The sequence below is a fragment of the Vicia villosa genome, linkage group LG6 (genome assembly GCF_029867415.1).
Source record: "Vicia villosa cultivar HV-30 ecotype Madison, WI linkage group LG6, Vvil1.0, whole genome shotgun sequence".
Classification (NCBI taxonomy): domain Eukaryota; kingdom Viridiplantae; phylum Streptophyta; class Magnoliopsida; order Fabales; family Fabaceae; genus Vicia; species Vicia villosa.
Genome location: NC_081185.1, coordinates 72,847,816 through 72,919,904, shown reverse-complemented (window position 1 = coordinate 72,919,904; position 72,089 = coordinate 72,847,816). Strand labels below are relative to the sequence as shown.

Below are 72,089 nucleotides of genomic sequence, written 5' to 3'. Positions count from 1 at the left end.
CTTATTCTTCAATGGCCAACAATTCTCTGTGTCATGTCCAGGACTGTTAGAATGATATGCGCACTTCGCATTAGGCTTGTAACTAGGAGCAGAGGTGTTAGGATTCTTAGGAGGATCCCTCAGGGTGATCAAATTTTCCTTTAGCAGATATTGTAAGGCTTGAGCTAGCGACATATTGATCTTTGTGAATTAACGTCTGGGCGTATCTTGTTTGTGTTGACGACCTTGTTGAGGCACCAGTGTGGAACTCAAAACTGCCCCAATAGATTGACCATGGTTTATCCTTTACTTCCCATACACAGCATTGGACTCTGATCTCCCATTGAAATGCTTTTTTGTAGTACCTGAGGGCGTAGCCACTTGGATCTTACCACTTCGAATGCCACTCTCGACACGTTCCCCAATCAGTATGAGTTCAGTGAATCCAGATGATGAACTTCCCAGTAAATGACTATAGAAAGGACCAGTCAGTGTACTCATAAACATATCGACCAATTCTCTGTCAGCTAGGGAGGGTTTGACTCTTCCAGCTAGATCTCTCAATTTTTTAGCATACTCCTTGAAACTTTCATTAGAGCCCATACACATGTTGTGTAGTTGCATGCGAGTTGGTGCAAGATCGGAATTATATTGGTATTGCTTGTAGAAAGCAACAACCAAATCTTCCCAAGTACGGATGCTAGTACCCTCCAGTTGATAGTACCATTCGATTTGAGTTCCAGATAGGCTTTCTTGAAAGAAATGGATTCAGAGCTTCTTATCAGCAGTATGAGGTTGAATCTTCCTTACATAAGATCTCAAGTTCAGTTTAGGACAAGAGACTCCATCGTATTTTGCAAAAATTGGAAATTTGAATTTCGGAGGTATAACAACTCCAGAGATGAGTCCTAGATCTTCAAAATCCAGTCCAGGTACCTTTTGAATTTCCATGGCTTTCATACGTTCCTCCAGCAACTTGTATTTGTCATCAGGGTGTTCATCCTCATGGTGATAATCCTCTTCTTCTTCAGAAGGCTTGGCAGACTCATGGTTACTTTTTACATCAGTCTTGACACTAGTATCATCATCTTGTTCATCTTCATCACTGTCTTCAGAGGCTTCGGCATCCTTGAGTTGCAAGATCGGTCTAAGCCTTTTCCCCAAATTTTTCTTGCCTTTCTTCTTTTTTTTAGTCAGCATGGTTTTCAGCTCATCTTGCCCCTTGGACAAGTTCAGAATCAAAGCTTGGAACTGGGCATTTTGAGCCTGAAGGTCTTTGACTGATTGCTCGAGATCCATTGGTGCTGAAATAAACAGCGAGAGAAGATGAGAGACCTGTTATGGAAACCTGTTATGCAATGTTATGAATGAAAATGCAATGCTTTCAAGGATCTTTAGAAAATTTAGTTAGCAACGTCAGAAAATGATTTGGTCTCATCTTCGTTTGAAGGACTCTGATTCTTGGATGTTCTTCTATAGGAATCAAGCTCACCATATCCAGTGAGTCATAGCCTCTGATTCGGGATACTTCTGAATTTGGAGGTACATGGCTAGAGGAAAATAAATCCTCTTGCCCCTTGGAAGGCACTGAGTCTCTGAATTGGAAGGTACGTGGCCAGAGGAAAATAAATCCTCTTGCCCCTTGATAGGAATTCAGTCTTTGATAAGAGCACCTGAAATTATGCGTCCTAAATTCCTAAGATCCTTGAAAGGGTTAGTTAAACCATGTTATACTTATGATGTCATGATGTCATGATGTTATGCGAATGTAGTTCATTAGGTGCAGTGTGAGATAGTAAGGAAATACAAGTCCTTTTAACAAAACCTGCAAGGAAACGAAGGTTAGTAGCAAACACTGTAACACCCATAATTTCAGTTTATTAATTTAATTTGGATTTAAATTAAATAATTGGAATTTTAGAATTTAAATTGGATTTAATTGGAAAATGATGGATTAAGAGCTATTGGGCTTATGGTGTGGTGATAGTAAAAGAGGGGTGCTAATTAGTTAGGCCTTTTACTAAGTTGTGGTTAATTTATTTTATTTTATTTTTCATAAAATAAGAAAAAAAACCATTTGGGGAGAAAGGAAGAACACGTGAAAAGAGCAAGAGAAGAGGAAGAGGCAAGAACATGAAACCGGAAGGAGAGCATTCAAGAAATTCATCGAGGTAAGGGGGGACTCTTCCTTTTAGTATCTCTTATGTGGTCTTAGGTGATAGGTAGATTGATGTATGGTTTGGTTCAATTAGATATTGGGATTGTTAGGTTAGGGTGTTATAATTGAATTGAATTGATGATAATTGTGTGAACTATTTGGTTAATAATGAGTTTGGATGATGTTTTATGGTGTATAATTGAATGTATGATGATTATATGCCTGTATGTGATGTCTGGAATCGTTTTTGGGTGAAAAGGATGTGAAATTGCAGGGTCTGTCGCAGACTTGGGGTTTGTTGAAATCGCAGGTCCGCTGAGCGGAGGGGGGGGGTCCGCTGAGCGGAGGTTCCAACGTAGTTCGCCTCTGTTTGACGTCGCTTGAGGTCCGCTGAGCGGGGGTCTGAAGGATTTCGCTTCTGCCTTGCTCCGCTGAGCGAACCTTGCTGTGTGTGAATTTTTCCAAACTTCAAAATAACGTATCTTTTGATCCGTGAATCATTTCGTAGTGCCGTTTTGGGCATTGTGAAAGTAATTAAATGTTTTATACGATGAATGATGAATATTGGCAGTAGCCGACTTTATTTATTTAAAAACTCGATTTAATTACTTGATGAGAATTGACGAGTGTGTGCATATGAGATAGGTGTGACAATGTGTTTGATGTGATGATGAATTGGTTGTGACTTGTTATTATGATTGTGATGGATGCATTGCTATTTGAATGATGTTGAAAACATGTACATACTTATTCGGTGATGTGGTGTTGAGATGAGTTGTTCATCGTGATTCAGTGTGTTTTAAGTATGATATGTGTGTTTTATTCATTCATATGCATTTGATAATGGATCCAGTTGATGAGTAGATCGTTGGTGGACATATTTCCCATTGTGTGGAAATTGTGTCGGTGAGTCGTATCTCGATGAGGCGTAGATCGGTTAGGTGGATTGATTCCACGGTTTATTGGTACCACATGCATAGTGTCAGTTGTGTCATATGCATTTTGTCATAACATGATTGTATGGATTTCTGTAGTATGTGTTGTAATCTATTATTGTGCGAATTAATGAATAATAGATGTGAATCTGAATATGTATAATTGGGTGAACGGTATATTATGATGCTTGTTGCTTATGAATTGCATAATATTTACTAATTGAGAATGAGACTCACCCTTACATGTTGTCATTTTCAGATTGAGGAGTAGCGGCATTAGTGCTTGGTGAGGATGACTCATAGAGTTTATCCGTTTATGTTGGGTTGTGTCGGTCATGCTCTGATCTGTAACACTGGGGAACGATAGTTATAGAGTTTTTATGAAATTAATCTACTTTATTTGGTGTTGGATTATGATTCCATTGGATGTATTTGATAATGTTTCTTATTCCGCTGTGATAAACATGATTACGATTTGGTGAACCGTTTCCTAATGAAGCATGACTTGACCATGATTGGTTTATTTATTTTAATTAATTGTGGCACCCTTGTGTTTATGTTTTACTCTGATATAATTGTTTAAAAATTGTCGCGGGGTTTAGAAGGGTGTTACAAACACAGACAAGTCACGCAGGTCACATAAGTCACACAAGTCATACAAGTCACACAATTTCCTTAGGCTCGGCTTGCATGGAGTTTATATCATGTGAGATACCGTTCCCGAGAGGTATTTCTAAGGATAAGGATGATATCAGCAACGGGTTCTACCAAGTGACTCAGAATTGTCAGCCCCCTCTAAAGCACCCTCGAACATGGTACATGCATACCATGCAATGATACTTTAGGAAGAAACCTATCTGAGCTGTAGTATCGGGTAGCGACCATAACTTGGCATGCACCAAGAATAGCCCTCCCACTACGTTCCTAAAAGTCAGGATGGGTTAAAGGTGACTAAAGGTCCTTGAGCTCCGACGCACCCAAAGATACATGCGTAAACCTCTCTCATGCAAAAGAGGTACACAATAACCAGTGGAGGCCTAACTCGAGCGCGAACTTCACTTTGACCAACCCCAAGCATGCACAAAGAAGCCCAAAGGATCTGTAGGTGTGAGTCACCTGAGAAGAAAGATCAAAATCCCAGTCAAAAAGTTCAAAAAGCCACCGATCCCTGAAACAGTCGGTGATGATGAACAAGAAGACAATCAAAGCAACCAGGGTTCTGCTAAACCCTCTCTCTCTTCAAATGAAGAAAATGATCATTCTGGGGACAAACCGGATGATGAAAAATACCAACAGCTGGAAGACCGTATGAAAGCTATGGAGATACAAATAATACTTGGCTTAGATTTCAATGATCTGGGGCTCATCTCGGATGTTGTTATCCCTCCAAAATTCAAAGTTCCAGTCTTTGCAAAATATGATGGAGTTTCTTGCCCGAAATTACATCTGAGATCCTATGTGAGGAAGATACAACCTCATACAACAGATAACAAATTGTGGATTCACTTCTTCCAAGAAAGTCTATCGGGTACACAACTCGAGTGGTACTACCAGCTGGAAAATACCAAGGTTCATACTTGGGAAGAATTAGCTACTGCTTTTTACAAACAGTACCAATACAATGCTGATCTTGCGCCAACCCGTACTCAACTAAGGGGCATGTCTATGGGACCAAAAGAAAGTTTCAAAGGGTATGCACAAAAGTGGAGAGATATGGCTGGAAGGGTTCAACCACCCTTATCTGATCGCGAACTAGTTGACATGTTCATGGGCACTTTAACTGGCCCTTTCTATAGCCATTTGCTGGGAAGCTCATCATCAGGTTTCACTGACCTAATACTGACCGGAGAACGTGTCGAAAGTGGCATTCAAAATGGAAAAATTCAAATAGGTTCCTCCTCTGGTACTACAAAAAGGCCCATCAACGGGAGAAATGAGGTCAATGCAACACAAATTCAGAAAAGTCGCAAAAGTGAGCAGCATCAATCTGTAGGGGCAGTTCTGATCTCCGCATCTGCACCTCAAAAAGATCAACAGTCAAAATACACGCATCGACCAGATGCACCAAGAAGAAATTTCACCAAAATCAACATGCCAATCTCTCAGGCATTACAGCACTTGCTAAAAGCAGATCTGATCACCTTAAGAGATCCTCCAAAGAATGTCAACACTTCCTCTCCGAATTATCGCCCTGATGCGACATGTGCCTATCACTCAAACTGTCCAGGACATGACGCAGATCACTGCTGGGCCCTGAAAAATAAAATACAAGATATGATAGATGCTGGTGAAATTGAGTTCGATCCTCCAGAAACTCCAAATGTCATCACTGCACCTATGCCAAAGCATGACAAAACTGTTAACGCTATCCTGGACACTGTTTACATCTATGATGTGAACGAATTATCAACTCCACTCTGCGAAGTCAAAGGAAAGCTAATCCGAGCTGGTTACTTTCCAGGGTGTGACCCCGACTTCTTTTATTGCTCATACTGGCCCAATGGTTGTGAAAATCTGAGGATGGGAATTCAAAAGTGGATGGATCGCCGTATCATTATGTTTGAGAGGCTCCCTTCTATGGACGTGCTGTGCGAAGTCTTTGCAAACGGGATGAAAATAGAAGATGCCTCAGTGATCTCCAGCTTACCATTCAAAATCTCTGCTAAGGCTCCATTCAAAATTTCTGCTACACTCAAAGTGGCATCAGTAGTCATTGCTAGTCCAACTCCATTTCCATACTCCTCAGACAAAGCTGTCCCATGGGGATACGACGCTAATGTTTACGTTCATGGAGTTAAGCAGAGTACCTCGACTGAAGAGACTGCAAAGTTAACTACTCCAACTGTGAGTAATATTGTGGGTACCAGCAAGATGACGAGAAGTGGAAGAATCTTTTCACCAGAAATTTCTCGAAATGTTGCTGCTGGTCCAGTCCGAGTCCCAGTTCCTAATCAAAATGTCAACGCTCGAGGCAAAGAGCCACAAGTTGAACAAGTTCAAACCCCGGTGGAGATCACTGCTGAGGATCCATCAAAGCAAGAAATAGAGGAAATATTGAAAATCATCTGCAAGAGTGATTACAATATTGTTGAGCAACTGGGGCACACCGCTTCAAAAATCTCAATGCTATCTCTGCTAAAATATTCAGAAGCTCGTGCCAAAGCCCTGATGAAGTTCCTGAAGGCTGCGCATGTGCCTCAAGAGATCTCAGTCGACCAATTTGAGAATTGTGTTGCCAATCTAACCGTGAACAATGGTCTCGGTTTCTCTGATGTGGATCTAACCCCTGCTGGAAAAAATCACAACAAAGCCTTACATATCTCCATTGAATGTAATGGCACCACTCTATCTCATGTGCTAGTAGATAACGGTTCTTCTCTGAACGTATTACCGAAAACAGTACTAGAAAAGCTTGACTTCGAAGGAATTGTGTTACAACCAAGTGATGCTGTGGTAAGAGCCTTTGACGGGTCAACCAGAACGGTATACGGAAAAGTGAATCTCCCAATCAGAGTGGGTTCTCAAATCTTTGATTCTATCTTTTACGTAATGGAAATTCACCCAGCCTACTCCTGTTTACTTGGACGCCCTTGGATATATGGGGCAAACGCTGTAACTTCTACCCTGCATCAGAAGTTAAAATATCCAGTAAAAGGAAAGATTGTCACGGTCTATGGCGAAGAGGAATATGTGGTTAGTCACCTAAGCAATTCCAAATATGTTGAGTTGGAGGACGAATTCATCGAAACTCCATACCAATCATTTGAGGTGGTCTCTCCAGATGTCTCTACCACCAAGCATATTCCTGCTACTCCAACTACAACTATGGCTTCTCTCAAAGATGCCAAAGCCATGATTGAACAGGGTGATTGCACAGTATGGGGACAGCTTCCCGATATACCCTACAAGTCTGACAAGCTAGGCCTGTGCTATGATAGTGAAGGTCAAAATAATGATCAAAGTCCTCGTTCTGGAGGATTGATGTCACACTTCGTCAGCCAACAAGTAAACGCCATTGAAGATGAAGGAGTGTTCTTGAACCATATCATTCAGCCATATCCAGATGAGCTTCCACCCATTTCCATGGGAATGTGGGATGCTGTTCAAGAACCAAACGGCGGGTATAATTATCAGTATGCCGCACCTCATAATTCTTATATTGCTATGGAAGACCTTACCCCGACTGGATGGGGTGATCAAATTAAAAATGACGAAAGTTTCACAAGTCCCGTCACTGAGCAATATCAAAATCCACCCAAAGAAGTATGGGACACGCTAGGAGAACCCAGCGGCAAATATGACTATATGGTGAAATATTCCGCTCCTCCGAGCTCACAAATTGCTATGAAGGACATTGTCCCAACTGGATGGGATGAACATTACGATGACAATTTCGCTCTTGAAGAAGCCAGGGAAATACCAAATAACGAAGGTTGCTTTCTGTCAGAATACACTCCTCACCAAGATGCACAAGTCTCTATTCAAAACATGATCCCGACTGCATGGGACGGCCTTATCGAGCATCTCGCTCAGCCAACAGAGATATCTCAGCCTGGGCTCTCGTATCCAGCAGAGTATATCACTTATCCCGAAGGATCACCGGCTCATTTTCCCACTAATGAAATCAATGCTGTGGAAGATGAAGAAGACAACTGCAACTGGAACAGCTGGATACTCCCTGCTCACAACAGTGGATTGAACAACTGGAAAGCTGAGGATGTGATCTCCTTTGACCAGGAGTAAATGCCATTTCCTGTTTTCTTTGTGTATATTGTGCAAAGATAAAAATGGTTCCTGAACAATCGAACCATGAGCTTGAAAGCCGTGTGCCTTAGCACACTGGTCCTTCTATAAGGGCTTATCATATCATGATCATGTGCATTCAATAAAATCATGGGACGCTTGCATATTTAAATTTTGTGATCCTTTTTCTTTCTTTCTTCGCTTTCTAATAGCTATGTTTTTTTTTCACGCACACTCACATAACTAACTTGCAGATTCACATACACTTTGGATCCAGTCAACAACGATTCTGCTATTGTCCGTCATGACTTTGAAAATCCGATCTACCAAACTGAGGACGAAAGTGAGGAAGATTGTGAAGTGCCAAGAGAACTTGCAAGGCTGCTAGAACAAGACAAGGCCATACAGCCTCACGAGGAGCCAATTGAGGTCATCAACTTGGGCAGCAACGAAGAAATGAAAGAAGTCCAAATAGGGGCTGATTTAGAACACAGCGTCAAGCAAAGACTGATTCAAATGCTGCGAGACTACGTCGAGATATTCGCCTGGTCCTATGAGGATATGCCAGGCCTTGACACAGACATTGTAGTTCATCGCCTGCCAATCAAAGAAGGTAGCATTCCAGTCAAACAGAAACTACGAAGGAGTAGGCCTGATATGTCAAAAAAGATCAAAGACGAGGTTGAAAAACAGTTCAATGCCGGATTCCTAAAAGTTGTAAGTTATCCTCCTTGGATAGCTAACATCGTCCCTGTACCTAAAAAAGACGGGAAAGTCAGAATGTGCGTGGACTACAGAGATCTGAATCGGGCAAGCCCCAAAGATGATTTCCCTTTACCACACATCGATGTACTGGTTGACAATACCGCACAATGCAAGGTATTCTCCTTTATGGACGGATTCTCAGGGTACAATCAAATCAAGATGGCACCCGAAGACATGGAAAAAACAACCTTCACAACACCCTGGGGGACCTTTTGTTACAAAGTAATGCCCTTTGGTCTGAAAAACGCAGGAGCAACCTATCAACGTGCAATGGTAGCGCTATTTCATGATATGATTCATCAAGAAATAGAGGTGTATGTCGATGACATGATTTCAAAATCCAACACCGTGGAAGAACATTTGGGTCATTTACACAAGTTGTTTGACAGACTCAAGAAATACAAGTTGCGACTGAATCCAAATAAGTGTACCTTTGGAGTAAGATCCGGCAAACTCTTAGGTTTCATCGTCAGCAGCAAAGGTATTGAGGTTGATCCCGCCAAGGTTAAAGCCATTCAAGAAATGCCTATACCTCGTACCGAGAAACAAGTCAGAGGATTCTTGGGACGTCTAAATTACATCGCCCGATTCATTGCCCACATGACTACTACTTGTGTGTCGATCTTCAAACTGTTGAAGAAAGATCAAGTGGAAAGGTGGAATGACAAATGCCAGTTAGCCTTTGACAAAATCAAAGAATATCTCCAAAAACCTCCAATCTTGTTGCCACCTGTGGAAGGCAGACCTCTGATAATGTACCTAACTGTGTTAGAAGACTCAATGGGGTGTGTACTAGGACAACATGACGAATCCGGCCGAAAGGAGCACGCAATCTACTATCTTAGCAAAAAGTTTACCGATTGTGAAACAAGATACTCACTACTCGAAAAAACTTGTTGTGCCTTAGCTTGGGCGGCTCGCCGACTAAGACAGTACATGCTAAATCACACCACTTTCCTAATCTCCAAGATGGATCCCATCAAATACGTGTTCGAAAAACCTGCTCTCTCTGGAAGAATAGCGAGATGGCAAATGATCTTAACAGAATATGACATTCAATACACTTCACAAAAAGCAATCAAAGGAAGTGTGGTAGCTGATCATCTGGCTCATCAAGCGGTGGATGATTATCAAGCATTGAACTTTGACTTCCCAGACGAAGACATTATGCTAGTCAATGACTACAAACAACCAGGACCAGAAGAAGGACCCGAGCCAGGATCCCGGTGGACTATGGTTTTTGACGGAGCTTCTAATGCACTTGGCAATGGCATCGGAGCTGTGATCATTTCCCCCGCAGGAGGTCATACACCATTCACTGCCAGGTTATGCTTCAATTGCACTAACAATATAGCCGAATACGAAGCATGTATTCTGGGTCTTAAAGCTGCAATCGATCTAAGAATCAAATTCCTGGAAGTCTACGGAGACTCGGCCTTGGTAATCTACCAAGTCAAAGGGGAATGGGACACGAAGCACCCGAATCTAATTCCTTACAAAGAATATGTGCTGAGTTTGATTCCTTACTTCGAGGAAATCACTTTCGAACACATCCCACGCGAAGAAAATCAACTAGCTGATGCTTTAGCTACCATGTCATCCATGTTCAAAGTCAGGTGGGACAACGAGGCGCCTATGATCACCATTTACAGGCAAGATGAACCATCCTATTGCAATGAGATCAATACCGAAGGAACCGAAGAAAAACCATGGTTCCATGAAGTAAAAAGATATCTCGAAGCTCAGGAGTACCCTGAAGGGGCATCCATTAACGACAGAAAGTTTCTGAGGAGATTTGCTGCCAAATTCTTTCTAAGCAATGGAACCCTATACAAACGCAACCATGACTCGACTTTACTTCGCTGTGTAAACAAGAAGGAAGCAGAACAGATCATGGAAGAAATACACAATGGTACCTTCGGTACTCATTCCAGTGGACATACAATGGCTAAAAAGATCCTGAGAGCAGGTTATTACTGGTCTACCATGGAAACAGACTGCCATCATCACTCCCGAACATGTCACAAATGCCAGATATACGCTGACAAAGTACATGTACCTCCAGTTCCATTAAGCGTCCTGACGGCTCCTTGGCCTTTTGCAATGTGGGGTATTGATATGATTGGAGAAATCAAACCTACTGCCTCCAACGGACATCGCTTTATCCTGGTCGCTATTGACTACTTCACAAAGTGGGTAAAAGCAGCTTCATTTGCTTCTGTTACCAAGAATGTGGTAGCCCGGCTCATCAAATACAATCTCATTTGTCGGTACGGTATCCCTGAACGGATTATCACGGACAATGGCACAAATCTAAACAACAGAATGATTACTGAACTTTGCACACAATTCAAGATCAAACATCATAATTCTTCTCCATATCGACCAAAGATGAACGGCGCGGTGGAAGCTGCCAACAAGAATATCAAGAAAATCATACAAAAAATGACAGTAACCTACAAAGACTGGCATGAGATGTTGCCTTTTGCTCTTCATGGTTATCGCACATCTGCGCGTACTTCAACAGGGGCAACTCCATTCTCCTTAGTCTATGGTATGGAGGCAGTTCTTCCAATTGAAATTCAGATTCCTTCCCTAAGGATTATGAAAGAAGCCAATCTAGACAAAGACGATTGGATTCAAACACGTTTGGACCAGATAAACTTGATTGATGAGAAAAGGCTCGCAGCCATTTGTCATGGTCAGCTATACCAAAAGCGTATGATCAAAGCCTTCAACAAAAAAGTCAAAAGTCAAGCATACCAAACTGGTGGCTTGGTTGTCAAACGCATCATCTTACCCCAAGGTGATCCCAGAGGCAAATGGACTCCCACCTACGAGGGACCATTCATAATCAAGAAAATATTCTCCGGCGGCGCCATGTTGCTTACCACCATGGATGGTGAGGATTTCCCACATCCTGTGAATGCTGACATAGTCAAAAAATACTTCTCTTAAAAAGAAAAAAAACAGCTCGCTAAGTTGAAAACCTGAAAGGGCAACTTAGGCAAAAAATGAGCGTCTCGGTGGATTGAAAACCCGAAAGGGCGATCCAGGCAAAAATTAGAGACTAAACAAATACTATCCCGGTAGGCTGAAAACCTGAAAGGGCAGCCTAGGCAAAAGTTAGGGAATGAAGCATACAACTGTGTTCCGTTCAGCTGCCTACTCACCATCAAGATTCAACACCTCAAAGACACCGATCAGTCCAATCACTTTCTTCCAACAAGTGAGGGATGAGATGCTCGAAGACAGATTGGCAATAGCAGAGTTGAAACTTGACTGGATCGTTTTCACATAGCTATTTATCTCTATAAATATTTTCCAAAACTTTCTGACAGTTTCCTACTTCTAGGATTGTTGTCTCCCTGTGCTAACCAGCCTATCATGGCTCTTTTTCAAAAATCAATGCAGCTTAGGCTCAAAAATCACCATTTTCACTTTTTCTGTTTAAATACGTAAGCGTCCCAATGATAATTTTGAATGAACATGTGCATTTGAATATGATTGATGTTTACCAGGAAAAACAGGAATAGCATTCAGGAAATGTCCCAATCATCTGGAAATCATTCCATCAGAAGAAAATCCCCAAGAGAAGCGCATTTCTCAGCAAATTCCTCAAAAAGATTTCTCTTCAAAAGAAGTCTTATCCCCCAGCAGGGTTGTTCCAGATTACTATCTTCAGAAGGTGTGATCCTCGCACCCGGACTTGGTCAGATAGTGCATCGGAGGATTATGCATCTTCCTCATTCCCATTTGAAAGGGCATCAGAACTTCCAGCTACCTTTCATTCCCAAGCAATAGTCAAAGATCCTTCAACAGAGTACCATGGTTCTCAAAGAATTTCCCCAGCCGAGGGTACTCAAACAAGACAAAAGATCATCGACAATCACAATACATTCGTGTCCAGATGACTAGTGGGAATTTATTTTTCCAACTAGAAGCTTGACACGCATCACATTCACATTCATATTCACATTAACACACATTCATACATACATCACACATTCATATTCATACATTCATACATCATGCATCATGCGCATATTCATACGCATATTCATACACAACATCACATGCATATTTCTCCGGGAATATCTCACATTTACATGTATTATAAACATTGCATATCATTAACTTGATTTTTCAGGTAGACGGATATCTTCAACAAAGATACTCTCAATCACATGCAGTGTTCACCTGAATTCCATGAACGGTTCTCTCAGATATAATCAAGCCGAAGATTCATTCTGATCACTTACCAACTCAAAAACGGACATCACAGATCTAAAGCGATACCTCAGACGGTTCCAAAACGATCTAGCATCACAGATCAAAAGCGATACCTCAGACGGTTCCAGAACGATCTAGCATCACAGATCTAAAGCGATACCTCAAACGGTTCCAGAACGATCTAACATTGCAGATCTAAAGCGATACCTCAGACGGTTCCAGAACGATCTAACATTGCAGATCTAAAGCGATACCTCAGACGGTTCCACAATGATCAACTTCCAAAATCTAAATCGGAAAAACTTTGGACAAGTTCCGTAACGATTATCTTCCAAGACTTAAAGCGGTAACCTTGGACGGTTCCGAAACAGTCAACACAAAGACTTTCAAATCCTTCATCAAGATATAATCAATGGATTCATTCTGATGAACAAACCATCAACCCATTCACCAGGTGGCATCTGAAAGCCCATCTCAGGTAATGTTTCAATCTGCCAACAACATTTCGCAGACGACATTCAAATGCAACTTCCAACATCTCTTCTGATCAAGATAAGTGCAAATTTTCAGGGCATCTAAATATTCAATCATCTTCTACCTTCAGATTTCAGACAATCTCTTCAGGTTTAAGAAGATTGAATAGGGGCAACTGTTATACCCCAAAATTTGCCCGCATCTTTTTTCAAGAAAACTCCAATCTGAAAATTAAGAGTCTCATATAATCATGGATTTTTATTTCAACAAATATCCTGACATATGAAATACTTAGTTTTTAGAATTTTTCTTATACAGTAATTTGGCTTGCAGTTGAATTTATTCTTACGCAAACGCCAAATACTGTTTATTACTTCACACATGCTATTTATTTATTTACAGATAAATAGTACTAACACAATTGGTACAGAGTTAAATCTTTTTGCAGGCGCAGAATCAGGAAACTCAGACTGTACTGGTAACAAGTAGGTTATTATTATTATCTTTTGTTTCCCACTAATTTTTGTACTATATTCCATTATTTTCAAAAATCTTTCCAAATATCTTTTTCAAAAATCAAATCCTAACTTCATTCTCTACATCTCTCTTTTTCCCAACACTATCATACACTTTCTTTCAAATCTTATTTCCACTCAAATTTCCTTTTTATACGGAATCACATCATTCCCCAACGTCTCTATCCTTCTTTCCATTCTATAAATACCTCCCATTTTCTTCCATAAAATCTCACATCAAATTCTAATTCATCTCTCAAATTTCTACTTCATAATCCATCCTTTCTTCTTCCCCGACAAAATGGCGAAGCGGTGGGAAACGTGTTTTCTTATGGTCATCACCATTGCTACGGTGATCATGTCTTTCTTCTGTCTGCATAGCCCGGAACACTGTGGACCTGGGATGCTTATGCTCCCAATCATCTACATGTTACTATTTGTAGCATGGGTTATCAATCGTCATTCTTAAAATTTGCCGTATTTCTTATTTCTTAAATGTACCGTTTATTCGTCGTATTGTTCAATATAGTATGTAATATTTGTACTGTCAGTATTAAATGTTGTACTATTTTTCATAATATTGCTTAATTACTCAGATAATATTTTATGTGTTTTCTGCCAGTCAAATATTCATTTTTCTGTGCATTAAATGATTTTCAGGGTTATTATCGGTAATTTTGCCCGCATACAGTAAATATTAGTTATTTATTATGTTTGTGTTTTTCTAACAAGTCATGTAAATAAACTTTCATTTTTCACATAAAACATAAAACAAAAACAACAAAAAAAGAAAATTAACTTTGACTGTTGATTTTTCACTCTAACTGCTACGTCAATACCTGGACAGTCAGTTGACAGCCAAACTGCTGGCAGTACAATTCTCAGTGTTTTGTACCATCAATCAAATCAATTTTTCACAATTCAAAATTCCAAGATTTTTGTTCTAGAAGTCTTCTGAATATCACGCGATTAGCAGAGACTCAACACTGCACAAAAATCAGGTACGTTTAACTGTCTCCTACACAAACAGTCCCTGACTAGGGTTTTCTTGTTTTTACAGGAGAAACAAGTTTTTGAGAGCTCAAATGGATTCATACACATCCATATATCTCAAAGTACCATCATACAAATTTTCAAACTTCAATTCACTCAGACGCACCGTCAGCAGCTCAAACAGTCAACACACGACCCGTTTGACCAAAAAAAGTCAACAGACAGTCAAAAATGAAATTTTTTGTCAAAGTCCATATTTTTTCAAAGGATTCATCATTTGATCATTGGATGATCATAATTCATCAAGGAAAGATCAAAAATCAACAAAACCCTAAGATTCAAAATTAGGGTTTTTGCCTGAAAAGTCAACTCAACTTTGACTGATCATAACTCTCTCATCCTTCATCCAAAAAATTCAAACCAAAGCTCATTTTGAAGGAAATTCAATTATCTTTCAAATGCAATTGATCCCATGGTCATTTCATTCACCGTTTGAAAAATATGACCAAAGACATTACAGGTCATTTTCAAAGTCAACAAAAAGACACTTTTTTGAAAAGGACACACAAGGAGCATCAAAAATCATTTTGACATGAGACCAAAGACATTGGTTAGAGGACTCTTTGAGGTTTCCAAAAAGTGCAAGATCTCCTTCATATGACAAAAATTGAAGGATTTACACCTTGTTGAAGTTGGCTAAATTTTGGAAAATGCATGAAACCAACATTGCTCATAAATGCATTTTTTCCAAAAGGGGACAAGTTTTTATGGTTCAAACATCTTTGCCATGTTATTATGGGCCTCCCACGACCAAGACTAAGCCCACACCATTTTTATTCATTTTTTGCTTGATTTTATCTTATTTTAAGATTAAAATTAAAAGGAAAATGGATGGATAAATGGTAGCTTAACTTCCAAGCATGACTCACCCAAGGAATCTTCATCTTTCTGCAGAGAATTGAAGAGCAAGGCAGGTGCATTGAAGGCAAGAAGACTTGGTCAATAATTCAAAGCTTTTTAATATAAAAAATGCAAGAATTCCACAAAGGCAACTAAGATGCTTCTTAGCTTCAATTCTAAGCACTCAATGCTTATATATAGACTATTATACTTCGGTAACATAGAGAGGCAAGTTCAGAAAGAAAGCCATACTCATAATACACTTGTAACCACTTGAAAAATTTCAAAGAAAATTCAAATTCGAGTTTTTAATTTCAGTCAGTTTTAATACAAACTAAGCATTCAAACATCACCTCTGAGCTTCACTGAAACTATCCCAATCAATTGCAAGCCTTGAAGCTCACTAAATCGAGCTATACAGGTCATAATTTGTTCGAACCTAAATCAACTTGTATCTGGTTATTCACACATGATTGGCAAGATGTAGACATATAATTAAGTTTGGTTTGAGGTGTAGATCATTTCTGGAAACTTAATTGAAGTTTGAACACGTATACACGAAACTACCATTTTAGGGTTCTTCATCTCAAAATTAGGGCTTTCCAAATTAGGCAAAAGTACAAGTTCTAAGTAGCACCATTAGGTTCGTATGGATCAGACGAGTTGAATGGTACCATCGCGCCAAATTTCTTTGCACGTTTACCCCTATTCGCTATTTTGCAGGTTTAAGCATCTCTTACTATAGCGCTTTTTTTACAAAAGCGCTGTTAAAGGTGTTGTCTGGAGGTTGAAGATGATGAGGTGTCCCCACCTCATTGGACAGCCAGTGCGCGTACTTTTTAAAAATTTCCTCTAATCCAATGCTTTGCAGGTGTACTGATCACCACGTGCCTCAATTTCTGGACCATCTGATCTCATTTAATGAATCATTCAACGCACCAGATCAAGCAGTCCTTATCATGGACTCTCCAATCAACCACACAGGATCAGTATCCTTTTATTTTCTATTTTTATTTTAATTTCTTTGTTAAATTAATTAAAAATAGTTTTAAAAATCCAAAAAATACACAAAAAATATTTTTAGACTTCTAAAATAATATATTATTTTCTGAAATAAAAATATTTTATTTTTCTTCAAAATTTCAATATTTTGTATAATTAATTAGTATATATTTATATATTTGCTTTTTAATTATTCTAACCAATCAAAAAATCATAAAAAAAATTGTTCTTTATATTAAATATTGTTTATATATTATAAACTAATTTTGTACATATTTTGAATAATTTTCCCTTTAAGTTTTAATTATTTGTATAATTATTTGCATAATTATGTTTTAATTAACTTAAATCAATTTCAAATCAATTCCAAAAATTCCAAAAAAATTAGTTTTGTGTTAAAATTAATTGAAAAATATTTTGTACATATTTTAAACTTAATTTCTAGGTTTAAATCTATTTTCATCTTTTTTCTTCATTTTAATTTAATTAATCATGCATTAATTATAATTAAAATCAATCATAAAAAATCCAAAAACATGCCTTTTATTTTTCTTGCAATTTAAATTCCTAGATAAATGTATAGGATGTCAAATTCATGTAAATAGGCTAGTTTACATTTCCTGCACAATCGATGTAATAGCGTAGATTTACTTTCCGCACTTTACATTTCCGCATTTTAATTTCCAGCAAATATAAACTGCGTGTATGCCAAAGATAAAATTGAATCGTTAGATCACCAACTTCAAAGATAAAATATCTGAATACAATCACAATCACACTTGCACCTCTTAAGGTAATCCCTTCTCATTCTTTCAAAATCAAAAGTCAAAATTCAACTGTTTTGAGTACAAAATCGAACCTTGCGTTTATATCCGATGGAAGGATAGTTTTTTTAAAGGAAATAGGATAAAGACCTTACAACTCAGGGTAGACCTCCTAGTTTGCTTGCTCAAATCAAAACAAACAAAATTCTCATACACTGTTGATTTTTCAAAACTTTCAAAAAAGACAATACTTTGTATACATCCAAACACGGATTATTACAAAGTTAACGTTCTTTTCAAAAACATCTTTCGAAAGATAAACAAGCATTTTGTATACATCCACACACGGATCATTACAAAATTCAATTTACAAAAGTATTTGAAACCACATATGAGCAATTTCAGAGCAATTGAAAAGTGATCGAAAAACAAGTGAGCTAAGCAAACTTAAGAGCCCATGGATAACCATGGATACAAAGGGTGCTAACACCTTCCCTTTGTATAACCTACCCCCTTACCCAGAATTTCTCAAAGGTCTTTTTTCTGTGTCTTTTATAAACCTTTCCTTAATTGGATAAAATAAAAGGTCGGTGGCGACTCTGTGAATTTTCAAAAATGCGAAAGCATTAAGCGATAAAAAAGAGTCAGTTCACGTATCTCTACAGAACAGAGGTATGGCCCGGATTAAAAAACGGAGGTCCACAGAACTGGCGACTCTGCTGACGAGATACTTTCAAAAAACAAAATGTTTTCAAAAGGGGTTACCTTAAGAGAATAGGTCGATGTTTTCAATTGTTTGACTTGATTGCTCTATTTTTCAAAGGTTTGTTCGGGTATTTTTGCTTGTGTGGAAGATTCTAACCCGAATCTCGAGATACCTTAAGTATATGACAATAGACCAAGGAAACTGTACGGCATGTACCGATACGGTTGATCTGGTAGTCATCATTAGTGCGATACTTTGGTTTATACTGATGTCCCTTGAAAACGATCAAGGAGTATATTAGGCTTCCAAAATGTCATTAAACACTAATTTGTCTTAGAACCTTTTTAGTTGAACTTGACTTGTGGCCTTTTAAGTGGCTAGCTTTGAAATTGATCGAAGTTAGTTATCCTCGAGGAATATTTTGATCGGCCGCTCGAGCGCCGTATTGAGATGTTACTTCCAAGGATCATAGAACCCGAATACTATATCTAGCTAAGAATACTCTGTTCAATTCGTCCCATGTAGTTATGGAATTAGAAGGTAGGGATTGAAGCCACGCTCTAGCTCTATCTCTCAAGGAGAAAGGAAAGAGGCGTAATCGAATAGCTTCGAAACTAACGTTGTTAGCTTTGACAGTGTCGGCATATTGCACGAACACGGATAAATGGAGGTTGGGATCGTCTGCAGGACTTCCAGAGAATTGGTTCTGTTGAACAGCTTGTACCAACGAAGGTTTCAGTTCGAAATTGTTCACCTCAATTGCAGGTGGTGCGATACTTGAGTGCGGTTCAGTGCGTGAAGGAGCGGCATAGTGTCGCTACCGCGAAAATTAACAGAGTCGCCACTAACATATTTATCCTGAAAAGGAAGGGAATGCCAGCAAACCACAAAACAAAACAACGGTCTCACGACCAGAGAAAAAGGGTAAGGGAGTCGGTTACGCAAGGGGAAGGTATTAGCACCCCTCACGCCCATCGTACTCGATGGTATCCACGCTTATGTCTATATCTATGGGTGTGTAACAAATCTACGCTAATCTGGACTAAGATGAATGTAGAATGTAGGGAAAAGAAAGTATTATGCTCGCACGGGCCCTACCCCGCTGCCTACGTATCTGTTTTGCAGAATCAGAGCTACCGTAGCTCGCTAACTAATTTTAGTTTGTTTTGTGTTTTTTAGGTGAACGAGTTACATTCGCACTCCGCTGCTCGACCTTTGGAGACTTATGCCTGGGAATGGAGCGGAAATAACAAGCTCTTAAGAAAAGAAAATTAAAGAGTGTGGTTTGTGTTTTAAAGAATGCATGAGGAAGGCCTAAGCTAAGGGGGAAAGCTTGCTACCTAATGTTATCATACAAAGGGTACAAGTCTAAGCTAGTCTAAACAACCTACGAGGGAAAGGGGAGCAAACAATAATATCACACAAACGAGCATCCGCTCGTAAAGCAAACAAAACCAACGGTACTGACCGAATGGTAGAAAAGCGGTCCCGCCATAGCCAAGGGGAGCAGCTCAACCCAAGTCAACCACGCATTAGACCTCGCGAAAATGATCGGGCCATAGACAAGAGGGCGGACCCCTCTCAGCAACCAAGTCGTCACGGATCGTAAAGGAAAACGGTGCGTGCGTACACCGAGCATCAACGTCGAGCGACGCGAGCTATAAGAAAGGCGGGGGTCCGGCTACATGAACCCTTTTCCTGACATACTCGATAACAAGATTTTGTGCAGGTTCAGAAGCGAGCAACGCGTAGCGTGCGCATACTGAACGGACTCGATGAAACTAGGCGGGGGTTGATTGCTAACCCTTTCCGCATGCCTTCCATGAGGACTTAACGGAATGCCATATAGGACTTATTACACCGTGACTCCCTGCCGCAAAGCACAAATGTAAACACACCAACAAAAACAGAGCCTCTTTCGAGGGCTTGGCCAGATGCATGTCTAGGTCCTACTTCTCATGTTAAAGGATGATGCGAGAAAGCGATAAAGTGCGAGAGAAATAAAATGAAACGGAATCAATACCAAACGGATGATGATCCGTAAACTAAAGCGAAGAGAGCGAAGAAACTAGAATCCCGCAAGCGAGCTAGCAAAGCAAAAGCAAATGGTCAGCACACCGATTAGCCATAAAGCGCACAAATGTCGACTCGCATGTCGAGCATAATCACAATACACCTGCAAGAGGAACAAGCAAACCAAACAAGCAGATATAAAGTAATAGGAACGTGTCTCCCGGATGAGAACACGATACAAGTGAATAGGGATTGTGTTCCGCGAGTAAAGCGGAACATTCAAGCAATAAGCGCCGGTCGGTAACTATCCAAGAGCCTTGCACACTAGCACACAAGTTAGAGATAACAAAACATCGCAATCGGAATTGCGTTATTGCATTCTAATCTAAAAGCAAATGAATAACTAATGCAAACATGAAATGAACAACAAAATGTCAAGGGGAAAACGAGCATGAATAAACCACAATCAATCAATACCAATCATCTCACAAGATAGCACGCTTCACAAGCTTTCCAACGATATAAAGAACGCGCAAATCGGAGTTACGAGCAAAAAGATATGAAAGATTGAAGTTAGGAAGCAAAGGAAGCAAAAGTAGGTCGACCTACCCTCGACCTAGGTCGACCTAACAGGTCCAGAAACGAAATAAACAGCTCCAGGTCGACCTAAACTCACCCTGGGTCGACCTAACAGAGCCAGGATCAAAAATGAAGGTTTTAGGTCGACCTAAACTCACCCTGGGTCGACCTAACAGAGCCAGGATCAAAAATGAAGGTTTTAGGTCGACCTAAACTCACCCTGGGTCGACCTAACAGTGCCATAGTAAAAAATGAAGGTTTTAGGTCGACCTAAACTCACCCTGGGTCGACCTAACAGTGCCATATGCCGAAAATTGAATTTTTCCGCAAGGAAACATGATGCAATTCTTCATGAATGTTCAGCATACAAGCAAATATCAAACAAGCAATGCTATGAGTCAAGAGCAAACACATTATTCAGCAAATTGATCGGTCTTTATGAGAAAAATTAAACATTTTATCGAACAATTAGCATGCAAGCATTGAATCGTAAGCATTGTAATTGTATCATCAAGAGCAATCGTTATCAAACCTCAAATGGCCTCAATCTAGCATAGGCATCATGAATTATCATTCCACAATCAATTATCACATGCTAGTACTCAAAATTAAGCACAAATGCTTCACACATTCAAATTATCGAACACTTAGCATGCAATTTCTTGGATCATAAGCAACATGCATGTAGCATCATCAACAACTCAACGGTAAATCTCAAATTCAATCAAATAATCAAGATCAACACGAATCAATCAATCAACAAGCAATTATCATCATCAATTATCATAGATCCATCATCCACAATCAAAATTCTTCATGATCAATGTCGAATTAAGCAACAAATTCAATAATCTAGCAAGGTTTGTAGTGAATTTACCGGATCAAACGAAGAGAATGAGATCGGATGAACACAAACGCGAACACGACGCGAACACGAACGAAATCCAAGAGACGTGAGAGAGAGAGAGAGTTGCGCGTGAGATCCTTTGATAGGGAGAGAGAGGCGCGACACTTTAATCGGAGGAGAAGATCTTGATTTGTGCTTTGATCTTCATTTGTTCTTGAGATTTGATCTTGAATTGATGAAGTTTTTGTGAGTTTTTGTGGTTTTGATCCAAGGAAATTGAGAGAGAATTGAGAGAAAGTGTTTTTGATCTTTTGGGTGAAATTGAAGTTATGAGAGTTTCCTTTTTGATTTGTGAAGAGCAAAATGCTTATATATTGTCAACGCGAAATGTCCAAATTGCCCTCAGTGCGTCTCATTTTGGCTCGCTTTTAAGGAAACTCGGTTCGGCTCTGAATTCCGGAACGAAACCAATGCCACTGTGAAGATGACCAAATTTGTGATCCGTCGCCGCGAGAATCGTCTCGATCTGATAAGCGATGAAGAAAATACGCGCGTTTGAATGACGAGAAACGTCGATTCATCTGGCGCGACTGTGCGAAATTTTGTGCGCACCGCTCAAAGAACTCGATAAAACACCATCTTCGGCTCAAAATCTGAACAGGCATGTGTGACGAAGAATCGAAGCTAACGAAATTTCTGAGAGAATTCCGCCGGAATGGACTTCATACGAAAAAAATCGAAGAAGTTATGAATTTTCGAACTTGGCGCGACATACCCGAAAACACACTTTTTACCGAAACAACGCGACAATCCTTAAAATTCTGGGAATTTTCTATGCATATTCGGCCTTCGGTCCGAACATATGAAATCTTGGTAATGAAGCCACGGAGCTTCAGTTAAATTTTCAAGCGAATCCGGCGAGCGGATTAGGAGATATGAATTTTCCGAGGCGCAAAACCCTACATTCAGCACTATTTTTCACTATGAAACCTCAAGTAATTTGCAAATTTGACGACCTTCCTCAAAGAATTGGCTTCCGAGCCGAATACAAAAGTTGTAGATATTGTCGAAACAGCGGGGACAACGCGGGAACTTAACTCATATCACCTTCCAAATAGTATTTGTGAATTTTCTCGTACTTTCACTGTTTTAAGCCATTCTTCACACTTTACTTCCTTAACATCTCAAGAGCTCTTTATTATTTTTCTTCAATTTTGGGATGACGAAATAAACGTCATTATTAACTTATAGCTCAAATAAAGAGGGCAAATTTTGGGGTGCAACAGCTGCCCCTATTCAAACTTCTTGAACCTGACGCGCGAGAAACGAAAGTTTCGAACCGTTGAGGTGGAAGGAGATTGAATACCAGAATGAACTCGAAAATTTGCACTCTTGATCAATAGAAGATTCCATCTTGAAATAAGAAGGAATGTACCACCCCGCAAGCAGGGAGAAAAAACTTCAATTGATCTGGATAATAAATATGCTCCAACTTGTGAAAAGGGAGGAACGGGCACCCACAGGCAGGGGAAAACACTTCAAATGATCTGGGCATCAAGAGAAGGAACATCTCGACTGATCTGAATATCAGACGTAGCAAATGTCTCCGAACATGCATCGGGATAGATGTCTTAAGTCGATCTGGGAATCGAGGGAGATACGCCGGTTGATCTGGACATCAACGGGCAATAGGTATCTCTGATCTGGGAATCTAGGCAGACATCTCTTCTGATGCAATTAAATCATCAGGTAGATATTCCAACTAATCTGGGAATTAGCGGCTAGCTCCTTCGTAAGACCACGGGGATCCGGAGGCGGTTCCTTCAACTGAAATGGTAATCAGGATAGGAACAATATCTCTTCCGAACTGTGTACGCCGGGGAAAGAATGCCTTTAAACTGATCTGGACATGATGCCAGAAAATAAGTAGGACAATCTTCATCTGAAGGACAAAGTCGATCAGGCAAACATCTCCATCTGATCTGATGATATCAGTGGCTTGCTCCTTAGTAAGATCACGGGAGATCCGGAGGCGGTTCCTTCAACTAATCTGAAACTGGATATTAGGATAGGAACGGATGTTTCTTCCGAACTGTGTACGCCGGGTAAAGAAAACGTCCTCAACTGATGGTTAGGCATCAGGACTGGGCAAACGAATTTCTTCTTCTGAACGAACTAAATCGTCAGGGAGTAGATATTTCCAACTGATCTGATGTATCAGAGGGCTTGCTCCTTCGAAAGATCTTGGGAGATCCGGAGGCGGTTCCTTCAACTGAAAGTCTGATTTATCAGGAATGGGAACAAATATCTTCCACCGATCTGGGGGCATCGGGAATAGGAATGTCTTTGAACTGATCTGAGCTGTGCCAGAAAATAAGTAGAACAATCCTCTTCTGATTCGAAATATCAGGATAAGCGCCCGTAATGACTAGGCGAATATTGCTCTCTAGGGAGCATTTGAATCTGGATAACTTTCCTGCAGAAAGAAACAAATATGATATGATTTATGCATGATGCATGTATGAATGTGTATGGAACAACGTTTCCGAGGAGGAAGACGCTATACGCTTTTGAGAATGCTATGCAAATGATGCATGATTCGAACGTTGCTTGGGGAGACAACGGAGGAGAACTGAATTGCTGAAGAAGTCCTGGAGAGAATATGGAACTCTGCGGGGAGGACAAGATGAGTGACTAGAAGTCACAAACTACGAGCTGACAGAGATGAATCAGAAATCTGCTGGAGACGATCAAATCTGGACGCGAGCTCTGTTTGGGGAATAAATCTTGTTTGAAGATATGAACATCCCGATTGACTGCTTGGGGAATACCCGTGCAACTTCATTGGAGAAGCAAATTCTCGACATACTGGGGATAAAGAGATAAGAGCAAGTCGTGGAGATAACTCTGGTGAAGAGTAACCAACTCGCTGGTGTAGGACGCATTCCGCTGGGGAAATCCTAGATGAGAACAGATCCTGCTGAGGATGCATGTGAATCTCCGCTGAGGGAAGAAATTCAGTGGGGGAAGATGAATACTTCTGCAAAGCGAACTGCTGAGGATATGAGAGATCCGCTGGGGATAAGGAACTTAGCATAAGAACCTTCTGTTAAGGCAGCTCCACAGGGGAATAAGATGACTCTCTTGGGGAAAACAGGTCAATCTGTTGGGGATAGAAAGTGCTCTACTGGGGAAAATGAGGCATTCAGGCAAGGAACCTCATTAAGAGCTAGCTGGGGAATCAGACACCATTCATCATGATTCAACTGGGGAGAAGACATTCCGTCGGGAATAGGACTTCCGAAGCATAGAGAATGCATTAAGATGTACTTTGCTGAGGGTATGAGAATCTTGGAACAAAGAAAGTCTCTTCTGAACGTACTCAGCTGGGGAGTGAGAATCTCTCATTAGGAAGCACTCGGCTGGGGAGTGAGAATCTCTCATGACTAGGTCCGCCGATATGCTGATACGGAGCGCTTGCAAGGACGTACCTGCGAGACAAACAAATGAACATGCCCCAGGATATAGCATGGTATCTTGTCCAGCCATCCTGATTACACAAAACTTCGAAATAGATTCAAAGGTTTCATCATTTCTAATCATGTATTGTAAAAGCAATGCAGTTTTCATATGCAAAGTTTAACACAAACTCAGGACGTTTTATGCAAACAAAACAGTAAAAGAAAACAGTTGTTCAAGATAAAAAGGATCTTTATTAATTGCAAAATAGATGCTCGTAAAAGAGCGAACACATTTCAGAGGTAGTTCCTAGTAAGAGGTAACCACACACTTATTGAGTACAAGAGAAATGGCAACGTGAAACGAATATCCATTGGTTACGATCCCGCTATCACTTTTATAACCTCGACGTTCTCATCTCCTTGCTTTGGAAGACCGTACTCATCAGGATTGATCACTGCCCGATTTACGACTGATTGCTGTGACATCACCGAACTTGTGGACCCGACGGGGTTTGGGAGTGCCTTTAGGGATTTGAGTTGCCAGCGATGCAAACTCAAGAACACGGAGTCTTGCTTATCCCTCGGTCGGGAGCCCTAAACAAAGTGATTGGATGTTGTGAATGCTTTAGGGATTTGAGCCGCCAGGTGCGAACTCAAGAACACGGGGTCTTGCTTATCCCTCGGTCGGGAGCCCCAAGCATGTATGAAAAGTGATTGCCAAGGTGGCATGCGAGATGTAGCCCTTCGCTTTTGTCCCTTTTTTGCCTAAGCCGTCCTTTCGGGTTTTCAACTTAGCGGGTATATTTGTTTCTTTTTCATTCTTTTGCCTGATTCATTTTCTTTCTTTTTTTTCTTTTTTTTCTTCTTTTTCTTTTTTATCAGGTCTATGCGAAGTATTTTTTGACTACATCTGCGTTCACAGGGTGCGGAAAGTTCTCGCCATCCATTGTTGCAAGCATCATGGCGCCGCCAGAGAATACTTTCTGCACAACAAAAGGGCCTTCATACGTCGGAGTTCACTTGCCTTGAGGATCGCCTTGAGGGAGAATGATTCTTTTGAGTACCAGGTCACCTGGCCTGTAGCTTTGGGGTCGCACCCGCTTATCAAAAGCTTTCCTCATCTTCTTTTGATACACCTGACCATGACCAATGGCTGCTAAACGCTTCTCATCAATGAGGTTCAACTGATCCATCCGACTTTGTACCCATTCTGACTCGTCAAGCTCGACGTCTTTCATAATCCTCAGGGAAGGAATCTCAACTTCAACTGGTAGTACCGCTTCCATACCATAAACAAGTGAGAAAGGAGTTGCCCCAGTCGATGTACGCACAGAGGTGCGATAGCCATGCAAGGCGAAAGGCAGCATCTCGTGCCAATCTCGGTAAGTCACTACCATCTTCTGCACAATCTTCTTAATATTCTTATTGGCCGCCTCGACAGCGCCATTCATCTTTGGACGATACGGAGAAGAATTGTGGTGTTTGATCTTGAAGGACTCGCAAAGCTCCTTCATCAACTTGTTATTGAGATTTGATCCATTATCAGTAATGATCTTCTCAGGAATCCCATAACGGCATATTATGTTGTGCTTGATAAAACGAGTAATCACTTGTTTGGTGACATTCGCATAAGATGCGGCTTCAACCCACTTGGTGAAGTAATCGATGGCAACCAAAATGAAGCGATGTCCATTAGAAGCAGTAGGATTAATTTCTCCAATCATATCAATTCCCCACATTGCGAAAGGCCACGGAGAAGTCAAGACATTCAAAGGCACAGGCGGCACGTGCACTTTGTCAGCATAAATCTGGCACTTGTGACAAATTCTGACATGGTTATGACAATCAGTTTCCATAGTGGACCAATAATAACCAGCCCTCAAGATCTTCTTAGCCATTGTATGCCCACTAGAATGGGTACCAAACTCGCCTTCGTGCATTTCCTCTATGATTTTCGAAGCTTCTTCCTTCACAACACATCGGAGCAACACACCGTCATGATGCCTCTTGTACAACACCCCACCGTTGAGGTAAAACTTAGCTGCAAACCTTCTCAGAAACTTCTTGTCAGTCACCGATGCTTCGGGAGGATACTCTTGAGTTTCGAGGAACTTTTTGATATCATGATACCAGGGATTACCATCCAGTTCAACATCAGCCTCAAAGCAAAACGCCGGCTCATCCAACCTGTTGATGGTGATGTTAGGCGCCTCATTGGCCCATTTCACTTTGAACATGGAAGCCAAAGTAGCGAGAGCATCAGCAAGATTGTTCTCTTCTCTAGAAATATGCTCGAATGTGATCTCATCAAAGTACGGAATGAGTCTCATCACATGCTCTCTGTATGGAATCAGATTCTGATGGCGAGTTTCCCAATCTCCATTGATTTGGCTAATGACAAGATTGGAATCCCCAAAAACTTTCAAGTACTTGATTCGCAAATCGATCGCAGCTTCGATACCATAGATGCAAGCTTCATACTCAGCCATGTTATTAGTGCAATCAAAACAGATTCTGGCTGTAAACGGAATATGAAAACCTGATGGAGAAGTAATTACAGCTCCAACACCATTCTCGAGTGCATTAGAGGCACCATCGAACACGAGCGTCCATCGCGATCCTGGTTCGGGTCCTTCCTCTGGTCCGGGAATGTTACAATCTCTGATGTACAGAACATCCTCATCGGGAAATTCAAACTTCATTGGTTCATAATCTTCAACAGGCTGGTGCGCGAGATAATCTGCCAACACACTACCTTTGATGGCTTTCTGGGTAGTATACTGGATATCATATTCAGTCAAGATCATTTGCCACCTGGCTACTCTTCCGGAAAGAGCGGACTTCTCAAAGACGTATTTGATAGGATCCATCTTGGAAATCAATAAGGTGGTGTGAACCAACATATACTGCCTCAGCCGGCGAGCAGCCCACACCAAAGCACAGCAAGTTTTCTCGAGCAGTGAGTATCGGGATTCACAGTCGGTAAACTTTTTGCTAAGGTAGTATATTGCATGTTCTTTTCGGCCAGACTCGTCATGTTGACCCAGCACACATCCCATTGAATTTTCAAGAACTATGAGGTACATAATCAAAGGCCTTCCTGGAACTGGAGGCATTAGTATCGGAGGTTCCTGCAGATACTCTTTCACTTTTTCGAATGCTTTTTGACAATCATTATTCCACCTGGCCGTCTGATCTTTTCTTAGCAACTTGAATATTGGTTCACAAGTGGTCGTAAGATGAGAGATGAATCTAGCAATGTAGTTCAATCTCCCTAAGAAACCACGAACCTCTTTTTCTGTTCTCGGCTCAGGCATCTCTCGTATAGCTTTTATTTTTGCAGGATCGACCTCGATACCTTTTCCACTAACAACAAAGCCCAACAACTTTCCGGATCGCACTCCGAAAGTGCATTTGTTTGGATTCAACCTCAGTCTGAATTCCCGAAGCCTTTCAAACAACTTCTGCAAGTGAACCAAGTGCTCTTCTTCAGTATGAGATTTTGCAATCATGTCATCAACATACACTTCAATCTCTTTGTGAATCATGTCGTGAAAAAGAGTCACCATGGCACGCTGATACGTTGCCCCTGCATTTTTCAACCCAAAAGGCATGACCTTATAGCAAAAAGTTCCCCACGGTGTGATAAATGTTGTTTTCTCCATGTCTTCTGGTGCCATCTTGATCTGATTATACCCAGAGAAGCCATCCATGAAGGAAAACACTTTAAAAGGAGCAGTATTATCCACCAACACATCAATGTGGGGAAGAGGAAAATCATCTTTCGGACTCGCCCTATTCAAATCTCTATAGTCAACACACATCCTGACCTTTCCGTCCTTCTTAGGTACAGGAACAATATTCGCAACCCACGGCGGGTAATTCACCACTTGCAGAAAGCCAGCATCAAACTGTTTCTCAACCTCTTTCTTAATCTTCTCAGACATATCTGGGCGAGTCCTTCAAAGCTTCTGCTTGACAGGAGGACTATCTTTCTTGAGAGGTAGACGGTGTACCATAATATCTGTATCGAGACCAGGCATATCCTCATAAGACCAAGCAAAGATGTCCGCATACTCTTTCAACATAGCAATAAGCCTCTGCTTCACACTATTCTCAAGCGCAGCCCCTATCTTGACTTCTCGGACTTTCTCTTTAGTGCCAACATTTACCATCTCAATCTCCTCCTGATGCGGTTGAATCGCTTTCTTTTCTTCCTATTTCAATAATCTGGCCAACTCATCGGGAAGGTCACAATCTTCATAAGCTTCCTCCTCGGCTTGGTAGATCGGATTGTCAAAATCATAATAAGCAATAGCGGAATTGTTACCAATGGAATCCGTGGTAGTGGAACATCTGCATGATTGATGTTTTTATTTTAGTTTTATTTTTATTGAGCTATGTGCAAGTGTGTGCAAAAACATTGCCATTTAAAGGAAAAAGTTAAAAAGAAAGACAAAGAGCAAAACAACATTTGAATGCAAAAACGTCCTTATTTTATGATTAATTTTGAAAATGCGAACTGCATGGCCCTACAAATGATTCACTACGCCTTGGGCAGAGCGTAAGAATTATGTCATGATAAGAAAAGTAAAAACAAGGAATTTACTCCTGAGCTTGTGTAACTTGGATGACTTCTTCAATTGTCCAGTTGCGAGGTATCTCCCCAGGAATACTTGGACGAATCCAACTATCGAAATCACAATCACTATCCCCCTCTTCGCTATTGACAATGGCATTAACCTGACCGTCTTGAATGACACCCCCACTCACGAACTTGACCGGACTAAGAATACCAGATTTGGGCGGTGCATTCTGCTTTCCAGGATTGAAACCGAGACCATTCTTGTCAAATTTGGGACGCACGTCAATTACTTGCCCCCAGCCTTCCACTCTTCCAGTCTCAACAACAACCTGAGCATCTTTCAAAGAGGACATAACCGTTTCTGGCTTCGTTATCTCATAAAGAGGAGTTCTCACAGTATTCACAGCCTCAAACGCTTGAAATGGCGTCTCATGTATTTCACCTTCGATCTCTATATATCGGAAAGAGGACAAGTGACTCACGATGTAATCCTCTTCACCACAGACCGTCACCACTTTACCGTCAACCGAATATTTCAACTTCTGATGAAGAGTGGATGTCACAGCGCCAGCCTTGTGAATCCACGGTCGTCCCAACAAACAACAGTAAGCGGGTTGAATATCCATGACATAAAAGGTTATAGTAAAGATCTGAGGACCCACTTGGATTGGTAGATCTACCTCCCCGAACACAGACCTCCTTGAACCATCAAAGGCGCGCACTACCAACTCACTTGGCCTCAACTCAACACCAGCATAGTCAATTCGCATGAGAGCTGATTTAGGAAGTACATTCAAAGAAGACCCAGTATCAACCAAAACACGGGACAAAGTCGTCCCCTTACATTCAATCGAAATATGCAAAGCCTTGTTATGGTTTCTCCCTTCTAGAGGGAGATCACGATCCGTAAATCCCAAACCGTTCCCAGCGGAGATATTATTGGCTACCGCCTCTAACTGATTCACAGATATTTCATGCGGGACGTAAGCACCACTCAGAATTCTCAAGAGAGCGTCTCTATGACCTTCTGAACACATCAGCAGTTGCAAGATGGAGATCTTTGACTGGGTCTGACCCAACTGCTCAACAACCTTGTAATCAGACTTCCTGATGATTCTTAATAATTCTTCCACGTCCTTGGAAGACACAGCACTATCAGGTGCCCCACTTTGGGTCGGAGAATTATGGCCATCAATCACATGGAATTTTGTAAGTGCTTTAGGGATTCGAGCAATGCGAATGGTGCAATGCTCAAGATAGACAATGTCTTGCTTATCCCTCGTTCGGGAGCCCCAAGCAACTTCAAAGACTTGTAATGGATACTAACATCACGACCAGGTGCCGCAGAATAAGACTCACACCTAGTGTCATCGTCATCAAGCATAGAATCTGTAGATATCCACACAATACGGAGCTTAACCAGTTGCAAATAAAGCAAGCATGGAAGCAAATGAGCATAGGACAAGTCTTCAAAAAGAACCCCAACTGAGCTTTCCTCTTGGTCACCCCACAAAGTTGTTCCATGACTAATCTTCGAACACACAATAAGAACAAGTCGAGTCTCTGAGTCTGGTGAGAGTACCAAGTCTGAATAAGAGATCCTCGGTCCTGAATACCTGTTAAGCATGAAATGTATGAGATGCATGATATGAATGCAATGCCATGTTCATTCAATTTCCAAGGAATTCTCGTGTTATGATTTTTTTTTTAGCAAGCAAAAGATGTAAAAGCTCAATACGAGGCTTAAAGATATGATTCCTTGGAAATGGAAGGAACATGTATGCTAGTTATTTTTTGTACATCATTTTTTTGGAAAGTAAACATGCAATGATGCAAGGTGGTGGGATTTTGGATGTCTCCCACCGGACATGTCTGGATCTCCTCAAAGTTATACGATCCAGGTTCAAAGGTTCGGCACCAATTCAGAACTCCCCGTAGATCACGGGCCATAATCAATAGAAACAGAACCATAGTCATCATAACAGGAACAAAACCACTCGAACAAGAACCACAGTAACCCTCGAACAAGAACAACGGTAACCCACGAACAAGAACAGCGGTAACCCACGAACAAGAACAGCGGTCACCAACAATGTACCTGTTATATGATCATTGATTCCCGCCCCACTCACGGGTAAAATCTAGGCCAAGGTAAGGTCATGAAACGCAGTATACGGTCCGCCCGAAGGTAAGCATCATCACAGCGCGGAAGCGGGTGACGATAATACCTCCGTTTGAAACCACTACTCTGCTCGTGGTCACATAATCCATCCCGAGACGTACACCTCGAGACAAACCATGCTCCCACTCTATCTTAGGATTCCTATGGTTCACACATAGCCTTGGTATTGGGCCTTTTACCTCTTGAAACACCCACCCAACAGACAGAGATCCAGACAGTCCAGAATATGATGCAGAAAAGTAAAAGCGCACATAGAATGCAATGCAAACAGATAAATATGCAAAGCAGTAAAAACACCCAATGATAAACACACAAGCGCTAGGATCGACTCGCTAGGTCCGGACCAGCAACAGGTCAAGACGTCCCCAGCAGAGTCGCCAGCTGTCGCTACCGCGAAAATTAACAGAGTCGCCACTAACATATTTATCCTGAAAAGGAAGGGAATGCCAGTAAACCACAAAACAAAACAACGGTCTCACGACCAGAGAAAAAGGGTAAGGGAGTCGGTTACGCAAGGGGAAGGTATTAGCACCCCTCACGCCCATCGTACTCGATGGTATCCACGCTTATGTCTATATCTATGGGTGTGTAACAAATCTACGCTAATCTGGACTAAGATGAATGCAGAATGTAGGGAAAAGAAAGTATTATGCTCGCACGGGCCCTACCCCGCTGCCTACGTATCTGTTTTGCAGAATCAGAGCTACCGTAGCTCGGCTAACTAATTTTAGTTTGTTTTGTGTTTTTTAGGTGAACGAGTTACATTCGCACTCCGCTGCTCGACCTTTGGAGACTTATGCCTGGGAATGGAGCGGAAATAACAAGCTCTTAAGAAAAGAAAATTAAAGAGTGTGATTTGTGTTTTAAAGAATGCATGAGGAAGGCCTAAGCTAAGGGGGAAAGCTTGCTACCTAATGTTATCATACAAAGGGTACAAGTCTAAGCTAGTCTAAACAACCTACGAGGGAAAGGGGAGCAAACAATAATATCACACAAACGAGCATCCGCTCGTAAAGCAAACAAAACCAACGGTACTGACCGAATGGTAGAAAAGCGGTCCCGCCATAGCCAAGGGGAGCAGCTCAACCCAAGTCAACCAAGCATTAGACCTCGCGAAAATGATCGGGCCATAGACAAGAGGGCGGACCCCTCTCAGCAACCAAGTCGTCACGGATCGTAAAGGAAAACGGCACGTGCGTACATCGAGCATCAACATCGAGCGACGCGAGCTTTAAGAAAGGCGGGGGTCCGGCTACATGAACCCTTTTCCTGACATACTCGATAACAAGATCTTGTGCAGGTTCAGAAGCGAGCAACGCGTAGCGTGCGCATACTGAACGGACTCGATGAAACTAGGCGGGGGTTGATTGCTAACCCTTTCCGCATGCCTTCCATGAGGACTTAACGGAGTGCCATATAGGACTTATTACACCGTGACTCCCTGCCGCAAAGCACAAATGTAAACACACCAACAAAAACAGAGCCTCTTTCGAGGGCTTGGCCAGATGCATGTCTAGGTCCTACTTCTCATGTTAAAGGATGATGCGAGAAAGCGATAAAGTGCGAGAGAAATAAAATGAAACGGAATCAATACCAAACGGATGATGATCCGTAAACTAAAGCGAAGAGAGAGAAGAAACTAGAATCCCGCAAGCGAGCTAGCAAAGCAAAAGCAAATGGTCAGCACACCAATTAGCCATAAAGCGCACAAATGTCGACTCGCATGTCGAGCATAATCACAATACACCTGCAAGAGGAACAAGCAAACCAAACAAGCAGATATAAAGTAATAGGAACGTGTCTCCCGGATGAGAACACGATACAAGTGAATAGGGATTGTGTTCCGCGAGTAAAGCGGAACATTCAAGCAATAAGCGCCGGTCGGTAACTATCCAAGAGCCTTGCACACTAGCACACAAGTTAGAGATAACAAAACATCGCAATCGGAATTGCGTTATTGCATTCTAATCTAAAAGCAAATGAATAACTAATGCAAACATGAAATGAACAACAAAATGTCAAGGGGAAAACAAGCATGAATAAACCACAATCAATCAATACCAATCATCTCACAAGATAGCACGCTTCACAAGCTTTCCAACGATATAAAGAACGCGCAAATCGGAGTTACGAGCAAAAAGATATGAAAGATTGAAGTTAGGAAGCAAAGGAAGCAAAAGTAGGTCGACCTACCCTCGACCTAGGTCGACCTAACAGGTCCAGAAACGAAATAAACAGCTCCAGGTCGACCTAAACTCACCCTGGGTCGACCTAACAGAGCCAGGATAAAAAATGAAGGTTTTAGGTCGACCTAAACTCACCCTGGGTCGACCTAACAGAGCCAGGATCAAAAATGAAGGTTTTAGGTCGACCTAAACTCACCCTGGGTCGACCTAACAGTGCCATAGTCAAAAATGAAGGTTTTAGGTCGACCTAAACTCACCCTGGGTCGACCTAACAGTGCCATATGCCGAAAATTGAATTTTTCCGCAAGGAAACATGATGCAATTCTTCATGAATGTTCAGCATACAAGCAAATATCAAACAAGCAATGCTATGAGTCAAGAGCAAACACATTATTCAGCAAATTGATCGGTCTTTATGAGAAAAATTAAACATTTTATCGAACAATTAGCATGCAAGCATTGAATCGTAAGCATTGTAATTGTATCATCAAGAGCAATCGTTATCAAACCTCAAATGGCCTCAATCTAGCATAGGCATCATGAATTATCATTCCACAATCAATTATCACATGCTAGTACTCAAAATTAAGCACAAATGCTTCACACATTCAAATTATCGAACACTTAGCATGCAATTTCTTGGATCATAAGCAACATGCATGTAGCATCATCAACAACTCAACGGTAAATCTCAAATTCAATCAAATAATCAAGATCAACACGAATCAATCAATCAACAAGCAATTATCATCATCAATTATCATAGATCCATCATCCACAATCAAAATTCTTCATGATCAATGTCGAATTAAGCAACAAATTCAATAATCTAGCAAGGTTTGTAGTGAATTTACCGGATCAAACGAAGAGAATGAGATCAGATGAACACGAACGCGAACACGACGCGAACACGAACGAAATCCAAGAGACGTGAGAGAGAGAGTTGCGCGTGAGATCCTTTGATAGGGAGAGAGAGGCGCGACACTTTAATCGGAGGAGAAGATCTTGATTTGTGCTTTGATCTTCATTTGTTCTTGAGATTTGATCTTGAATTGATGAAGTTTTTGTGAGTTTTTGTGGTTTTGATCCAAGGAAATTGAGAGAGAATTGAGAGAAAGTGTTTTTGATCTTTTGGGTGAAATTGAAGTTATGAGAGTTTTCTTTTTGATTTGTGAAGAGCAAAATGCTTATATATTGTCAACGCGAAATGTCCAAATTGCCCTCAATGCGTCTCATTTTGGCTCGCTTTTAAGGAAACTCGGTTCGGCTCTGAATTCCGGAACGAAACCAATGCCACTGTGAAGATGACCAAATTTGTGATCCGTCGCCGCGAGAATCGTCTCGATCCGATAAGCGATGAAGAAAATACGCACGTTTGAATGACGAGAAACGTCGATTCATCTAGCGCGACTGTGCGAAATTTTGTGCGCACCACTCAAAGAACTCGATAAAACACCATCTTTGGCTCAAAATCTGAACAGGCATGTGTGACGAAGAATCGAAGCTAACGAAATTTCTGAGAGAATGCCGCCAGAATGGACTTCATACGATAAAAATCGAAGAAGTTATGAATTTTCGAACTTGGCGCGACATACCCGAAAACACACTTTTTACCGAAACAACGCGACGATCCTTAAAATTCTGGGAATTTTCTATGCATATTCGGCCTTCGGTCCGAACATATGAAATCTTGGTAATGATGCCACGGAGCTTTAGTTAAATTTTCAAGAGAATCCGGCGAGCGGATCAGGAGATATGAATTTTCCGAGGCGCAAAACCCTACATTCAGCACTATTTTTCACTATGAAACCTCAAGTAATTTGCAAATTTGACGACCTTCCTCAAAGAATTGGCTTCCGAGCCGAATACAAAAGTTGTAGATATCGTCGAAAAAGCGGGGACAACGCGGGAACTTAACTCATATCACCTTCCAAATAGTATTTGTGAATTTTCTCGTACTTTCACTGTTTTAAGTAATTCTTCACACTTTACTTCCTTAACATCTCAAGAGCTCTTTATTATTTTTCTTCAATTCTGGGATGACGAAATAAACGTCATTATTAACTTATAGCTCAAATAAAGAGGGCAAATTTTGGGGTGCAACACATAGTCACTAAGAGGACGAATAGCAGCCATCTCTAACTTCGGGGTAATTTGATTGATTTGATCAGTAAAGATCAATTCTTGATTGATCGGAATTGGTGCTACTTCGGGAAGATTGCGAGCTCGACGTTTGACGTTAATAAAACGTTCAATCTCGTTAATTCGTTGTATTAAATCTCCTCTTTGTGAACGAGTATTTGGCATACAATCGTTCAAAAAGAAAGGAAAGAATTGTCCTAGTCTCTACGGTGTAACAGTGAGTTACGATATCGACTTAAATAGTCCCCGGCAACGGCGCCAAAAACTTGATCGCGACTTTACGTGTCTATTAATCTGATGACTGCAAGTGCACAGTCGTGTCGTGTAGTTTTAAAAGATATCGAATCCACAGGGACTATGAATCGATGTACCGTTATCTAAGGTTACTATGTAAAGCTAAGGCTACTAATGTTTTGATTGTTTCTAAGGGGAAGTGATTGTGAATTCTAAGAAATATAATAATAGGCGGATATCAGTATGTATTTCGTTTAACTTTAGGCGAACCGAAGGTCCATTGGCTAATGTATTAATTCGATTAAATATCTTTATTAATTCAATTGATTAAAAGTCCTCCTCTCAAACTCTCGCTCTGTTGATTTAGACTACTGTCCTAACTCGTAATGTACGCTTTCGCCATCCCATTAGATTTAGAAAAGCTTTTTGGAAACAATGTAATTAATAAAATGCTTGTTTTATGAAGTTGTTATCTATTTAAATCTCCTAATCTCAAACTCTCGCTCTGTTGACTCGGAGCATGCTAATATCCCTAACGTACGCTTTCGCCATCCCGCGCGGGTGTAACAACATTTTTTGAAAATAAATAACTTCTAATTAGTTTTAATACGCTTTCTCCATCCTTAAAACTAATGTCCTATGTCTACTATCCAGTTAAAGATCTCAAACTTTCGCTCTATTGATTTTAACCTTTGACCGTCTTAACCCCTCAAACTTTCGCTCTATTGGTTTTAAGACTTACTAATTAAATTAGACATACAAACCAAAAACAAGTGATATTTAATAAAATATAATTAAGCCAATTTATTTCGGATCCCACGGTTAACTTACTTTACATACCGATACCTTAATTTATTAGCCAGACATATTAATACGGTTACACATGCATAAATTCATTTGGTTTATAATAAAAGGCATGTTAAATGGCATACAATATATCATGCAATAATAATAATATAAATAAAGGCGGTATATAATAAACCTGAAATAAAATAAATCTGAATTGAATTGAATCTTGAAGTACTCGAACTTCCACCACAGGTTGGCTGGATCGTTCTTCGGAAATTATCGGGCAGAAATTTAAAACAAGGAATATAAAAGATAAATCTAACGTAAGGCTAGATTTATAAAAGGTTCACAACAATCTCCGGTGTGGAAATTGCTGTGAGAAAATTAAAGTAGTTGAATTGAAGGCAGGAAAATAAATGATGGTCACAGAATAATTTTGGCAGCACTTCGTTAGGAGAAAATTGGGCACTTTGAACTGAAGTAGCAGCCTCTATTTATAGCTGAGGGTCTGCAGTTGAAACGCATGAAAAGAGGAGCTTCTCTTGACTGGGGCTTAGAGACGTGTGTCTCCACTTTTTGGGGAGACCCTTTGAACGACTTGAGACGTGCGTCTCAAGTGGAGAATATCCAGGAGGTAGCTGGAGATGTGTGTCTCCGTTTGGTGAGGTGGCATAGGGACGTTGGAGACGTGCGTCTCCACGTGCTGGGTTGACTTGGGCCACGCGCAATTGGCTTCTCCGTGGGCTGGACTTGTAGTATGCACAATTGGGCCTTCTTTGCACCCCTTTCTTGCTTCAACACCCCTTTTTCATCTTTTAGGCACAAATAGTAGTGGTTTTAGCTTCATTTCTTTCTTTTTCACAAATAGTCTCAATATGAGCGCAAAACCTGAAATATCACAAATACCCGCATAATATCACAATTAAACAATATAATTAAAGGAAAATGCTAATAATATTTATGGATTTCAAGCTAAATAACCGATATATGTGTTATCAATGGTTCTGTCCTTCCAAACCTAGTTAAATATTTATGGGTTAATGCTTCAGTCAGTGAAGATAACCTGAGTATTACTTCCACCATTCATGGAATTCAGATTACAATCTCTAAAACATCCATTGCTGGAATGATTGGATATCCAACTAGGAGTTATGCTGCATTTCTCACTATCTTTGACTATGTTAATGCATTTGTCATTCCAAACGACTTGAGTAGACTGGCTCGTCGTCTCAGAAACAATCCCTACTATCTCTCCTCATCCAAACAAGTCTGCGTTCATTGAGTCTGTATCCATTTTTTCTGATCAATGAATATTTCTTTTTATTGTTTATGTCTGGGATAGTATGATTTTTTAATGCTTATAACAATTCTACCTGACTAAAATGACTCCTACATCATCATACGCTTTTTGATTATGACAAAAAGGGGGAGAATTATAGAAACAAATATATGTTATTAAAACCTCTTAGAAATTTTGAAGAAACATAAAAGGGTAAAATCAAGGATAAACCTTCGATAACTTGCGTACCAGAAGTCCCTATTGTTAAAAGAATGCAGGAATATATATTCTCAGATCTTCTATGAGGATGCGCGTATAAATAACCACATCCATCAAACTTTTGAAGAATCAAGTCAAGGAGAAAAATTATTCAGGGAAGTTATCTATTATATTTCTCTTTAAATATTTATTTCAGGGGGAGATTACATATCTCAGGGGAGGATATTTCTCTCATATACAAAATTTCAGAACAGAACGTAAATGTTTTATCATCGTCAAAAAGGGGGAGATTGTTAGAACATAGTTTGGCTTCTAATCATATTTTAGTGTTTTGATTATAACAAACAAATGAATTTTGTATAAGCAAACATGGTACTCTAGTTATATATTTCTAATTTCAGAAGATGTACCAGTACCAGCACAATCAAGAACGTGGAATATAGTAAAGCTGGCTAAATGCAAGAGATACTCAAGTCTTCAAGGCAACTTCTGATACTACACCAAACCGCTGAGAACACATCTACATCAGAAGCTGAAATACACAACTCATCAGAAGATCACAAAAACTAATTTAAAGAACACATCTACAACAGAAGCTAAAATACATAGTTGATCAGAAGATCACAAAGACTGATTCAAAATAAAGTCGTTAAAGACATAATCATTAGTAAAATGGCTACAACACTTCAAAAGTGCAATTCCCAAGGTTGATTGAAGAAGCTATCCACATGCAAATCCTTGGAGAAAACAAAAGCTAAAACAACACGCAAATCATTTAATGCTACGCACAAGAGTTCAAGATAACGGGCAAAAATTCTAAAAGCTATATATTCTTGATCTCTTGAATCAAAAACACAACAACTCACACAAGAACATTGCTACTCTGAAAAACCATCAAGTGTGAAGAAAAACTCTCTGAAGCAAAACTCCTCTATTCATATTCTGAGTTCATAACTTTGTACTTAAACTTAGTGAAATATCACAGTGGTGATTACAGCTTGTTAGAAGCATTTCTATACACTTTCATCAAAAGTTAAGTGGTAACTGAATCCTTGGAGACCGGTTGGGTCAGGAGTATCAAGAAGTCTAGGACTAGTTAAGTCTTAGAAGTTGGTTAGTCACAAACAGTTGGTTTGTGCAGGATTGTTAGTCACCAGCAGTTTGGCTCGTGCATAGTATTGTGAGTCACGGCAGTTGGTCGTGCAAGTGTAATCAGGTTCTGATTATAGTGGATTAAGTCCAGGTTGAGAGAGGCAAATCACCTTGTTGAGGGTGGACTGCAGGTAGCCTTATTGAGAGGGTGAACCCGGATAAAAATGTCAGTGTTATGTCTTTCCTTCATCAAGTTTTTTTTAAAGAATCACTTATTCAGCCCCCCTTTCTAAGTGTTTTCTCAACCTTCAACACTATCACCAAGCTAGAAGAGTAGGGAAGTGTCAACGTTTTGTTATAATACTTAAAATAGCCTATAGGTTCTATTTTATGGATCTTGAAGGCAACTTAATCAGCTTTTGGAGAGAATTGTGTGATGAATTTACTTCCTAGTTCACAACTAGTAAACGTTCATCAAACATAATGATCATGCTCAATGACATTCACTAGAGGAAGAAATTGATACTCCAAGAATACACTATCGAATTCACCGAGAAGAAGTGGAAGTCAGAGGAGCTAATGACAAACTTCGTATTTGTTCAACTTGATAATAATCCACCACATATTCTGAAGATTAGGTTAAATCTCCAAGTTATGTGGAAAACATACTCATTAAATGCCTTAAAGCCAATGAATAGTTGTTCAATATTTCTCCTAAGGAAATGACATGCATCAACCATCTTTATGGCGTGCCACCAGTTGAAAATTTACCACTCTATCAAATATGTCTCTTAGAGAAGTCAACATCACTCACTGGAGAAAGCTGAAGCCACCAAGAATAGTATTGACGGGCTCCTAAAAAAAATATTTTCGAATTGAAGTACATAGAGTGGCTTTCCAACTTGGTATTAGTCAAGAAAGTATTTGAAAACTGGCGCATGTGTTAACTACACTGACCTCAACAAATTCTGTCCAAAATACTCTTACCATCACCCAAACATTGACAAATTTATGGATAATTCAACAAGGTACATGGATGCCTTTCTGGGTACAATCAAATTCCAATGCATGAGAAGGACCAAGATAAAAAAACTTTCATGAAGTAACACACCAATTATAAGTATAACATAATTCCCTTTGGTTAGAAAAATGTAAGTGTAACATATAAGAGATAGATGAATAAAATCTTTGAGCAAGATATTAGCAACATGGTAGAGGTGTACATGGATGAAATGATAGTCAAGTTTGGTGAGTAACATCAACATGAAAACCATTTTACAGTTGTTTTCAACCATGTTTTCTAATACAACACGAGGCTAAACCCATAGAAGCGCACCTTCGATGTCAAAAGTTCAGTAAATACTTGGGATTATACCACATAGAGTTGGGAATTGAAGCTACATAAGTAAAGGGGTATATCAAGGTCGGTTTGATATTGGATGGTCAGGACTCCTCCTCCTGACAACAGGTCGGTTTGATGTTGGATGGTTAGGACAACTCCTTATGACCGTAGGATTGTATGGGAAACTGTGAAATAACAAGGTCTTTTACTCAAAGCATTTCATTCATACACACCTCGTGCTTGAGGAACTATGCACTAGTATTTCCGAAATAGCTCAAATACAAGAAGACAACATCGTTAATAACCTTAACGACCATACTCATAAAAAAGAAACAAGATCATTAACAGTCACATCAGACAATGAGACAAAACGATGAATGACAATAATGACCAAACTCGAAGAAAGAGATCATTATTAGCCATACGAAAGATATTCACAAATCACATTCGATTGACCGAGCTTCACTTATTCTACACAAATATATCATGATAAATGGTTTTAGAGTTAAGGGAATCTGATTTCCATTAACGATCCAGTTAAAAAGTTGGCCAAATATTGAATAGATATAATTAAAAATATTTTTGTTGAAGGTGAAGATGGTAGTTGCAAAATCTATAAACCACTTAAAAAAAATTATTTTGAGGAAATTCTATAAATAATCGTCTATAATAACTTATTCCTTAACAATTCTTTTATTATATTTTTTTGGCACAACAATTTTTTTATATTTATTATTATGAAAAGAAAACCCAAAAACAGTTTTTTATTTATTTAAAAATTGCTAAAAGTAAATTATTAAATTATTAAATAGAACATAAAGAGACAAAAATACATAAATGCCCCTCTGATTTTGCTAACCTTATGCTCCCGCTAATCTCATCATTGATTCTTAAATTCGACGCTTACGCCGAAAGGGAAAGTTCTCTCAGCCGGTGCCTTATTTCTCCCGGTAAACCATTCTCCCTCTTTCTGTTTAGTCTTACTATTACTGTTTCATAACCTGGTTAGCTTGAACGCACGTTTGTGTTCATCTAACCTGGTTGCTTACTAACTGTTTGATAAAATGCCAATTTTTGTTGTGAATGCATTTTTCATTATGCCTAACAATTTACTACTTAAGCGACGGTTTCTATTGATTTATTTGAGTTTATCTACCGACATAACTATTTGGAATAATGCTAACAACACACAACATTCTCTTGGAATTATGTTTTTAATGCCAGTTATCTGACTTTTCTGACATGTGTAGTGTCGGATACCGCGACACGCCTAATCCTATAGAGGTCTATGTGCTTCATAGCTATTCATTAGAAGCTTACATTAGCTTCAGTTCCATGGATTTTGTATATCAAAAGGTTTTATTATTATTCCTGTTTAGTTTGGTGGGCTTCCATTTTCTTATTTGTTCAGTTCTTGTTGTAATGAGCCCAGATTCTATTTTGGTTTATATTGCAATCCGAACGTGACAACTAAAGTTGGATGGTCTTGTGCACCTCATTTTGCAATTGCGTGCTACCTTGGATGTGAAATTGTGCATCTAAACTCAGAATGATTGTTGAAAGTGTAATTTTATAATTGTCATCCGGTTTTGGTATAAGTATGTAGTTTCTTTGTATCACTATTTCTCCAACTTGAACCGATAATAAATACAGAATTGCTTTATCCCTTTTATCATCATCACCTAGTTGAATGTTGTGATTCTTGTGAAGGGCCAAACACCAAAACAGTAGTTTTGGCAATATATAAGGATTTGATGTTTTGATCTTGACGTATACTCAGCATGTGAAGTATTAATCCACCGAGATATGTACGTTGGAGAGTACGTAGTTTTGGCATAATAAGTAGAGGGCATGAATTGTCAATTTGTCATCTTTGTGAGTGAAAGAATGTACAAAAGTATGCATGTAAGGAGGTAGTTTAATCAAGGCTTCTATTGCTTGTGAATACTTTTTAGTTTTTACATCAAATGCTGCTTAGCATTTTAGCTTAATCTCCTTACATTTGAAAATATATTAGGATAGCCCCTCTGTCTCAAATACTGCTTAACCATTTTTGATGTATATGATTTGCGATTAATTAGGGCATAAGTACTATAATGCCACTACAATCTGAGAAACTTATATGAACTGTGGATTTATAACGAAGTTTGTTCTGAACTTCAAATTCACCGCAATAGAAATCTAGTCGACGTGTAGATGAATCACTGTTAGACAATTATTTTATATTTTATCAGGATTCAGGAGACATGCCAATCTTTTTCACTATTCTCATATCTCATTTGATTTAAATTCACAGTGCATCAAGCATAAGAATCAGAGGAGAATTGCAGAAGGATCAAATGGCTGAAACTAGTATCTCTGAGTCAGAAACTGCAACCAAATCTCAACTTATATACCGGTGTAAGAAATGCAGAAGAATTGTTGCTTCGGAGGATATTATAGTTCCCCATGAGCGTGGAAAAGGAGAATCAAGCTTCAAGTGGAGTAAGAGAAACAGCGAATCCTGGGATAATAAAAAACAACCAGCTGATTGCACCTCAATATTTGTTGAGCCCATGAAGTGGATGCAACCAGGTACTTGTAAATTTCCCTCATACATACTGTAAATAGCATAGTATGGATTGACTTCTATGTAGCACCGACCCCTCTGAAAAAAGGTGTGTACGTGTCAGTATCGTTGTCAGAAACCGATACCGACACTTGTGATTACATTTAATTTATTCATTTTTTCAATTTATTATCGGTGTCAACATATCAGTGTCGTGTTTCTAGTGTTCGTGCTCTATAGATTGACTTTGACTCTTTTTGATTGACTTTGAAGTACAAGAAGGTCAAGTGGAGGAGAAGCTTGTGTGTATGGGTTGTAAAGCTCGTTTAGGTTACTTCAACTGGGCTGGCTTGCAGTGCAGCTGTGGAGCCTGGATCAATCCAGCTTTTCAGCTCCAAAAAAGCAAATTAGATGAGTGCTATATGTAACTCATTCATTTTCCAAAAACCAGAGCTCGAAAAATGCATGTTACTATCTTTTTTATTTTTATGAACAATGGCTGCTTAGTTTGAAAGATTGTCTTCTACCTGTTTTACCTTTTCAAACTAGATATGATTAGGGTGCATTTGGATTGGATTGTGAAGTCCTAACAAGGACCAATGTATGGCATAGGCACTAGTGTGCATGCAAGAAAGAAGTTATGAAATTAACCTGCAACATGTTCATAAGTCGTTTTTCAGTTTAATTTCAATAAGCTCTTCATTATAATTTAACTAACCAGCATCAAACTTATATGAAAGTAGTTCCACTGCTTTTTTATTTCTTTCTTCAACTATAGCAATAATTTCATGATAACCGTCTGTATGGTTAGTCTAGATTGCACTTTCAGTGATTAAGATTAAGATTACACTGACATATCAAAAGGATTAGATTACACTCTTGCCAAGTGTTATAAAACACCTCACTTAATAGAACAAAGAAAAGAAAAAGAAACAGATATAACCATAAAAAAGGTATAATGAGGAGTGAGAAATTTAACTTGAAAATTATGTCGAAGGAGAAATATTATTGATGTTGAGGTAGTATTATTAGGCTGAAGAAGATTTAGAGATATTGTTTTTGGATATCAATAAAAGTACTCTAAAAAAAATAGTTCAATAGATATGTTATAAGTTATTTTAATAATTCATAATAATTATAAAAACAATGTTTATTTTCAGTTATATAAAAATTAATACACGTATAATGATTAATACACGTATAATCATAAACAATGTATCAAAATAAACTTTGTTTCTTCAACTATTGTAACTGTTGCTAATCTTCTTGGATCCTTTTTTGATCAACTTGTCTGTCTTCTTATATTATTGCAGCCTTGCACAGAAACCTATTTATTTATTTCAAAATTATATTAGACTATAATAGATACGGAGGATACAAAGTGATTTAGATATTTGATTAAAAAAGAAACTTAAAAAAACCTTTGAAACGGACCGATTTAGACTTGTTGTTGTGTTGGAGAAGAATATTCGCACTAGTCTTGCAAACACAAACAAAAAAAATAAAAGATCAATAATGATTTGTTTGTTTACCATGATTCAAGCAGAATTGAAACATACTTGCGAATTCAAGCAAACGGTGAAACCAAATTGAATGGACTAAAAGCAGCGATGATAATCAAATGAACCGAATCAGACCTTAAATCAAATAGAAATATTGTAATGTTGCATAAATTATATTTTGTAAAAAATCATATATCTTCTAAAAAACTTAAGCGATTAATGTATGAACAAAATAATTGGAATTGAAAAGGAATGGATTCATAATCTTAATCAACAGAAACTAAAAGCAACCCATTAAATCAAAATCCATTTGCAAATATATATTATTTAATTTTCAATTTTGTAAAGAAGGATGAGATTGATAGATGAAGAAAATAAAAAAAAAAATCTTACCTTTTCTCCTTTCCAATTTGAAACCAACCCAGACACACAAATTCATTTATGGATGAACAAATGAAAAGGAAGAGATTGTAATCAACCTAAACCGATTTGAAAAACTATATACCATTCAATTTTTGATTTTGTAAAAAATTATGATATTCATAGATGAAGAAAATAAAAAAAAAAAACCTTTTCTTCTTTTCAATTTGAAACTCTACCACACCAATGCAGTCACCAGTGGACGAAAATTGGTTATTATGGGAGAATCAAGGAGGGTCACTGGTGGATGAAGAGTGTTTAGAGATGACAGTAGAAGACCGATGGACGGAATATGGTGTAGTTGAGGCGGAGTGGAAGCTGAAAAGAAAAGCTTCTCTACGATGGAATAAGAAGAACATGAATTGAATTGCCTTGCCTTTAATAAATAATTGATTAGGCTGTAAAGGAATGAGAAAGAGTAGCATGTTTCCAATACAAAGCTCTAACTTTTGATCTGCTACACGTTAAAACATTGTATTTTGGCTATAAAAGTAAATGCAATGTTTAATTAGGTTAATTAATTAGGATAAGTAATGATCATAAAGTTGAAATGACATTTAAGGGGTACTAAAAAAGGCTCTTATTTGGAATAATGAGCATGAAAATGGTTCTAGACTTGGTTGGCTTGCTTATCATAATTGACGAGATTGGTTTTCGGGCGCAACGAGTTCATGATAGTAACAATGATAATCAACATATTCTAAGTTGGAAAACGCCTCCTCGCAGATGGATCAAGTGTAATTTGGACACGGGTTTTAATAAGAATAGAAGCGCGACAAATAGAGGATGGTGCCTTAAAGATGAACTCGGCAATTTTATTGCCGCAGGAGTGACATGAGATCCAAGTAACCTTTCTGTTCTTGAAGCAGAAGCTTTAGCCCTCAAAGAAGGCGATCAATCTATGAACTAGACGTAATATTATACATGTAATCTAGAAAAGTTAGTTTTGCTCAGAAAAAAACTCTTTATATGTTTTAATTAGGATAATTAAGTAAAATTGATAAAATGTTACTTTATTATATTAAAAGGAGAGTTGTCAAAATGGGCTCGTAGTTTAGCGCGGGCCAGACCGCAAAATACCTTAAAAAACACGACCCTGTCTTTTTGGGCCAGCCCACCGGGCCTATGTTTTTTATGAGCTGGGCCGGGCCAAGCGGGCTTCGGGCTGGCCCATCAAAAAAAGATTTTGGTAAATTTTGGGGAAAAAAGATTGAGATAAGATATGATTTCATAAATGTGTTTTTAAGTCATAAAGAAAAGTTAAAGAGGATCTAGATATATTTTCAAGATGATGTGATCAAAGAAATGATTGTGAGATGGAGGGAAAATTTGATAAGTATTGGTGATAATATTAAGTTACTTTATACTTTTACATGGATGATTTTGTGGGTATTCATATATATATTTATGGATAAATATTTTAAACATCACTTATATACGTTTATAATGACTCTCTACTTATATTGTATTGCATTTATCAATTACATTCTTTTTGTAAAATTAAAATTATAATATTGAAATACGGGCCAGGCTGACCAATCGGACTGCACGGGCCTTTGAAAAATGGGCCGAGCTCATTTTATGTGGCCCATTAAAACATGTTGGCCCACCGGGCCGAAGGGGGCTGCGCCGGGCCGGCCCATTTGACAGCTCTAATTAAAAGTAGAAGAAATTATGAGCAAATAGTATTAAGAAAAAAATTTGAAAAATTAAAAGAAACTAGTAATCTATAACTATATATAAAGAGGATACAAGTTTTTGGACTAGCCTTTTTTGTAACACCCTTCTAAACCCCGCGGAAATTAATATTAAAATCAGAGTAAAACATGAAGAAGGGTATTACAACACTAACAAAATAAACAATATTCATGTCATGCCATAAAGGAACGATAAACCAAAAATTATTCAGGTAGCATGTTAACACAGCGGAATATTCTTAACAACTGAATAATCAAACATCTGGAGTCGAAGACTCATAATTCAACCATAAACCATAAACAAAACAGAAGTTTATCAGCCAATTCTAAAATAATGTTCCCGGTGTTACACGACCAGAGCATGACACAGACCCAACTGACTCTAACGAACTACTTGACGAGCTAATCCTCACCAAGTACACAAGCTACTCCTCAATCTGAAAAATAACAACAGTAAGGGTGAGTTTCATTCGCATTAACAAATGTTATAGGTATATAAACAATACAACTTCATCCATACATTATTCACCCAAATCAATTATATTCAGATAGCATAGCAACATTCATCAAATACAGTCATTCATACCAAAATACACACAAATTATAACATTGGACGACTTCCATTCATGTTACAATTATACACAACAACCTAATGCAATGCAACTAAATGCATGTGGTACCAATCATGGGATAACCCATCTCACCGATCCACCACCATAAAGATTCGGCTACTTCTCTCACCAATTCCACACAATGGGAATTAGCTACCGCTGTCCCACCACCATAAGGGATACAACCCACAACATGATTATGAAATGCATGCATCACATACCGCATGCTAATCATCAACACCAAACAACTGAATAATCATAATCATCAACCAATGCAATAACAATATAAACCACCACAACCAGTTAAATCAAGTGTTTAAATTAAATTCAAGTCACAACTCAACCACTATTTTATTGCATATATCACTGAATTAGCCTCACTATGTTCGAAACGGCACATCAAACAGACTAACAGTTAAAAAGTTATACAACGTTAAACTTTAACAAAAATCCCAAACAGCACAGCACGCGGCGCCAACATCCACACGCGGCGCGAAGCGAGGAAAAAGTTACGCCTTCGCGGCGCCAACACCTACACGCGGCGCGAAGCGAGGAAAAAGTTACGCCTTCGCGGCGCCAACACAGGTACGCGGCGCGACCTGTGCGTATCAAAACATCCTGACATTCAGCCCACCTGTTCGCGGCGCCACCCTGTGCACGCGGCGCGAACCGGTGATTTCAGAACCCCAACCTGCAGAAAACAGCATTCTATCCTTCCCAATTGCTCTCAAATCATACCAGTACGAATTTCAGAAAAATAAACCACACATACGACATAAATTGCACGTTTACACATCCTTCTAATCATGTTTAACATCATTATTCATCACCAATCATCATTCACAACCTAATTGAATCAAAGTTCTATAAACCCCAAAACCCCAACCCGACATATAATCCAATTCGAAATCCTAACATACAAATTCCATCGAATCATTCATACAACCCATAATAGAGGTTAATGAGAAGAATCCCCCCTTACCTCGATGTCGAATTCTTGGATGCTCTTTCTCTTCGCACTTGCTCTTCTCCCAATTTCACGTTCAATCTTCTCTTCTCCCTTTTGGTTCTCTTTTCACAAAATACTCCTCTTTTCTATTTTTATGAAAATATAACTTTATTTTAGAAAAAGGGCTTTGCAACTGATACACCCCCAACTACTACTAGTAACACTGGCCCATTAGCCTTATTTCATCCATATTCTCAAATAATTAAATTTAATTCTAATATTTAATAAAAAATTAATTAAATTAAATAAAGAATTTTATGGGGTGTTACATTTTTTCTTTCCATTATTGCCCTTCCATAACCATCAGTATTACGCTACTTTTATTTATTCACCCATTTTTTTATTTTTTTATTATTACACAAATCAGTAAGTTATTTAAAATGCTGAAGGAAATAAACCGCTGGTTGAATGGTTACCAAACCAAACTGTTTCTTTATTCCAACTGGTTCGAAAAACCATATCTTCTTCTTTTATTTTTCTCTCACTCTCATTGTTTTTCTGTACATCTTCTGGAAACATAGGTGATTCTTCCTGATTGATGAATTCTCATTTTACACTGTCACATTAATATCCACCTCTATTTACAGTTAGCCTTCCATTTTTCTTGCTAAAATCTAATATAATTTCCATTGAATTCTAATTTTTCTCTAAAAAGATGTTGCTTTTGCCACTATATTTAAATGTATGCGGAAATGGGTAAAGAATTTTCTATTCATAGAAAATGTTGTAAACGCATAGGGTTGCATGGCTCTCTCGATCAAAATGGGTATGTCTTCAAAAGTAAATTATTTTTTTAAAAAGGAAATTTGCAATTTCAAATTTTAATTTTCTGTTGTTTCACTATTCATAATGTATCCTTTTTATATATAGTTATAGATGATTTATATATTTTCAGATGGTTTATATATATTTGCGTCAATTTTATGATGTTTTGTGTATTTGTATGGATATGATGGTGATAATTTATAATTTTATGAACATTTAAAATAACCAAGACAATTATTATTTATATCCAAATGGTGTATATATTTAAAATCACCATCAATTAAACATAGAGAAACGTGTTTCCACCATTTATTTTATATTTTGTTCATATTTTAAAAAAATAATCATGTTACACATGATAAGGAAAAATTGTTATATAATAGAAGAAGAAAGATAAAGAAAATCCACATTAAAAAATTGTCTTCATAGAAGAACATTATAAAAATTATTCTACTTATAATTTATAATTTAGATGTCTTTAAATTTTGTTTTCTAATTTCAACTCTCTTATGTTTCATTATTGTTTAAAAGAAGGTTGGATTAAAACCTATTGAAAAAGAAATGTCCTAAAGAAAAAAAATGAGAAAAAAAATGACATGGTCTATTCAAAACTTTCAAAATGAACTTTAAAAATCTATTATTAATATATAAAAGCAAAAGTACCTGAAAATTACATTATAAGCCTTCTGATTAAACTACTAAAACTTTTCTTATTCTATGGGTAGAAAAGACTTTTAGCAAAATAACTCAATATTATGGATTTGACATTTATTACGGGTGATGTGGCAGCACCCAATAATTTGTTGCATTTTATATTTTTTTATTCCATTATTAATTTGAAACGATAAACGATGGTCTACCATTAGGGTTTTTTGGAAAAGCAAAATCTCCACTTTTATTATTGGAATCGATAATCTACCATTAAGGATTTTTGGAAAAGCAAAATCTCCACTACCGAACAATGCAATAAATCTTTGGCCTTTCAGTTTTCTAAACCTTTATTCCACTATATATATACTAAACCATGTATTTTCAATTCTTCAAGATGTGAGTTTTTTTTATCATTCCATCTTTTTGTTGTAGCAAGTTTCGATCTTAACTTGCGGTTCGTGTGAAATAATATTTGTTCTTGCAGTTTTTAAGCATTGGCATGACTCACACTTTCAGATCTATCAATAGATCTATTTTCTCATCTTTCATTTCATCTGTTAATCGCAGTCGATTTGCTCTGCTCTCTAGATTAAACGCAACCGATTCGACACTTTAGTTTATTATTAAGGTCACATGGCTTGGAGGCATTTGATATTCAATCAATCGATTTCGATTTATACAAAATTAATGTTTTATTTTCCTATTAGTTCTGACATTTTTGTTACTGTATTGCAGTTAAGACATATGAGAAAAGAAAATTTTCATATCAACATTGTTTGCATAAGTTACATTCTTAATCGCTTATTTTGTATGATTTCATTGATGATTAAGTTTTATTGTTGTTGATTAATTTGTTGTGTATTTTTCTTCTTTAATTCAGGAACTGATGCACCTTGGAAGGGAGAGACAGGAGGGAGAGTCAGAGCTAGAAATATTAGAAATAGAATTACTCTCTGTTTAATATTAATATTAGTCATTATTTGAATACAAGTATATTATCTGACTTTGAGATAGTAGCTGCATTTGATTCACATTGTTGATTCACATTGTTTTTTCATGAGTTCTAATTAATAGTGTTTTTAGCACTGACAGTGCATGAACCATACAAGTGATATATTGGAGGCACTATCATAGTATGTCATTTTTAAACAGATTTATAGATACAATTGGATGGTTGGATGTTGTAATTACTTAGAACAGACACTATTATATTTTAGAGGTATAAATTGGAGATGCTCTTCATGACTGTGATGTAAAAGTTTGTTATAAATTCATGTTGATAATTTTGATTCTTGAGGTAACTATTCGGAGCAACGCTTTGTTGGAGGATACACGTCGGTTTTTAATTTACAATTTGTCTTCATCTTTATCCCTTATTTTCATATTTTTTATTATTGATTTGCAAATTAATAGTTGGTTCTGTTTTTTGTTGATGTATTTGTTAAGAAATATAGATTTGATCTGCTTAGGGCGTAGAGAAGTTGAAGGAGGTTGAAGCAGCTCTAAAGCTAGAAACAGAAAAACTAAAGCCAAGGTTGTCCGGTAAATCTTGATGAAGAAAAAGAGACATGTTGAAACCAAAAGACAAATAAGTTGATTTGGATTCTCAATTGGGATGTTGGAGTTAAAGGTTATTATGAACATATATTAAATATGTTGATTTTTATGTTTTTTTTTTAACATTTTACTATTATCTTTAGAAGAGGCATTTGAACGTGTGTATTTCCACATAATTAACATGCTATATCTTATTTTCTTTGGTAGATTTATATTTTAGAATTTTCATACTCATCTGTCATGAAATTTATGTTAGCAGAAACATCATTTTCTTAGAAATCGATGATGTTGGTTCTTTTACTTCATTTTGAATTTATTTTGTCCATTATCATATTTGAGTAAATTGAACAGATTTCACACTATTAAGAAAATCATTTTATTTTATTTTAATAAAAGAGAATATGAATAATTACAAAATTAAGTTTTATAAATAAACTTTTAAAAATAGTATTTTTACGGGCTACTTCTTATTATTTGGGTGACCTTTTAACTATTTAGTCTAAGTAGATTAATATTCAATCTCTATTAATTGGATTAATATAAGGAGAAAAGAATTAGATAAAAAGTTGGGCCAAACAGTCTCTTAGACATAGAAAATTGTAACTTAATTAAGAGCATAATTATATTAAATATTTATAGTTAAATTAAATTAATTTTTTGATAATCTTTAACTATACAATTGAATATATTTTTAATAATATAACTTATGATTTGTTTAAATATATAATTTCTATCTATTAAATGGTATACCGCTTGAAATTCCCACTAAACCCTTATTAAGATATGCTTAATTTTTTAAAATTACAAGGACATATTCGTATAAACGTATGCTAAAATGAATAGTTATTTTCAAGCTTTCAATAAAAAATTGAATTAACACTCTGCTCATAGAGCCACCAAAATTCACATAGAGAGTGAGGTATAGACTCTACCTCAATCTATTCCACAACCACATCTCCTCCTTCTTTCAATCCACCGCTTCAAATTTCCTATCTCTCTTTAACCAACACAACCTTTCACCTTTAAGTCACAATTTATTAAAATTTTCAATATTAAGAAAAACTTTTGAAAATAATTAAATTCATTAATTATGATCATTTTTTATTTATAGGTTTGAAAACTATTTATTTAAAACCTGTAAATAAAAAATGACCCTAATTAATGAATTTAATTATTTATTTGAAAATTATATTTACTATTTAAAACTATTTATTCAACTTCTTAATATTATGATTATCATTTATAATTAATGCACATTAAAAACATATAATAATGTTACTAAACAATATGTATAATAGTATAGTAGGATTTTATTTGGTAATTATTACAGTTTTAGAATTTTTTTCATATTTATTATGATTTTTGATTTTTTTTTAATATTTATTATGATTTTTTTATTTTTTTAACTGTAATAATAAATCATTAGTATATTTTTATCTATGTGATAGGTGGGTAATAATGAACAACAATAATTATTTAAATTTTAAATACAAGTCATAAAACTTATTTTAATATCCAAATTAGGTTAATAAAACAATTATTTCAATATCTTTTTTAGTTTTTTTGGTGTGATAACTACTGTAAATTTAAAACGAATAACTATTTAATAATTTTAACATAAAAACAAGAAAATAATAGTTTACTTTTTCAAGATAGTCATTTTGAAAGTAAAAATATTAATTTTGAAAACTATTTATTCAAAGTTTAATTATTTATTTTGAACTTACAATTACTATTTAAAATTATTTATCGACTTCTTAATATTATGGTTATCATTGTACATTAAAAATAATAAACTAAGTATACTAAACAATGTGTATAATATTATCATAAAATTAATAAGTAATTATTACGTTTTTTTAATTTTTTTTAATAATTTTTGTAATTTTTGTTTTTTTTTAACGCTAATAATAAGTAATTATTAGATTTTATTTGTGTGATAGGTGGGTATAATGAGTAATAATAGGTATTTAAATTTTCAATATAAGCCATAAACTTTTTTTTAATATCTAAATTAGTTTAATAAAACAATTATTTGAATATCTTTTTTATTACAATATCAAATTTGAAGGATTTATAACTGGTATTTGACGGGAAACTGTTAAAAATTTTAGGTTTGGAAAAATTATCTAATATCTATAAAATAGTGTTATTTGAATTGGATAAATGATTATATTCAAATTTTTAATTTTACTATTAATTCATTTGAATTCAACTGAGTTTTGTTAACTCATCTAAATTCACGGGTAGATGTAAACGTATCTATACGGTTCATTTTAATATCCATCTTTTAAATATTTCTGTTGCTGTTGTTTTAAATATTATTGTAAATACGAATCAATGCTTAAGAGTTGGTGCATATTATTAGCATATATTTATAATAATGTCAATGTTAATCAATTGAAGAATAAATTTAAACTTTACAAATGATGGTTTGGTAAGCATGTGATGTAAATTCAGACGGGACCCGTGCGATAGCACGGGTTTCTTACTAGTAAATATTAATATTTGATATACAATAAAATGATATTCCGTTGTTTGGATAATTTAAAAACGGATGGAGCGGAGCGGAATGGAATGGAATAAAATGATATTCCGTTGTTTGAATAATTTAAAAACGGATGGAGCGGAGCGGAAATGAGTGGTATGGATTCCATTCCATTCCATCACTTACCACCATATTCCTTCCCCTCCGATTTGGGCGGAATGAATAACTTGTCTTATTTCGTTCTAAAATTTCCAAACAATGGAATGGTACATTTGTTCCGCTCCGTTCCACTCCGCTCCATCTCACTCCGCTCCATTCCATTCCGCTCCGTTCATTTCGTGATATCCAAACATACCCTAAAAAGATTTGATGAAGAGACAATATTTTAGTTTGTATTAGATGTTTTATCATTTATATTTGTTGTTCCTATTTTCTAAATATTTATGTTTTAAGTTATATTAACATTTACATAATAATAATAATAATAATATGTTATTAGGTATTATAGCATGTATTAAAATAAAATATTTGATTATATAATTGAAAGGAAATTACACTCACTTCCTTCGAAGTCTATATATGCACGTGTCATTAGAGCATGAGTACATCTAAAACCAATAAAAATAACATGAAATTGAGACAAAGACTTTGATGAAACTCATATTAGTAAATTAAAATAAAAAATAAATACAAAATATTTTTTTCTACACACTAAGAAAATGGATAAACGAAGAGAGATAGAGAGAGAAGGACAGAGGGAGGGAGGGAGAGAGAGAGAGAAGGATGGAGGGAGGAAGATGGAGAGGGAGGGAGAGTGAGTGAGAGAGAGAGAGATAGAGGGAGGGACAGAGATAGCAATAGAGGGAGAGAGATAGAGGGAGGGAGAGAGGGAGAGTGAGAGAGACAGAGCGCGCGTGAGAGAGAGAGAGAGAGATAGAGGGAGAGACAGAGATAAAGATAAATGGAGAGAGATAGAGAGAGGGAGAGAGAGAGAGAAGGATTGAGGGAGAAGGAGAGTGAGTGAGAGAGATAGAGATAGAGATAGAGGGATAGAGGGAGACTGAGAGAGACAGAGAAATCTGCCGAATCAATGCCGAGTCATAGAAATCTTTGTTATCCTTCCGTAAAATTGCGTCGATAACCTTTCTCGCGTCCATATTGACTATAATCTTCGCATATAGAGGGAGAGGGAGAGTGAGAGAGAGAGAAAGAGAGAGATTGCATATCACAAAGTTTACCCAAAAAATATTCATTTAAATTTTGACGTTGTGCGCATTAAAAAAGCGGACAAACGGGCACGAGAGTGCCCGTTTGAACGCTAGTAAATAATAAAAGATATAATAATAAAAAAATTAATATTTTGAATACTTTATTATTTTTGGGGAACGTTTCATTTGACGAGCGAAAGAGTAATAATTCCCATTCTTCTCCTTCTCCATCTCACACTTTCACAAACCCCTCTTTCTTTCTCTCCGTTTCCTCTCTGCAATTCGCGATGGGAACCGCAAGCACCGGCGGCGGTGACGTGGAAGCCGGTTTCGCCAAACTTCAAGGCGAAGACTTCGAATACTATATGCAAACCTACTCCATAATCCTCGGTCGTAACTCCAAGAAATCCACCGTCGATGTCGACCTTTCAAGTCTCGGTGGTGGAATGAACATTTCACGTCATCACGCTCGTATCTTCTACGACTTCACGCGGCGTCGTTTTGCTTTGGAAGTGCTTGGGAAGAACGGGTGTTTAGTTGAAGGTGTTCTTCATCTCCCTGGGAATCCTCCTGTTAAGCTTGATTCTCAGGATCTTCTTCAGATCGGTGATAAGGAGTTTTACTTTTTGCTTCCGGTAAGGAGTATACTCGGCGGCGGGGGGAGTGTCGGTCCTCGGCATTATGCGAATCATAATCATCATTCTGCAGGTGTTGCTCCTCCTGCTCCTGGTCCTCCTCCTGCTCCTGCTCTGCCTGTTCAGCCGCATTATGGTTATGGACATCCGGCAGGGTCGGGTGGCGCGATGGTGAAGAAAGGGAGGAGGGAGTATTATGAGGATGAGTATGAGATGGATGATGATGCTGATGTGGATGTTGGTGGTGTTGGTGTTGGTGGTGGGAGTAGTGGGAAGAAGGTTAACAGGAGGGAGGCTTATGATGGTTACGGGTATGGTGGTGGAGTTGGTTCTGGGGGCAAGGCTTCTCTGCCTGGACCGATTGGTTAGTCTATGTTGAGAATTTTTTTTATATTGCTGTGAATGTTCTGTGATTTAGATTTTAGACTCAATTTGAATAAATTTCACAGCAGATACTTGGATTGAAGGAATTTTATTTTACAATAGTTATGATTATGCAATTTTTCTGTTGTGTCTCTTTATTGATGTGGGAAAAGGCTATGTAATGTTGTTCCTTTGTGAAGGCTGGTTTTAATGTTTTATGCAGTTAGCTGAAGGAGGTTTCAATTGTGTGTGTGCCCTGCTTTGTAGTGAGGGTGTGTTGGGGCCTTGTATATTTAACTGGTCGTTTATATGCTGGCAGCTAGGGTTTTATTTTTTGTTTGGGGTTTTGTAGTTTGCTAGAATGTTGTTTCTGTTAGGATTTTTGGTTTGCTAGAAGCATATTTTTAAAATTGTGTTTTGTCTGAGGATGATTGGTTTTGTTAGGTTACATAGCTTTATCTTCTGTAGTGGCTATTGTATCTGTTTGTGGCTGGTTTGAGTGTTACTGGTTGCTGTGGCTTTTCTATTGGGTTGCAATATTTCTAGGAGGTTTTATATAGGTGCTGTGCATTCTTATCCATGGGGTTTGGAGAGGGAGTGTTATGATCTGAAAGGGTTCACTTGATGGATCAACCAATGTCATTGGGCTCTATTGTCTCAAGCCTCTAAAACCAAGTTTTTAATGAAAGTATAGAATTTGTAAAAGCAGGGTCTTACCTACACTTACATAGTTCTTTATCATTTGTTTCTAAGATCATAGTTGTAATTGCTATTAATTAGGGAGCTATAAGGATACCACGGAACATGAGATTCTCTTTGCAGTCGATGGTGAGGTAGGTAGATCATTGAATCAGTTGGTAGGTTCTTTATAGCAAAACTAGAAAAATGATGTGGATTAGATTCAAATCATTTAGTACATTGATAAGTTGTCCTGGCATTTTGTGAAGCATCAGTCCTTCCGGGCTGTCTTTTGTGATGAGGACTATCTTTGGTTTTACAACTGAGTTGGTAAATTTTAAGGAGAGCGTGTTAGTCAAGGGAATGAGAGTCTTTTGAACTTCAATTTTCAGAACGATCCTTTTGTTTTCCAATGAACTTCAATATATGGATCAATCAGCGTCAATGGACTGTACTATCATCTAACACCAATATTTCTAATAATAAAATTATAGAACATTTTAGAGCAAGGTTGTATGAACAACACTTATGGTAATTCTTTATAGTTTTTTCTCAAGATCATAGATGTGGCTGGCTATTGCTGAGAGGACTGACAGGATCTCAAAACTTGAGATTCCCTTGAAGACTGTCTCATAAAAATCATACTTGCACAATGTTAAACCCACAAAGTCTTCATCCTTCTCATGTGATATTTGGACTACACACCAATAAATATAGAATGGAGTATCAAGTTTAGCATATGCATCTGCTGGTATAGAAACTATGAATTTACAACATCATCATTGTTATCTTCTGGCAGTTTTCACCATTTAAAGCCATTAATGAGCTTCGCATTTAGCTTATGTGATTCCTTGCATTTTTTATTACTCCAAGGCTTATATTGTTAATATGCTAGGGATAAGCTGATGATTGAGTAAATATAACCTCTTATAGCCAACGTAGCCAAAATCTAGTGTTGACACGTATGATCAGAGCAAGATTGCCAATATTGCTTTTCATAGTCAAGACAGAGTGTTTTGAGCAGGATATATAAGGTTTCCATGTTCGGCCACCCGTTTTGTCGGGCCTTGCTAAAAACGGGTCATGTTTTTCTTTAAAACCAATAAAACACGTGATTTCTCTCTCCCTCCTCACTATCAGGACACAAACAGAAAGCCCTAACGATGCTCGGTCTCTCCTCATTCTGCAAACCCCTCTTCTCCTCCTCTTCACCACGACTCTATTTCTTCCTTTTCTCTTTGATAAGCTTAATTGTGTGGTCTCTATGATTTAATGGCTTCAAGCGGGTCTCAAAATTATTAATTAACTTAGTTTAATGTTTTGATTTATGGTAATTTGTTTATGTATTATATATTTTTATGCATCAGATCCTACTTAAAATCTAGTGTTTGACTACATTGCCTATAGCCCAATCGCAAGATGACCTAAGATGATTAGTTCAAGTTGTCTTCTAGTTGGATATTTAGTTTTTATGTCATATCTAAAGCTCATTTTATCTCTTGTTAGCTTTAAGTTCCCTTATGTCTATTTATTGTTATGGGGAACATGATATGGCCATCTTTCTGTGATATGAGAATATTGTTTCACTTCAATCAAGGTTTTAACTGTTTGCATCACACTCCTTGATATCACGGAGAAAGAATTGCGGTCAAATGTAGCAAATGTGGCAGTAGTCCTTTACTTAAAAGCTTGAATTGAATATTATTAAATGTAAGCATACTTTGGTCTACACTATAGTAGGCACTATAGTCTGAGATAGTTATGCCTATAGGCCACTTATTGCTAGAGACTTTACATAATTAACAAAGTGGTATATAACAGCCAGTGGTGAGCGTGTAGACCATAGATGTCAAAATCATAAGGCAGATTGTAAAATATGCCACTGTATGTATTATGCAAGCTTGACCGATCCTGATTCCAGCTCAGAACTTGTGTTGCTGGCATTGTGATAGGATTGCATGTTAGAAGGTAAATTTGGTGGGGTCGTTAGTTAATCCACCACTCCTAGTTGATGCAGAAAATCCATCAATAACCTGGCCAAAACCTGGAGAAAACCCACCAAAATTAACCCTTTGTATGTTCCATAGGGTAGAGGAAATTAACTCGAGAAAAATTCACTACCCACGGCTGATGCCAACTATGAAGAGCTGCAAATGGAAATCTGGACTTTGGTTTGTGATTACCGACTACAAGTCTGGGCTTGGAGCTTTGTCTTGGGTGCCAGGAGAACCTAGTCTTGTCGCGATTTCCTCTGTTTTTAGGTTCCCCTGTTTATGCACATTGAGTTTTTTCCTTTTTTTTTTTTTTTTTTTTTTGTTTTGTTGGTATTTTGCCAGTTGGGCTGTTCTTTAGTAGTGGGAAAGTGAAGTCTGGGGATATGATATGACAATATTTAGAATGAGAGACAGTATAAATTATGTAAAACTCTCATTCTCATTTTTTTGTCATTTTCTTCCAATTATCGCTTTGAAAGTTATCAGACTTGCAACGCTTTGATTTATGGTCTAATTAGATGGTCCACGAATGTGATGGTCCAACATCAACTATCATAGGTCTACATAGACTAACTCATCAAACTGATGGTCCAACATCAACTATCATAGGTCTACATAGACTAACTCATCAAACAATGTGCGGCACAGTGCCTTAGAATTCACCTCTATATGTGTATATGTATGCATGTCTTTATTAGCACAGGCGTCAAATTTGGCATATTTTAATTTTCTATAACTTGGAGTCCAATTTAACTATTCTAACATTGAAATAAAAGTTCTGATTACACCGGAACAATTCGAAAACTATTTGATACTATATCAAATCACTTTATGTTTGTTCTCATTACTTTGCTATACTGCTCTTGATGGTATTATTTATTATAGAGGGTCTTTACATTTCACCTGTCTTGAACTAATAAAGGGTAGAATAATGACATTAAATGGGAGAATTTGTTGAATTCACATCATTACCTTTGTTGTCAAAAGTGATATTTAGTGACGCGACATCGGTATGGTGGCGTGGAACAATCCATGGCCAACCCCAAACACAGCGGTTTGGCTGTTGCCTGCTACTTGTTTCAGGCTTTGGAGCTCTCCTACAGTATACTTAGGCAGCATTCTGGTTGTGATTTCGCATTTTTCCGGCCAGTACCTTCACATGACAAGAAGAAATGAAGAAGCAAGAAAGAAGAAATAGAATACTAGAAGAAACAAAGAATGTGAAAAAGGGGCACAACAGTTCTTTGGTGGCAGCTATCAACAGCAAGAGAAAAGAGGCTAAGAGGCTGCTCTTTCTGAGAAGAGGACTTTTCAGTTTTAGGATTTATTTAGAGAAGACATCAGTCAGTTTTATGGTTTGCGTTTCACTTAATGGGCCTTAAAATAAACCTAATCATATCATACTTCAATTAAATAATTTCATATGACTTATATATGTATAAAATATATTTATAGTGTTGATTATTTAATAAAAAGTAGTAGAATTGCGGCCATCTCGCAATCCGTGACCCCACAATCCCGGTTATGAGGTCGGCTGCTCCGCAATAGAAATTGACAGCATAGATTATAACAAAATAAACAACGAAGGTGCTTATATACCAAATTGCCAGTTTTGACACATAGTGTCAAGACTCGCATGTGTTAATTTTTTTTCTATATTACATGTGTTAATTTCAGAGTTTAAGTGTTGACACCGTGTGTCTAATTCTAGGTAGGATCTATGAGTATCACAGCTGGGGTGTAGATGATTATCACATTTTTTGCACGAGTCATGAGGGAGTAAATAATAACTACTATTAAATCAGATAGATATGAATGTCTAATTCTGAAGATTTATATCCATTATCATCAAGTAAATATAATATGATTCAACGGTTGAATTGATAGGACTCACATTATAACAAAAAATCATAAAAGGTTTAAATGTGCCGATTTTGACACCTTGTTTCAAGACCCATGTGTGATTGTTTCTATATTACACTTGATAATCTCACATTTTAAGTGTCTACGCCACCCTCCTGATTCTAGGTAGCATCTATGAGTATCACAACTGTAGGGACGATGAATTAGTTTTTTTCTTCCTTCTGGAGTTACTATTTTTGTTGTTGTTTAATGTGCTTAACAGACCATAAATATTTCTATTTAAAGTACTATCAACTCCTTGTTGCTTTTGATGGCGTTGCTGTCAAATGTGGCTCAGAGTTATCAATTGCGCGAGATTGAATATGGAAACTGAAATGTGGAGCATTTTGCGTTACGTTCCCGGGTGCGACCACAATTATGGCAATTTCAATCATTTATGATGAGCCCTTCTTGCCCCCATTTCCTCAGTTATTCAGCAATATTGTTTGTTTCCCTCACAATTTTGCCTTCACTTTATCTTAATTATAGCAGACTATAGGGTTTGAAACCTTGTTTAAATTTTGATTCAAGTTACAATGACTGCTATAATTCTTTATAACTATAACAAGGCTCTTTTGTATATTTTTTTGAGCATTTATATATATGCAGTATGAATTATTTAACTTGTATCTATTATCTTCATTATAACAGCTGTTCTGATTTCTCACTAGAACAGTTGGTATTAATAACTTTAATGATTGATAAGTGATAGAATTTAGAAATTCCTTCCATTTTAATGTTGATTTTCATAATTCTTTTAAGGGTCTTGCTGATATATGCCCTAAGGGCACATGTTAAAGAATACACAAATATAAATTATGTCTTCAAAAAGAGCAATTTTAAACTTTTTTGGAAATCGAATGCACAATTTCTAATACCAAGTTTCTATTTTTAGCACACTAACAAGTGCCATAAGGTAACACGTTAGCATTTGCATTTTTTTTCAATTACAGATATAATGTGATAAGGACTTTGGTATTATGGGGTGAATAAGTACCACATCGAGTAGTATGGGATGCTTAGTGGAGTATTTAAGTAGCTTGGTTTCTCCCCTTGACAGCTAGCTTTTAAGAGAGGGTTCCCCAAGTTTCTAGGTACTTGCCATATTAATGTTTTCTGTGCATTGTAGTTACATTCAATTGCATCTATTGATAGATTTTCATGTTCATGTGTATTCAAGTTTCCTGTCTTTTTTGCACTTGTTGCAAACTCGCTCTCTCGGATGTTACAAGTCCTCATGCAAAATCACCCATAGATTTGGGTAATATTGGGTTGGAATGAAGTCAAGTGAAAAATGCAGTGTATAGAGTAGTAGCCTTTATTTGGTAAATTAAATTTGCGTTTTTCATCTACCCACTTTTCTTCTAGCAAGCACTCCTTTTTTGACTCATTAACTGTTTGTTGTGCGGTTTGAGTATTGTTTCCTTGCATGTGATGAATTTTCCATTTTTATTTTATTACTAACATACTGTCTTATAAAATCAAATGTGTTTACATTGAAATATATAATTTTAAACGTATCTATTGGATAATCAAGAGAAGATGTAAATGAAAGTGTAGAGATGTGGAGACAAGCTTTGTTAGCACATGCTTTGCATTAATGGAAACAGAAGACGAAATATATTTAGTGTTAGTTTAGCAAAAGGAACACTAATTATAGTTTATAGATAAGACTTTGATTTGGAGACCATACTATGCAGCAAATCACATTAACTAAGTATCTTGGACCTATCATAAAAAATGACAGGGAAAAGTGGGAGATGTTTGTACACTTTAGGTTTCAATTAAGGTGGATGAGATTGAAGTGTGCTTTTTTGGTATTATTTCTGATAGATAAGTATCATTGATGCTTAAGAGAAACTTTAAAATCTCAGCTATAAGATATGCAATGTTATTTGAGACCAAATATTATGCTACTCTAAAAAGCCGAGCAGAAAAAAAGCTGAATGTTGTTAAGATAAGAATGATACGATGGATGAATGGACATATAGGACATGATAAGATTAGGAATGGAAGTATTCGAGAAAGAATGTTGTAGCACCTATTGTGGTGGAGATGGTAGAATCTCACCACAAGTAGTTTGATTTGTATGGAAAATTCCTGCGAAAGCTCCAAATAGAGAATAGAGAAGATGGGGGATAGTCCATTAATTAGTGGTAGAGGAAGAAGTAGGAAACCTCTAGGTCATTAAGGAAGCTTTAGATGTTTCTCTCTATGTATGTATGATTCATGTTGCTAATCTAATACAATAGGAAAATATGTTTACTGTTATGTTGTTGTCTATATTTTACTTATAGTTAGGTATAGGTTAATCAGTAAATATTTTGGCATAAACTATGTTTAAATTAGAAAAATGATGAGTTTGAATTATACTAAAAATATAACAGCATGAAGAACATGTAGGGGTGCTGTTGTTGTTTGATCCTTGGGGAGAGACCATATTCAATCTCTATCCATGTGTAGGTAAAATAGGTTGTAAAATTATTGGCTATTTTGAAACTCATAAATAGTGATTGAGGCTTCTGTTATGAATGATTTTTTTATGGATTTATTCAAAACAATTTATTCCCGATGAAAGTTATGATGAACATGAAATAAAGAAACTATATTTTAACTTTTATTATATTATGAGGGTGTTATATTTTAACTTAAGCTTTATTTGTGACTTATGACTTTTGATTTACGCGAGACTTGTGCATTTTAGATTTGTGGGGATGATTAAATTTAAGTATGCTTTAGAGGTTATTTTAGTATGCCTATGCAATTTTGAATATTAAGATATTTAAATCCGTACTATGATCATTCTATCTATATATTTCTTTCTTTCTTCAATCCTAGGTTGGATCTTGACTTTAAGTTTAACAACCTTAATTACCATGGTTTGATACTTGCAGATAAGAAGGCAGAAGGCAGGTCCCGAGTAGATCGTGATGCTGATAATCTTCAACTTCAGCAATTGGAAGAAAAGGATGTAGTATCATCTGTAGCTAATGTCCTCTCTGACCTTTGTGGCCCTGGAGAGTGGATGCCTATGGAGAAACTTCATGCTGTGGTTAGTTCTGACCATTATTTGTTTTAAGTTACTATTTATTACAATACTTGCTTTTGTAATTTTGTATGTGTGGGCGAGTTGGTAAAGTTTTCTGTTATCCCTTTTAGTTTTTACCAGAACTATACATGAAAGTATCAGCTACACAATTTTGAATCGAATAGTTTCCCTAATCGACATCTACTCTTGGGCTGTCTTTGGGATTTATCCAAAATCGGACATGATTTAATCCAAGTTAAATTGAATTGATTTGATATAGAAATCAAATTTCGTGTTTGTAATTATTAAATAATTGGAGTTTGAATTGATTCACTGTTCAATTTCCACATTTGGAACATATTTAAAACGAATTGATCAATAACTAAAATAATTGAATCCAAACATATAAAAGGATCATTTGGCTAAGTATTTGAGAGACATAGGATTAGATGACCTGTATTGATCAATCATAATGTAGCATCCTTATTTCTTCATATCAGAATTTTCATGCAACAATGAGATGTTTTGGAGTTTGCTTTTGATGTCACATCGAAGCATTTGTAAATATTTTTCATCTGGTACTATGATGCTTTTTCATGAATGCTTTTACAATTCATACAGTCCACATTGGCGGGGATGTTGAAAATAATAGAGGGTATGATTATGTGTTGAATAGTAATAAACTTAAAGATCATGCTAACAAGTACCCTAAAAACATTGTTTAAGGAATCCATAAAAGGAAATTCAAATTTGGTCTGTGGAAATATAAGTCAAACACTTCTCAAAGTAATAGAAGTTTCCTTCAAACCTGATAAAACTGCCCTTTACACTTTTTGTTAACAGTTTTTTTGCACCTTTTGCAACTGTTATTGTTGATGTTCGAGAGATAGAGAGAGCCGGTACATTTGTCATGTCATGTTTTTACAGGACTGTACTTAAGTTTTGTCCTTTGTTTAATCTCTGAATGTTGCTTTGTTTTTTTTGTTAGTTGGTGGATAAGTATAGCAGTGTTTGGCACCATGGTAGAGTAAGAAGATATCTTACATCAGAGGAGTGGCCTGGTCCTGAATCCAAAGGGAAGCCGTGGTATGGCTTACTCATGCTATTAAGGAAATACCCGGAGCATTTTGTCATCAACACAAGGTCCAAGGGCCGGGTCACTTTGGAGTTTGTTTCTCTGGTCTCTCTTCTTTCGTGAACTTGGTGCTATCTTCCATATGTAATAACTTATGTAGTCTACGAATTTTACAGAATTGTGATATCTGGTCAAAAGACCAAAGCTGTATAAAATTGCACCTTGCTTACTTTTTTCTGCACAAAAACTTCGTTATCTTTTGTGAATGTGTGGAGGAAGTTGAAATAGTTGGTGATAGATTATAGCCAAATCATTAAAAAGTTGGCTAAATGATGAAATCAATGGTTCATTAGGTTGAATCAAACTTCAAATCAAGAAAATGGTTAAATCAAATATAAGCAATATGTTATTGATGCCTTATGTTTTAATTGGTTTGGAATTTAAATTAGTAGGGGTTTCTGGTTAAAATTCTGTGAATGTATAAAATAGTAGTTATCTAGAGAGTTTTGTCTGGTTAAATTAATTCAGTTTACTATCTTGGATCAGTTGGATTTAATGCGGGATCTTTAGATCCAAAACAATCCTGAAGTTTCAAAATCTCAGTTAGAGAGTTTCCTTGGCGAACATGTTTGTAATTTCCAGAATGTATTTGAAGTGTGTGCAAGTACTTATTTTAGAGGCAAAGAAACTAAAAAGAACTCCAGAGTTATGAAAAACTGGAATAAAAACTTAGTGGTCAATTATGTGTTCGAACTTTGAAGTGTGTTTGACTCAATACCAAATTAACCCTGATTTTTCTCTCTTTAAAATAAAATAGAAGTTATTGTTAGTTGGAAGCAAATATCATGCTGTATAAACAAATGAACATTAAAATTTAAAGAATAAAATAAATGCTTAAATGATTAAGCAGGAGTTAATTTTCTAAACTAAAAATTAAGGACATAGTACTAAAGTTATTAAAGAAATAAAATTAGTTATGTAACCATGTTGTAGGAAAGTAGAAACAAATTGCTAGTAAAGTAAAGTAGAAGCTAAACATATTGCCTACAAATCACAACCTAAAAAAGAAAAGTATCAGGTTAGACCCCCTTTCCCCTCTTTCATGCAATGCATGAAGCTCCTGCCTTCCCACCAAGCTGAACTGTTGGAGAGTTTGGGAGAGTTCCCACCAAGCTGAACTGATGGAGAGTTTGGGAGAGTAGAGAGCATCAACGGAACCAATGCTCCAGGATCATAAGAGAAGGAAACGTCACATATCAACCAAAAACTTTAAAGTGTTAAGTCTTCTCTTTTATAAATGCAACATTCCACCAATTCATAAGCAATGTGAGACTTTAACCACTCACACTTGCACCTAACAATAAATGCTATGAAAAATGATTTGGTTCTCTCCCCTTGGACTTCGAATATCTCCAAACACCGATTTCCTAGTATGCAATATGTTTACCATGAAAAAAAAAAAGTATGGCTGGAAAAATGTTTGGATATGACTGACCCCTTTGGAGCTCAATTGGTGTGCACTACATTGTGGAAAGTCCGGGCAGCTAGGAATTAGTGCATGTTCAACAATGATCATTCTGTCCTGCAGGAGGTGGCTGGGAGTGCTTTGGACCATATAATTGAATTTAACAAAGCTAATCCTTTCTTGAGGGTGAGGAAGAAGCTGTTAGTGACCGGTGATCAGTTTCACTGCCCTCATGACCTCAACATAATTCAGGTGGATGCTAGGTGTTTCCCCAATGGGTATATAGTACCAGGTTGCATCATCAAGACCATGAGCAGAAGACTATTATTGCAGCCAGTAAGAAAGAGGAAAGTTCTGCCGATCCAAGCATGACTGAATGCATTAAGTTACTAAACTACTTAAAAAAAACAATAAAGGGTAAAACATTTTTAGAGAAACTACATAGATATTATTTGCTTTGTATCTAGAATGCAATAAGTTACTTTTAAGCCTTGCAGCTGTATAAGTATAATTAATCAATAGAAAATGTAAGGAAAGATTATTAACTATAAAATAACTATATCAATTAAACGTATCAAATTTTCAATTGTAATAGTAATAATTAAGAATCGAAGAAATAAAGGTAAGTTCAAGTTGAAAATATTTATTAGGCAAATTCTAGGGTTGGCCCATTTAATGGCATTCAATATAAAATAGGAATCTCGGCTATCAACATTTTGACACATTCACTTATTCTATTAATTTGTGGTAGTTAGATCCACAGATTAAACAAATCAAATTTTATTAGATTTTAATACTTAAGAAAATGAAAAATACACCATTTAAAATTTCGATTGTTCGGTCACTTTTTTTTAAGTAGAACTATCAATAAGTGTGAGCTTAACAAAATACCAACTTGTACATGTGAATTTTGATTGTAACTATCAATAACTTCTTTTAGCATAACTATCGATAATATGAATTTTAATAAAATCATGTGATCGATATTGAACTGAAAAGTCAGTTGATATGAATTGTGACTTTAGTTGAACTGAAGTTAGCCGACTGACTACTACTAGTAGTTCTCAATGAGAGATAGTGTCGGTTAGCATCTAAGATATGTATGATAATTCTTGAACCATAGAGTTGAAGGGTAGCAAATATATTGAATCAAGTCAAATAAGACAATTGAAAAAGACACTATATATTCATTCAAACTCTTAAAATATTATGCATATGAATTTTCATATATAAAGTTGGCCAACATAAAAGTTTCTACTCAACACAAGACTATAGTTTTTCAAACTTTGCGAACACCTAGTCTCTCTAAGACAGAGGCATGTGTTATCATCACTAGTTTACATGAACGAAGGGGATTAAATATTTCCTCATAAATGAGACACTTCCAAAAGAAGAAGGAGCTCGAAAAGACAAATGAGCAACAACACATTATACAGTCATAATATTTAAGATATACATGAGAATTTTTTCTATATATTGTCATGTTTAGAAGAAAAAGAAGTAAAATGCAAGATGGAGAAGATTCATGAAAGTGTGCGTGGAAATGTGGAAATCATTGCAGAGCTAAGACTTTAGCTTAAAGGGTGTTGAGGCTTTGGGTAATATTGGCCAATAATGCGAATTAACATTACAAAGACAAGTAGGGGTGTGAAAAGTTTCAAAGACTTACCAACTAGCAAAATCACTCATCATCAATATTGTACACGTCTGATTTCTTGGGCCGAGTTCTTGAATGAACCAGATTCAACTCGGATCTAGCGATGCTCGCTCGGATTAATGGTTTGTCCAAAAGAACAAGGTCGGGTTGAAATAGATAAGGGATCAGGTTGGTTATGTCAACCCAAGTCTAATGTAGGGCGATATCTGAAAGAGATATGATAGAGAAAACATTTATGGCTGATTGAGGGTATCATTGCCCAAAGAAGGCTTGAAGAGGATTATCTAACGATATGTATGCATAAAACTTTTAGAAGATAAACACAAACCAGTGGTACACCCCCTAAAGAAGGCTCAATCTTACCAAGAAAGAAGTAGTTATAAAAGAAGTGATAAAATTACTAGACGCAAGTCTTACATATCCAATATCTAACAACTCGTGGGTAAGTCTAGTTTGTGTAGTGTCAAAGAAGGGAGGAACAACAATGATTACGAAGGAGAAGAATGAGTTAATCCCTAGTTGAATACTTACAGGTTAGAGAGCATGTATCGACTATATAAGGATCAACACATCAACGATGAAGGATCATGTTGGAGAGGCTACCCGATCAAGCTTATTATTATTTCTAAGGTGGATACTCCGATTATAATCAAATTGTTGTAGCACCATAAATCAGGAAAAGACAATATTCATTTGTCCACACAATGTATTTTGTATAGAAGAATGTCATTCTGGTTGTGTAACGCTCCAGCGACATTCCAAAGGTGCATGGCGCCCATATTCTCTGATATGCTAGAAAAACATATGGAAGTTTTTATGAACAATTGAACATTACATAGGGAAGTTCTTATTGAATTCTAGTTCCATTAAGTTAGACTCAAAAGGTATCAATTGAACATTACATTTATTCTATCGTATCTTACTATTATAAAAGTGTACTTTCTATTCAACGACTTATATATCTCATACAAAACGTCTCTTTCATATATATATATATATATATATATATATATATATATATATATATATATATATATATAGGAGGGTTATATTTACTCCAAGAGTAAGTGTTGAACACTTACTCCAGATCATAACCATTGATTATCATTAATCCAACGGCTTTAATTAAAGTTTTATATAGAAAAATATTTCCAAAAATAATTAGATTAAATGATCAATTAAAACCGTTAGATTAATGAAAATCAATGGTTAAGATTTGGAGTAAGTGTATCCCTCCTCATACGTGTGTGTGTGTGTGTGTGTGTGTGTGTGTGTGTGTGTGTGTGTGTGTGTGTGTGTGTGTGTGTGTGTGTGTGTGTGTGTGTGTGTGTGTGTGTGTGTGTGTGTGTGTGTGTGTGTGTGTGTGTGTGTGTGTGTGTGTGTGTGTGTGTGTGTGTGTGTGTGTGTGTGTGTGTGTGTGTGTGTGTGTGTGTGTGTGTGTGTGTGTGTGTGTGTGTGTGTGTGTGTGTGTGTGTGTGTGTGTGTGTGTGTGTGTGTGTGTGTGTGTGTGTGTGTGTGTGTGTGTGTGTGTGTGTGTGTGTGTGTGTGTGTGTGTGTGTGTGTGTGTGTGTGTGTGTGTGTGTGTGTGTGTGTGTGTGTGTGTGTGTGTGTGTGTGTGTGTGTGTGTGTGTGTGTGTGTGTGTGTGTGTGTGTGTGTGTGTGTGTGTGTGTGTGTGTGTGTGTGTGTGTGTGTGTGTGTGTGTGTGTGTGTGTGTGTGTGTGTGTGTGTGTGTGTGTGTGTGTGTGTGTGTGTGTGTGTGTGTGTGTGTGTGTGTGTGTGTGTGTGTGTGTGTGTGTGTGTGTGTGTGTGTGTGTGTGTGTGTGTGTGTGTGTGTGTGTGTGTGTGTGTGTGTGTGTGTGTGTGTGTGTGTGTGTGTGTGTGTGTGTGTGTGTGTGTGTGTGTGTGTGTGTGTGTGTGTGTGTGTGTGTGTGTGTGAAGTCTATTTTAGCAAGCTTTAACTAAAATATGGTGAAATGCACCTTAAGGTGCATGTTACTAAAATACACCTTCATAAAAATAAGTGGGTATAAATAATTATTACCCATTCGATTTAAACTTAAATGTCTGAAATTAAAAATTTCATATATGATTCTCTTTCATCATTTATTTTTTATTTGGATTTTTCATAAATGATGAAAGAGAATCACATATGAACTTTTTAATCTCAACCATTTATGTTTAAATCGAATGACTCATAATTTTTTCTACCATTATCACATAAAATAGCATTATCACTTGATATGCCATATATATATAGAAAAACAAAATGTCTCAACAACAACTTATCATGTAACCAACATGAATCTAGTTTAAATCTAGGGCTAAGGCAGTTTTTTTTTAAATTTTTTTTTTAATTTTGATTAACTCGGTGAAGAGCATATGCCACATCAAACGTCAGATGTATGCTAAATGGCCTCTTATTTTGACTTTGACTAATAGACTTAACAAAAAAGACGGACGTGACACTGTTTGAAAACATAAGGGATCAGATCATTTCTTTTAAAAATTAAGAGACCAAAATGAACACCGAAGTAAAGATAAGGGACCAAAAAGAATATTTTACTTCTAAATTCATCATATGAATTTTTTCCAATTATTCTTCTAAATATTTCAATGTTATTGAATTTTAGTTCCATTAAGTTAGACTCAAAAGCTATCACGGTTCAATCCCCCGCAACTGCGATTAGAAGGGGGTTGGAACCACTTGATGTCAGAATTGACCCCTGAACCGGACTATACCGGTGGTGAAAAGCCAAAAAAAAGGTATCAATTGAACATTACTTTTATTCTATCCTATCTTACTATTATAAAATAAAAATGTACTTTGCGTTGACAAAACTCGTATTTACAATATTAGCCTTGAAGAGGGTTAACTTTTGGAGAAAAAAATTAGCTTAATACCTAATCAAAGTGTTTCTATTCACCGACTGATGCATCTCATACAAAACATCTCTTTGAACACAATGGTTCTCTCAAGTAAACGAGATAACCTTAATTAAAAGTATGGAAATCGTGTTTCTCCAAACTTTGAACAATATGGTTGTCATCTTCTGATTTTGTCTTCTTGTCATCTCCAATACATTAATTAATGTAAATACTCATTTTACAAATGAGGGAGTAAGATGAGAAAATAATGTACAAACAGAATAGTGAGAAAAACACGACACACATATTATATTTTAATAATTTTAAAAATTAAAATAAAAGGACCAAGGTCGTAACCATTCCCCATGCAAATCAATGATAACAACACACTTTTTTTATTATTAATTTTTTTGAAATAGTTAATAATAATTATTGACAAAATTAACTAAAATGTTATGAAATAACAGAATTTGTTGAGTTAGCATAGAGGTTCTGCTGCTAAGTCATTGAACAGTTTCACTTTGAAAAAAATTCTTCTATCTGCCGCTTATCATGGTATCACTAACATGATGATGGTGTTCAACACTTGAATCCTGACAGCACAAACCCTTACAGGCCGTAATATGTATTGAAGAGTAATTCAATATTCAGAAGATGGACTGATCTTCTGATGGTTACTCAGAAGATAGTATTGACCAGAAGATGTTGTCTGGGTCCCATTAGCTTAGCTATTTAGTAGTAAGGGTACTTTAGTATTTAGAGTACTGTTTGTACCTTAGACTTGTTCACTAAGTTTACTGTTTTAGGGCTTATGTGGCAAGATTTTCTTTTCTTATAAATAGCCTTGTAGTAG

At 37.2% G+C, this 72,089-nt stretch overlaps 2 protein-coding genes and 1 long non-coding RNA gene across 3 annotated transcripts; 2 read left to right on the top strand and 1 right to left on the bottom strand.

The window, feature by feature from the left end:
• The first annotated feature begins 41,962 nt into the window (after window positions 1-41,962).
• LOC131611646 (probable inactive dual specificity protein phosphatase-like At4g18593) lies at window positions 41,963-44,350 on the top strand. Its single transcript, XM_058883577.1, has 3 exons — window positions 41,963-42,067; window positions 43,414-43,691; window positions 43,939-44,350. The coding sequence occupies exons 2-3, from the start codon at window positions 43,457-43,459 to the stop codon at window positions 44,091-44,093; spliced, it is 390 nt and encodes a 129-aa protein (XP_058739560.1). The 5' UTR covers window positions 41,963-42,067; window positions 43,414-43,456; the 3' UTR covers window positions 44,094-44,350.
• A 429-nt stretch (window positions 44,351-44,779) lies between these two features.
• On the bottom strand, window positions 44,780-46,055 carry LOC131611647 (uncharacterized). Its single transcript, XR_009287068.1, has 3 exons — window positions 45,738-46,055; window positions 45,087-45,144; window positions 44,780-44,992 (listed from the first exon to the last, which is right to left on the bottom strand). It is a non-coding gene; the product is annotated as an uncharacterized LOC131611647 (long non-coding RNA).
• A 9,703-nt stretch (window positions 46,056-55,758) lies between these two features.
• On the top strand, window positions 55,759-65,535 carry LOC131609224 (FHA domain-containing protein FHA2-like). The gene is made up of 3 exons (XM_058880895.1): window positions 55,759-56,572; window positions 64,040-64,197; window positions 65,162-65,535. Exons 1-3 carry the CDS (start codon window positions 55,861-55,863, stop codon window positions 65,369-65,371), a joined length of 1,080 nt encoding a protein of 359 aa, XP_058736878.1. The 5' UTR covers window positions 55,759-55,860; the 3' UTR covers window positions 65,372-65,535.
• Window positions 65,536-72,089: the final 6,554 nt, after the last annotated feature.

What these genes read in the sequence shown, in the direction of transcription:
- LOC131611646 (XM_058883577.1), top strand. Translation starts at nt 43,457, where the DNA reads ATGGCTGAAACTAGTATCTCTGAGTCAGAAACTGCAACCAAATCTCAA. An exon ending in CATGAAGTGGATGCAACCAG is followed by an intron (nt 43,692 to 43,938) that starts GTACTTGTAAAT and finishes TTGACTTTGAAG; the next exon opens with TACAAGAAGGTCAAGTGGAG.
- LOC131609224 (XM_058880895.1), top strand. Translation starts at nt 55,861, where the DNA reads ATGGGAACCGCAAGCACCGGCGGCGGTGACGTGGAAGCCGGTTTCGCC. An exon ending in TTCTCTGCCTGGACCGATTG is followed by an intron (nt 56,573 to 64,039) that starts GTTAGTCTATGT and finishes TGATACTTGCAG; the next exon opens with ATAAGAAGGCAGAAGGCAGG. An exon ending in TGGAGAAACTTCATGCTGTG is followed by an intron (nt 64,198 to 65,161) that starts GTTAGTTCTGAC and finishes TTTTTTTGTTAG; the next exon opens with TTGGTGGATAAGTATAGCAG.